We start from the raw sequence: 72,089 nt of genomic DNA, 5'->3' as shown, positions 1-72,089 counted from the left end.
CTGATAATTTAGCTCAATTTTCCATTGACTGTTCACTGACCTGTGCCCTTCCATATCACTTCCCTTAAAGGCATAACATATTACCCATCTCACACTATGTTCGCTTCTACACAACAGTGTATGAAGCTGAACCACAAATGAATACAGCGGAATATTGCATATAGGCATGTATGTATACATATGGCCTGCAGAGCCAGGCATATAGGATAAAACCTAAGAATCCCAGCCAGGAATTAATGTTTGTATCAGTATCAAGGGATCATCACACTATGTGGCCATGTGGCAGAGGAAATGGCCTGTTCACTATGGCAGAGGTGGTCACCTCAAGCCCTAATAGAATCAGATGCAAGACCTGCATCTCAGGGCAAGTAAGAGGTATCTTCTTCTCCTGATACCCTTGTTCCAAGTGGATCCCAAAGACCACAGTTAACTGGGCTGTATTTTACTCATTTTGCTTTCAGGCTCAAAGTAATTCCCTATTTTGCATTAAAATGGTCTTTGCAAGTCTGAAGGATTATACTTTGCTATCAGTAATTAAGCAATTGAGGAGCTACCAAAGGTATAAAAGATATGTATATCTCCAGTGCATCTAAGATATTTAATTAGCATTATTCAGATTAATAAAGCTGAGAAAAAAATAAGGTTGATAAGAGATCCCTATAGCCACAAATGTTTTCTGACCTATTACTGCAAGAGTTCCTTTCCTCATTATTCTAAGTTCTTTCCAGGTAACATTATTTCTGCCCAGGATCGTGAAGTACAAAACGTGTAAGTAAGGAAATTACATGCTGTTTTATAGAGTACCATTTGGGAAAAATTGGATTTGGAATGTAATTTCAAGTTTATGGAGTCAAACTGCCATGTTCATTCCAGATTCATGAGCACTGCCTGAGGATGGGCTAATGTGGTTTTGTATTTTAATATGGAATAGAACAATAACAACAGCTCTGACTAAGAGAGATTTAAGACTTAACCAAAAAGTGACAATAAGGAATCCCCCCATGGTGCAATGTGTGGTCACCTGGCCTGAGTAAAGATAATAGACAGGATTCTGAAAAGTACCTTAATCTTAGGATGCCAAATTTGAGACATCTTAAGAAGACTGACTTTTCAAAGCACAGGTGTTCCACACTTTCCAGAAAGAAGGCAGAATGAGCAACGAACACCTTGGAAACAGTGCTTTATTCCAATAAGAAAGATTGTTTACATTAAGGGTACACCTCATTTTTATATTTTGCATTAGGCAAACCCTGCTAACATCTGCAAAACATATGTGTTTTAATGATTAGAGGGGAAACTGATGGCTAAATTAATTCTACATAAGAAACCTTTATTAGCGGCTGGAAGCTTTTGTATTTAGAGGAAACTCTCTCCCTTGCTGCGTCCGTTGGAGTAGACAGAAGTTTTCATAAAGCTGCCTTAGAATCATGATATAGCAACAACTCTAGCAGATGTCACTAGACCTACACAGAGGATTACGCTATTTCCCTGCTTCCTGCTGCACTGCGCCCAGTTACTGTGTGCAACTAAATAAAAAATACAGTCAGAGACCTCTCTCTGTGACAGTATGTGATGCTCAAAAGCTATGTGGTTTATTGGAGGGTGGGAAGGGGCAGGGCAGGCTGAGGGGTGCAAAGCACTTGGAATGTCTTTCTAAGATAAACTGTATTTACATTTCCCCAGCATCTGGTGTGCAATGACCTTGGAGCCTGCCTTTTCTCTCTCACTAACTGTCAGTTGTGAAGACAAAAGTACTCAGGTAGCTTCACTCACATCCCTTTGTCTGCATGCATTGGATTTTGTATGTCTTACTCCTTGTACAGAACTGCAGAACTGGGTAAGAATGCTTTGCCATCCACAGCTGTCTCATCACCTCGGTGTCCCACCTCTCCCCAGGCTCTAAATTGCTCTTGGAATCTCTCCAATGGCCTATGGAGAGATGAAGTTTTACATCCCATTGCTCTTCTACCTACACCCTCCATTACCATTCAAAGATAGGGTTTTTTTTGCAATCAGGTAATCATTTGTAAACTTTAGTTGTACAAAGCTATTTAATCTGCTCCTCTCTACCACACTGTTTTTTTTTTCCTTTGTAACTGTCCACTTGCACAAACATCAAAGAAATAATTTATACCAAGGTATCTTCTATATAATGACACTGTGCAATTCCACTCTGAGAGACATGATCTTCTTCAGGTTTGCAGGTAAGGAAAAAGCAAGCAGGGAAGCAGAAAAGTAAGTATAGGGCTGAAAATGAACTGAAATGTTCCACATATGCAGACATTGCTAAACAGCAAAGTCCTTGTTAATGCTGCACCTTATTTTACCTTCAACCTACAGTGACTTTACCACACGTCATTTGTAAAGTCTGTGTATGAATTCTTACAAACCCAATAATAACTACAAATCTTTCCTTAAGGAAGCTGTCCTACTAAATCTGTTAGGGCTGATACTATGCCTGCAGTTGTGCATCAGGATAAATAAACGCCCTAAGAATGGGCCAGTTATTCCCACAAAACACGGACAGGAGATTAGCACCACACATACCCAGGAAACCTACACTACCCCGGAACCAAAAGCAATGTTAACCACGTTGGCCCAAACCAGCGTTTGAGCTAATGGCAATTTGAGCCGTTGGCAATACCCCACTATTTGGAAAGCTGATACTTCTGCTGCATTATACCAGGAGACCAGAAAAAAAACCAGGCTTTAGCTCAGGAGCCCCAGTCCACTGTACAGCAGAAAAGTAAGACACTGCGATCTCACAGAAAAACAGGCTAGCAAGTAAAGAACCCCTTAAAAACAATTATGGCATGGCGCTTTCTTTGTGCGCACATAGCCAGTCCCATCCTAATATCCAGCTCATTTTAGTCAGCGAATATTCCAACTCTGGAGAAAATTTTAGTCACAGTCCAGACACGATTAGATCCCCAGAAGATGCAACCGTGAAATTGGATCTTCCTCAGTTCCACTACCCACGGAACTATTTGTAATTCGAGAGAGAGACATAAACTAGACAAGGTGCCCTGACAGATCCAGAAAAGTGCTCACTTCCTTTCCTGGTAGCCATCTAGTTGCATATATGACAGTTCTGTTCTCCATGCGTGTGATAGAGCAACTACTGAAGACATTGAATTTATCACAGATACTCCTCCCAGAAAAAATCTCCCCTTGCTGCAGAATTTCTCAGATTTCCACGAGTTCACTCCATGGACTTTTTCCTCTTTCATCGCCCCTTTCTGCCACTAAAGGAAGATATGAATCCATATTATCCTCACTATGCAGTTAGCAGTGCTCTTTGCTTTTAACTCCCAGCAGGATCAATTATCAATGAATAATTAATAAGAGCGCTTGAAAGCTCAGGAATACAGCCGGAGAACTAAAATGTTTTCAGATGAATGCATGTGCTTTATTAATCAATTTTACAGTGGCCAATCACAAACTACTTCTTACTTCTCTTTCTACTGGTCCAGATTAATACCAAAATACAAATGCCCTTGCCAAATAACTCAGAAAGCTAATCATCTCACTGAGTCCACAGTTTTTTATAACTCAGAGTTCTACTTCAGCCTAAGACATGAAAAACTCTTGTTTTCCACAAAACAAACACAGAATTTAAAAATAACCTGGCTTTTAACTATGGATTTTGTCAAGATTTTCCACTGTATTTTCTGTTCTTGGAAGCCACAATACATAACACTGTAAGTGATGTGATAGAACAGATGACAGGACAGATTGCCATGTTATCTTCCAAAGAGCCAAAATAGATTCAGGAGTGGAAGAGAAGGAAATTTTCTGCAGTCTGAAGTACTGACACTGATTTCCCATCTATGACTGACTTACTAGGGTAGGTCCTTGTAACTGGTTTGCTACCAGTAGCACAGTCTATGACCTGCTGATGAGCAGTCTTAAGATAAGACCCTGCAGAAGTCCTTCCTCTCTGTACTCAGTAGGGAAAGTGCATGTCACTGCACAGCTGGAAGTTCAATCCCTTTTAATAGATCTGAATGTCAATGCCCAGTAGGCTCTGCTGGTCACTGCAGTATCAGCATTGCCAGGCCTTCATCCCTGAAGCTGGAAGTCTGATTGCTTATTTAAGATTCACTGGCAGCCTTAAATGGCCTAATGTCTCAGTAGTTTTATTTAGGGAATTTGGGAATAACTGAGGTTTATGCAGATAATTTGTAACAACTTCGTTTAGCAAGTCTAGTTGCTGCCATCCAAACTGGTAGGACTCTTATTTTAGATTATTTTGCTGTTTCAGAATTTGTGGCCAGATTTGATTCTTCACTTTCCCCTCTATCTTCTTTGTACTGGGTAGAGGATTTGTGCACAGTCCCAACTGAATGAAACTGTGTATTGAGACATGGGCATTGATCGATCCTGTTTATCACCAATTGATTGTGTTAACCTCAGCTGCTGACAAGTTCCGGGGTACAAAGAGCGAGTCATACTTTGCTGTATTTTCAAAACATGAAAACACTGCCAAGAATTTTTGTCAGAAGTTGTCAGGAACTTATCAAAATGCAGGTTGTTGAGACATTAGGAAATCTTTCTAAGCTGTATATGTCAGTCATACTTGTGCTTGGAGGTCTTCTGGACAAGGAATAGGAATTTAAAGGTGTTGTTCTTCACAACTGACTATAATTGAAGGGGCAAAAATATATCAGGAATTCATCACTAAATTTATAGAATCCTTAAAAGAAAATCAAAAGAGTTTATCGTTTCTGAAATATCCAAAAATGCAAGCATAATATTCAAAAGTTGAGTGAATGATTTATATTTATTTTAAGCAGTTCTGGGACAAAAAAGTATTATCCATAGTTACAATTGGCATGGCTGAGCCTAAATATTAAGTACTTGTAAACACATGTGTTAGCTCTTTTCAAACTGTTGAAATGTTCCTTCAGTACACCTGCTTATGAGCTAATAGTTAAATAACAATAAAATTGCCTGCACTAAATGCTCTGTACCATTTTCACATTTCAAAGCATCTGAGTTTTCTTGGGATATTTCAAACTACAATTCTTTGAACACTCTGGTGTTTCCTGAAAGTTCTAGAAAAGTAGTAATCAATATCTAGAAACACTGAGGGAGCTTTGACAGTGACTGATCTCATTAAGAACAACTGAAAATTGTCTTGCGTTTAGGGGCATAATGCAGCCAGTCTGAAAAAAGTAAGTACTTGGTAACAAAATGCAGGCAGTTGCCAAAATTTTCTATCCATACTAAAAACACCTTCATGCTTTTTCTTTTTTAATCTACAAGCACATTATGCAATATTTATTGAGCTAGCCAGCTACTCAGAAAGCAACCTTTCTGTGGTTATCAAGACGTACAAACCTCCAGCCCAAGTGAAGCCTGCCATAGATGAAATACCAGTTTGGCATTATTTATGTAATTATTTCCATTAAAACATAAATCTCAAAATTTGAAAGTAATACTCAGTTTTCCCCTTTTTCTCTATACTTTAAACATTTCTTATACTTTTAATAGGTTAATTTAAATGCATCTGTCACCTTTTCAATGTCTCTGTTGTTGGAAAACACACAGAGAATATCTGGAAGCTTTCTCATGCAGTATATCACAAGCTTCAAATGCAGAGGTAATACGAGAACCGTAACCCTCTTTCTTGATCCTCCTTTGCTCTCCAGCTCCACAATTAAAATCCAGTTAATTTAGAAGCAATCATCTGATCAAGCATCCTGCTAGAACAAAGAGGTCAGAATGTGAATCCAGACACAAGGACTGTGTACTGTAACTGTCATCTCATTTACAGCCAGACAACTCTTGTCTCCGCTGGTCATAGCCTGATGACATACTGCAATGTGATTTCCCAACCAAACGCTACTATTACCATCTCAGAAGCTAACGGCAAATTAGGGATTCATTCAGCAAAGGAAGTGGCCTACTCGACACTCAGGTCCTCTCTGCCTTCTCAGAGATGGCTTTGTGCTGTGTTGGCTTCAGCTTTTGAGGAACCCTGACACTTACAGCCCATGGCAGAAGGTAATACATAAAGTTTGAGTTTGGGCCTTTCTAATAGCAAAAGCTTTTGTTGAAAAAATTTCTATAAACACCTACATTACTTTAGGATCCTTTTTGCCTGGTTTGATTATGTTTAATTACAAAGTCATACAAGCTTTCCTTGCTGAATTTTGTGCTTTCCAAAAGCAGCAGATGAGTGCAGCTAAATCTATTCACTGGAGTATGTTTAATGAAACTAGGGAAATTAAAGAGGGAAAAGGTTTGTCTTCTCCGCCCTCTTTTCAGTGTTCTTTGGGGTGTGTTCCTTTTGTTTGTCTAATTGGGTTATAAGCTTTTTTACTTAAAAAGAAGGAGCTATATGAGGACACCATTTTGAGCAATGCTGGATAAACAGAAACTATCTGTCAAAGCAGAATTAACAAAAGTTTATTTGATAGAACCACTTAGGAATTCTGGTGTCATTTCATTCCTCCTATTTCTGAGCCCCAAAACAAAGGGAGATCCAGGCATCTACGGTGGAATCCCTCCTCATTACTTTTGCGTATTATAAATTTCACACCTCCAGAACCTAACTAGTATTTCTGCTCAGGGTAAAATATTTCTCTGTTGCAACAATCTGCCAGTGAAATCCTTTCTCTTTCATGTGGTTTCCAAAGTTAGCATCTTTATCCAGACAAACCTTCACCGGTCTTAAGATTTGCCTAGTACGAACACAAACTGATTAACAGTGGTGACTGCTTCAGTGTCTAGAATATTCTAACACCCTATAAAGATAACATAGACCTTCGGGAAAAGGTTACTGCATGCCTTCTGATGTTTTATTCAGCTCTTGCTCTGCTCACAACTCCCACTGAATGCTGTACGGTGTTTTTGGTATGGGCTTGCAAAACCTTGTAGGAAAGAACTAAAAAATCTCAGTACTCCAGAATGATTTGTTGTATTACAGCTTAAAAGCAAAAATGAGGCCTTCTAAGAGAGGCACTGAAAGCCCTCAGTAGCTGAATCACTGTGATCTTGATGTCTCCTGGGGCAAAGATGCAGCCACACCAACAGTACAATCTCTGCCACACAGAGGCATGGAGAATAGGAATTCTACCTGCCCTAACAGACAGCCATAACCCTGAGACCATAGAAAGTACAGTATTAAAAGCCCCTATTTGTGACAATGGAGGGTAAAATATCACAGACTTTTCAGCACATTGTAGCATAATACATCGTTGGCTTCTAGGACCAGCTGGAAAGGCCAGGGACATTACTTCACCGACCTGCCCACTGCTACCTCCTGTATGACCTCCTTTGTCACCACAGCTCACTTAGCAGATCCGAGCGCAGAAACATTCCCCATTCCACAGCAGCACAAAGGTCTACTCTCCGTTAACTGTCAGTGAGACCTGATGCTTTCAGGCACTGGTTGAAAACAGGTGTTGGGACTTTCAGAATCTTCAGGCAGTCTAGCTCCATCCGATGAGGACAAATGTACCCACCATCACAGAACAGCTTTTGCATCACCTCTCTACAGAACAAAAACCTCTCCCATATCCATTATCCTTTAAGAACTCTGATGTACAATGGAAAACATGAGTCATCTGGAGCTACTATAGTCAGAATCACGTAACTGCAGTTCATCTACAATGGTGCGGCAATGAAAAGACTCACAAGCATAAATATTTTTGTCACCACAGTATTTTCTCTGTAATCACAGTCCTGACAGCACAGACTGGTATCATCAGTCTGTCCTGTGACTGGGTTCAAGAGATACTGTCACAGAAGTTACACAACTGCCAGCCAACAATTATTCTTAACAGCAAACTTAATAAAATGCTTTGGCACCCATTCCTGGAAGCCTAGAACTTACATGGCTTCTCCTTGTCTATTCCATGTGCACTTTGAAGGATATCACACTCTTCATCTCTGCTTATAGCCTCAGCACCTGCAATTTTGCATAAAAAAGAAGCTGCATCTTAAAAGCGTAAGTGAATGTGTTTCCAAAATCTATAAAGTTAATAAACCAAAATTGGTGAAAACTGAGCAAGCATGCTGTAAAGACCATGAGCTTTCCAACCTAGTGCCTAAATAATTTAAAGCTGAAACAGAATAACCATAGTTTAAGATAACTTACTAAACACTTGCTTTTTTTCCCCGAATTAAACATGCAGTCTTAGTATCCAAGGTATAGTTTTAATGTAACAACAGTAACTACAGAGCAGTGAAGAAATAGGAAATCCTGCTTGAGAAAGTAAGCGAATGGGACTATCCTCAGCCTGGCAAAGTTTCCTCCATAGGAGCATTGAGAAGCTTCCTTGTCTGGGTTTAAACATGGGAGCTCAATTCCCAAAACTGTCAGTCAAGAACCTATCACAAAATCTAAATGCATTTTGAGGTGATGAGGGAAATAAATGAAACAGAAGCAAGCCATTCGGTGTTCACAGAATGCAGCTGATTTAAAGCAAACTACATAACCTGTTGCACAGGGGGAATTTTCTCTCATGTGGGTTTACTTAGCAGAGCTAAAAATGTCAGACCGTCCAAGGTTTGAGGCCATCTTCTGAACAGACACAGACGATAACCTTGTGAGCTCACTGGTCTGCTCCAATCACCTTGCAAATGATAGGTGTGTTTCCATCACAACTTACAGGAATTCAGTCTCTTTGTACTAACTGAAATTTCACAACTATGTACTCCTGCACACAAATGCTGTGGAAGCACTCCAGAAGCTTCCTCAACAGGGCTCTAAACAGAAGCGCCCAGAACTCTTGAATAAACTCTTCCCAAACAAAATAATCCTTCCGTTCCTAGGGAGTAACTATGGCCTAGCAATCATTCTTTGCCCTTGGTACCACACATGCAACAAAGGTTACTTATGCTTCTCATTCTAAACACAATACCCGCCTTTCGAATAGGAGATCATTTGACTGGAAGCATTTGTTTCCCCCAGCAATACGGCAAGCTCCTGCTGTCTACAAGCGCCGTATCACTTTTTCTCCACCCTAGAATCACAGAATGACTAGGTTGGAAAAGACTGTTCCTGTCCTATGCTAAACCATATCCCTAAGTACCTCATCTACCCATCTTTTAAACATATCCAGGAATGGTGACTCAGACCCCTCTCTGGGCAGCCTGTTCCAGGCCCTAACAACTCTTTCCAGGAAGAACTTTTCCCTAACATCTGATCTGACCCTGCCCTGGGGCAGCTTGAGGCCATTTCCCCTTGTACTATCTTCTGTACCCTGGCTGAAGAGAGCATCACCCACCTCTCTGCACCCTCCTGGCAGGTCAGTGTAGGTGGTGATAAGGTCTTCCCTCAGGAAGCGCCCAGCGCAGCGTCAAATCACTCGGCAGACAGAAAATGGTCAGGAGCGGAAGCACTCGACAGACCACGGCTCCGCCGTCGGATCCGTCGCCTCACTGCAAGGAGCGCGGGCGCCCCTCGCTAGCCACGCTTGAGAGGGGGCCGGGGCACCTCCCCGCTGTGAGGGGCACCCCAGCCCAGCCCAGCCCAGCCCACCCCAGCCCAGCCCCACCGGGGCGGCTGCTCCCTTCACCGGGCTCCGCAGAATTTCCTGCTTCGGCCGCTCGGTTCCCGGACGCGAGGGCGGCGGAGGGAGGGCGCCGCGCCGCCGGAGCCAAGAGCCGACCGAGGCCGTGGCTGCGCCTCACCTGAGCGGAGGGCGCGCAGCTCCGCCTCGCGCCCTCCCTTCCCGCCGTACGCGGCCGTAACGGCACCGCGTGCTCTGGCGCGCTCACGTGACGACCCGGCGCAGCCCGCCCCTGGTTGGCTGTCGGGGTGCGCTGGCCGCTCCGCTCCCCGCCGGCCGGGCCGAGCCGCGCCGCGCGGCTCATCACCGCGCCTCACTCTGAGGAGGCGGGCTGCGTCAGGCAGGGCGCTGCGAGCGGTGGCTGGCACTTCTCCTCTGGCCCCAGCGGGTCCTGCTCGGCGTTCAGGTGAGACGCACGGCGCCGGACGCGGTCGCGCTCCCGCGGGGTGGGCAGGCGGGCACTGGAGGAGGCGTCGCCGCAGGTGCTGACCGAGTCTCCCAGGGGCCTCGCCGGGCACGGGTGACCTGGCGGGGTGGCTAGCTCCGGTGGACCGGCGGGGAGCGGGAAGCAGCCGGGCAGGAGGTTCTGGCAGCCACCGCGGGGGAAGGAGCTGCGGGTGGCCGAGGCACCGCGGCGCTGCCTAGCGGGCCGGGGGGGCGAGGACGGTGAACGCCGGCCGCAGCCCTTTACAGAGGGGCAGATCTTGACACGAACCCCGGCCCTTTTGGAACACTGAGCGGGGCCGTCGCGTTCCGGCCCCGGGTGGCGGGGGGGAAAGTCGGGGAAGACCCGGCATCTGCCTGGCCCGACCCGCGTCCCGTTCCCCCGTGTCCCGGCTAGAAGTGCCGCTCGCTGCCTGGGGTATCCCGCCGCGGCGTCGTTGAGGCGCTAAATACGGTTAGGAGCCGTTACTCCTCCGTGCGGTTAGCGCCGGGGCATTTATTGCTACAGCCGGTGTGACTTTGACTCGATGGCGCGGGGGCTTGCGCGGTTTCCTTCAGCTGCCCCTTCTTCTTGCAGGCTCTGGTGGACGGGACTGAAATCTGCTCCTATTTCTTTTTTTCCCCCTGGATATTGATCCGGCTCGTTCGCCGTGCAAAATTCAAGCTTCCTCTCACAGAGGTTCTCCGGGCGCTTTCTGAACACGCTTTGTTTGAAAAGCAATTTTCTGAGTTAACGTAGCATGCACAGAGATAACTTGAGCTGACGTTACCAGCAAAGCAACGTCTATCGCGGGAGCAAAAATGGAATATTCCTGCCCTTAGGTTCCTTTGTGATCTTAAATTATTAACGGGTCTCTGAATTACATGAATGAAAGTTGCGATTGGTACGGAGTAGATGGTAGAGGACTTGGATCCAAGAGGAACTGGTTACAAAGAAGGATGTAAAGCAGCAGGAGGATGAAGTTATTAGGGAGCCCCTTCTGTTCCTTACAGCTGTTGAGGACCTCTGGGGGAGAAGCAGCGGGCCATACCCTTGCCCAGCTCTCTTGCAGTACTTGGAAAAGAGGAAAATGAAAAAGGCAGAACTTTTTCCTACTTGAGGAGCATAGGAAATGAGAGTAAATACACTGCTGTGAGGCGGCTGTTAAACTGAGTCATTGTGAGTGATCCTAAGGTAGGGTCAGTGGCACTCCCATCTTCCTTTAGGACCTGATTGTTGATTTCTCACCAACAAGATTTCTCATGATACGTCTTCAGATACTTTTGTCTATGTAATCAGTAGAAGGGCGGGGTGGGGAATTCTTTATTTCTAAGGGAGAGTCAAGAGAAACAGTGTTTGTCTAAACTGAAGTAGGAGAGGCAAAACACTTGTATTTACTGTGGGTTCGAAAATATGCTGAGGGGAAATACTGGTTTAGGTATCGATGGGCAGTAAAATTTCTACTGTCTGTTGAACCATGCAATGTACAGCGAGGAAGGTGTGTCATAGTAAAGATTACAACTCTGAACCAAGTTTCTGCTCTCTCTTAAAGTCAAACGTTTGAAGTAAGACCATATTAAAGCAGAAACATCATGCTTATAAGCAGTTACTTTTTGCTCACATAATCCTGCAAAGTTGGTGAGGAGGTTTTGGGCAGATGTAGTGAAAATATGTGGCGTTACAGAGACGTGAAAATGGTACATAGGATGGCAGGCTTGTAAAAGGAAGCTCTTAAGTAGGTTGAGAGGATAAAATTCTGCAATGTTGTTATTTTGATAGAAATCTGTAAAAAAGAAGACTGGCTCAGCTTAGGCTACTGATCCACCCAAAGGTAAAATTGGGCTGAGTTTTCCTTGAACTTTTCTCTAGTGTCATTGTGTCAGAGGAGTGACACACCGGAAGAGGCTCCTAAGCCAAGTCACGCATGACCAGTTGATAACATCCAGGGATGTAAAGCCATCCAGGGAGCCCAGCCATCCACATGGACTTGTCTACATTCCTTCCACATGTGGTACATGCTGGGATTGTATCACCTGCTGCTCCCCTTCCCACCCATTTACAGGCAGGTGCCCACCTTGGAGAATGAGACCATTACTGAATTATTCTGTTCTGGCTGTCTTCTGTTTCCCTGAGCCTATGGTGATCTTACCATGTGTCCTCTGGACAGCACCATAGTGCACTTGCTGTTGTGGGTGAGCATACCTGTGGGTTCAGGTAATGCCTGCCTGGTTGAGGATTGGATGAGAGAGAAGGAATTTCACTGCCAAGACCGGGACTGGTGCTCTCAGGTGTGGCCACGCAGGGTAGGAGACATATAAAGCCATCTCTCCTCTGAGCTGTGAGCTCCTCAAGACTCAGATCAGGAAGTTGTATGTAAGGTTTATCTGCTCTATTCTTGTGAGTGCGGATCATCATCACAGAAATAGATCTGCTTCCACCACCATGGTAGGGAAGATGTTTATAATTTGGACTTGTAGTCAGGCAGCACGATGCTAATTAAGATTAGAACTTTTGTGGTCCCAACTACCTTTGAAACCAGAAAGGGGGGAAGTAAAGGTTTGAGGGGCAGGAGAATGGAGGCAGAAACTGGTGGGTTGTGGGTTTTTTTTTCCTGTGAAGTAAAACTTTTAGGATTATGTTTTAGTAATGATGAAAATCAGGTTTAACTGCATTTCTGTCTGTTTACACTCTTCGAACAACTGGTCTGAGTATACAGCATAACAGTTACAAAAATCAGCAAGCAGCAGAGTCTTAGTGTGGCCTTTAGTAGGACAGTACTGTAAATAATTAATTAATTCTGAAAAAGAATTAGGAATGAGCTCATGAAAGGGCTTTGCATGGCCCTTTTGAGAGTAGGAAGGATTTTGATGTATCTATGGAAGCTGTGTCTATGGATTTGAATGAGGGCAAAGCAGAGAAAAAGCTTGTTGAAGTGTCTGAGGTCTCAGTGAAATTAAAAGCAGAGAAAACTCCAGCTTTATGATTAGATAAACCATATCCTTCTTGTTTTGAGAGGGGATATTCTGGAATAAGTTGCAAATAACTTGCTTCACCTGTGCTGAAGAAACAAATAAACAGTTGTCACATAAATAGGTATTTAAAGTTTGAGAGCCCTGTGTGTTCTAATGCCTCTATTTGATTCATTTTGGGGAGCTGTGTTTCACTGTGGGATAAGGCTGTTATCTGTTGAGCTTACAAAGGGAGCTGTCAGGGCCTGCCTTGCAGAAAGTCAGGGTGAAGATGATGAAAAAGGCCATAGAACCATAGATTGATTTGGGTTGGAAGGGACCTCAAAGTCCATCACGTTCCACTCCCCTGCCATGGGTAGGGACACCCTCCACTAGCCCAGTTTGCCCAAATCCCCATCCAACCTGGCCTTGAACCCTGCCAGGGATCCAGGGGCAGCCGCAGCTCCTCTGGAACACCTGTGCCAGGGCCTCCCCGCCCGCATGGTGAGGAATTTCTTCCTAATATCTAATCCAAATCTCTCCTCCATCATCTTAAAGCCATTCCCCCTTGTCATGTCACTGTGTGCTGTTGTAACCAGCCCCTTTCTAGCTTGCTTGTAGCCCCTTTAGGTACTGGCAGGCTGCTGTAAGGTCGTCCCAGAGTCCTCTGATCATAAGAAGAATTCACTATCTTGATGGTGATAGGTTTCTCAACAGTCATAGCTGCATGAAATGTGGCAGTTGAGGAAGAAGGATATGGGTTTTGTTGGCAAAATTCTCATGGATAAGTAGCAAAGATGCTTCTAGGGCAGGAATTCTAGAGGGATATAAAGATCATGCCTTTAGCTCAAGTGTCAATTATACAAAGATGGAATAAAGTGTTATGTCACTTTCTATGTTCACCCTCCCCATTGTCTTGTGCAGAATATCTGCATAAGTTGGAAATTTATGTGAAAAACTAAACTCAGTCCTAAATTTCACTCTGAAAGGAGGGAGAAATGCCACTAAAAGCTAAGCAGGCTGCTAGTCTCTTCGCTGGAAAAAAAATGTATTTAACTTCTGCTTTTCAAGCTAGCATGAAACCTCTGAAAGCTGGTTGTTTCATTGAATGTTGCTTTTACGGCAGCATCTGAGGTGAAATCAATGTTGTTCCCACCTTAGGTTCTTGGAAAACCTCAGCCTTGCTCTTGGATGGGAACCAGGCCACAATAACGCGGGCATTTACCAAACCCAGCAAAGCACTTGTGTAATTAATTTCATTTGGGACCAAAGGTGGAAGCAGTGCAGAAGTCCGGATTCATGTGTCACAGGACCTGTCAGTTCATATTTTAGAGTCTTGTCACCTTGAGTGTGGACAAAAAAACCCCTCCTCGGAGTCTGTTAGCTAACCTACGAAGAGCTGCAATAACAGCAGTGTTTGATTCTGACACGTAAAGGGATCATTTTTTAAAGTCTAAATCAAGGAAAATTATTCAAGAATGAGCTTTGGCCAAGCTTTGTCGATCACCAGTTATGCTCAAAAGGTTGATCTGCCTATCCACTCATTTTAATGAGTTTATCTTAATGCAGATATTCATGTTATCTATTTGAAGGATTGTTTTGTTGATCAAGCAGCAGGCCTGTCTTAAAATGTAAGAGATGTCTTTGGTATCCTAAGAGGTGTCTTTGGTATTACATATGTTGTAACCTTAGGTTAAAAATAGTAAGGTTTGTAATCTCCTTTTTTTTAATTCCTTTCCCCTTCAGGAGAGCCACAGTACAGGAAAGACGTGAAATATCTTTGGTGGAATTCTGCTTTTGATCAAGGTGTTAAAAATGGATATGAACATTATTTTCTCCTGTGAGGTAAGTATTCCCATGGAGAATTTAAAAAACAAACCAGAAGAAAACCGAAACCCCACAGAACCCAGAACACTAGCTCGTTTCACTTAGTATTGCTTGTCACCACTGCTGTTCTGGCCAGCAGTTTTTGGTCAGGTATTTTAAAATTACAGCATCTGTAACTTGGAGAACTTTGTATTTAACTGAGAAGTCCTGGAATTAATCCTTCCATTTACAGGATTGATTAGTCAGCTTTGTGCTGATATTCCAGTAGATAAAAACAAACATATAAAGGATCTGCGTTGTTGCAGAGTTAGTGTAATGGACGGCTTCCACACGTAGTAGCTTTTGACCCAATGTCAAGCTTTTTTACAAAGCATCAAAGAAACAGAACCTGCTAAGCCTAATTTTCAAGAGTTGAGTACTTAGACTGTCTGCAGAGATCGGAAATGAGTGAGATCCTGGAATGAAGAAAGAGTTTGTACCATGAATGCACAGATACTCTTTATGCAAACAGGTAGCTTTCTCTGTTCCTGCTCTCTGCAGCCTGGGGAAAAGGTGGGGCTCTTGCGAGGCTGAACTATGGGTGCATATTGATAATACTTTTGCCAAGTCTCACACACAGATCTTCACTGGTTCATACAGCAAGGTGTGAGTTAGTAAAAAAAAACCCAAACCATCTCCCTAATTTAGGATCATGGGAAAATTCAGGTTGTAAGGAACCTCAGAAGGTCATATTGTCAAGTTCCCCAGTCAAATTTTCCAGCAGTCAATGAAATGAAGTTGTTTTCACCCATTGACCTTCCCAGTCTGTTACATGTTCAAGAGCACCAGTGAGAGGTGGAGTGATGCCTTGCCATATGCATTAAATGTACATTATAATAATGCAGGTGGGAATGTAACATGCAACTGAAATTTGTCAGAGGGGGAAGTATTTTTAATTAAAATGGCATTGTACAAGAATAGTCTCTTTTCTCTGAACAAAGGAAACAAAAGGAAATCTCTGATGTATTCATTACTTGCAATTACAAATGGAACCTACACAGGTCATCTAAAGCAGCAATGTGCTGCCAGTATTTTCACATGGGTTCCCTGCAAGAATGGCCCCCTCTCCAGGCATCTCTAGGGCACCTGTGTATTTAGTCTCTCCTGTAACCAAAATTGCTTTCTCATAATAAAGGGAAGGGAAATGAAGATATTGTTTATCCAGCCTGCTACACATTACTGAAAAGGTTCCTCTGAAAGTGTAAATATTTGTTATGTGAAAATATAGTGACAATGTGAATAAAAATAAGCCTCTGGTCAGGAAGCTTGGGGACAGATCTCTCTCTCTACCCCATGCTCTCAGAGTAAACACAAACGAAACGTTCCCCCTCATCAATGTGTACCACCAGAGTCCTTTGTGAGCCTTAGGAATAACTACTTCAGTGTTTTGGCCAGGGAGGGTCATACAAAGAAGGAGTTAATGCTGTGTTGTGGTAGCAGCTAAAACAAGGCAGTGGTGTTTGCTCACTCTCCCCCTGGGATGGGGGAGAGAATAGAAAATGAAGGGGGAGGAAGATATATGTCATAGGTTGAGATAAAGATAGTTTAATAGGACAGAAAAGGAAAGTAATAAATAATGGCAAAATAATATACAAACCGAGTGATGAACAGCACAATTTCTCACCACCCAAAGGCAAGGCTTAGCTAGCTCCTGATCTGCCCTGCCTCCAGGCCAACCCCCCCAGTTACATCCAGAGCATGATGCCACACGGTATGAAATATCCCTTTGGCCAGTTTGGGTCAGCTATTGTGGCTGTGTCTCCTCCCAGCCTTCTCCTTGGCAGGCCAGTATGAGAAGCTGAAAAGTCCTTGACTGCTTGGCAACAGCTAAAAACATCCATGTGTTATCAACATTATTCTCATATTAAATCCAAACCACAGCACTAACAAGCTGCTAGGAAGAAAATTAACTCCCTATCTGCTGAAACCAGGACACACTGACAGGAGAGTGAGATTCCAGCATACAGAGCATGATAGGAGGGCCACTGAAGTGAAGAAACACTTGGTTTACTTTGGATTTATATTTATCTTAATGTATTTCAAATTGATCCATCAAAATTGGTAATTTAATAGCTTTAATAGTTACATTAGTAATTTAATGAGCCTCCTCCAGAGCATCATCAAAGGCAAATGTATACTTTGTGAACAAAAATAGAAATCATTTTATAGGTAATGCAGTTCCTGAAAGCTGGTATATAACATTACATGTATGCAAGTTGTGATGCTATGAATTATTTAATAAAAATTATGAGTGATCTCAGCATCACAAGGTACTTATTAAGGCAAATGGCATACCTAAGAACCCAAATATCTCTCTTCACCCCTGCTCCCAGTGTGAAGTCTCACTTCCCAGGCTGATTTTCTGTCTCAAAATACATTTCTGGATAACACAGCTTAGCTAATTAAGTTACAGAATAACGTTCTCAGAACATATATTCTGTGAACTCAGTGTGATTTGGTCTCACATCTTGAAGAGAAGGTACTTGCAGGCCTGGATAAAAGTCACCTTAGGTATTCTCAAGTGTGTGTGTCAGAAAATGCTGTCTCTACAGAAAGCGTGTGCTTTGTAGAGGTGTTATTTGCTTATGAGTTTTTGTGTCACTTAAGGCATTGTGAGACAAGCAGTAGTAAATGTAGTGCTCTGGTTAAAGAAGATACTACTTTTTCTGCAGTCAGGGGAATAGAATAGTTAGGTGTAGGTTAGCTACCACCATGCAGACTGGCAATTTAATTTACCTGAAAATTCAGATAGGTAAAATCAAAGGGGATACGTTTGTGTGTGTGAAACGGTAACCTTCAGTAGAATTAAATGTCACACAAATTTTAAAACTTCTTGAGCTAATTCTTCACAAGCTGATGATTGCTTGTGACTAGAGATCAGAAAATTGGGGGCCTGCTGTGTGTATGTGGTTGGGGTGTGGGAGAAAGGGGCAGTGTTGCTGTTTGTTGCTTTTAATCCCTGTAATTAATTTATGTTCGCTGTCTATCACAGACTGTTGAAATCCTTTACCCATACTGACATTTCTAACTTCATTATGGGATTTCCTGTGCCTTTGACAAAGAAGAAGGAATGATTCTCACAACACCTATGCAGAATCAGGAGACAGTTGTTTGTAATTGCTAGGTGGGAAATGAAAAATGAGAAATCTTGAAGCTCTAAATTGTCCGTTGATTCAGGGAGCTTAAGCAGTAAGAAATCCGAGTTGTGATACAAGAGTAGTGCTGTCACATCCTCTTGCCACCTGGAATTACCTGTGTCTTATGCTTTTGGAAGGAAGGGCTAACACTCTCAAGATGAGGATTTTCAGCAGTAAAACCACTCAGTGTGGTAACAGTACTTGAGCTTAGATACTTGCTAGTTTTCACCACTTTGTCAGTGGTGAAATGTGCTCCTAGCTGGGCAGGAGCAACAGGTCCTTGTCCTGAGCAACAGGTACTGTTTACACCTAACATTGATTTATATATTGTGGCCTTTGTGACTATTAATCAATGTTTCAGTTCTTGATTTGACCCTTGAACCACTTAAATTTGGCTTTTCTGTTTCAGGTACATGTGCTTAGGCATACATGTAGATTACTGGTCACTAAATACAGAGGAACACTTCCAAAAACTCTTCCCAGTCTTCTAAGGAAAACACCCATGGGTCAGGCTTTTCTTGAGGCAATGTAACTGTCTCTGTTGACATTTCTCCAGGGGTCAATTTAGTTCTTTTAATCCTCCTTGCTTTGTGTGTTTGCTGGTTCCCACTGGCAACGCTATAATTAAGGAACTCTCAACATTTCTCTTACAATTATAGTACAATAGTATTTTAGCTCTAGTTCTGAATTTCAGCTAGAAACCTAATGTAAAAAATAAGAGCTGTTTACCTATTTGAAAATGGAATGGTGGAGAAATGTTTCTCTCTTGTAACAGATATAGTTTGACAAAATTTTATAGGCAGATGGTTCTGTAAATAATTCATACTTTTTCCTGAAAAAATAGTTTGGAGATGAGTTGGGGGAGGCATTTAGTTCATTTGAGGCTTTTACAATGCTACAAAAAAATCACCCTGCTCTAGCACTTTTGGCAATGTGTATGGGTGCAAATAAGAATAGTAGTTCCTTCCTGTCTTTACCCAGCAAAAGGGCTGTTGGCTGACTTGGCCAAGACCATAAATGGTTCTTTAAAAATAAAAACCTTCATGCCTTACTACTTTATAAAAGGGGAGGGGAGGGGATGAGAGAAGGGAAGGGGAAGGGAAGGAGAAGGGAAGGGGAAGGGGAAGGGGAAGGGGAAGGGGAAGGGGAAGGGGAAGGGGAAGGGGAAGGGGAAGGGGAAGGGGAAGGGAAGGGGAAGGAGAAGGGAAGGGGAAGGAGAAGGGAAGGGGAAGGAGAAGGGAAGGGGAAGGAGAAAGGAAGGGATATATTTATATATATATAAATATATAAATATATATTTTATATATAATAGATAAATATATATAAATTTATATATATATATATCAGCTTGAATCCTTTAAGCTCTCTGTCATTTGCTGAATCTGTATTTCAGACCCATAATGCTGATACATTGACAGTTCCTGGAGGGAGTATGATCTGCCCCAGCAAATAGGTGCTGTCATGGTTGATGGCTTTTGAATGGTATTAAAAAAAGAACAGAGTCCTTTTTGGTAACTATTCTTAATAAACTTGATTTGGGAAAATTTTATCAAACTGACTGTGGTGAAACATGCAAGCTGTCTTCGCTTGTGTGCATCCCTTGAGTCATATTCTTTCTGCATATGATATAAAGGATTGACTCATCGGGAACTAAAGAACTGTGGTAACTAGATTTGCTTAGACGTATGGAAGTGAACTGCTAAAATAGATGGGCAATGTTTGGACAGTAGAGTAGAAACCTTGGGTTGATGTAATCCAATCTAACCCACTGGATTTGAGTTTGTGTTACAGAACTGCAGTCTTTGCAAGGCAATCTCTGCCAGTGGAACTAAATAATGTCACTGAACTGGTGTAAACGGTCCTATGATGCAAAAAGCCTAACCTTACTGGAAAAGCTTTCTCTCTCAAAAACTGTGTGGTTCAAAAGTAGAGAATGTGCAGAATGTAACAGGAGTTTCAGACTTTGAATTTGGGTCTTTAATAATTCAAGACTCAGTGTTGCTACTGTGAAGAACCACACTATTCAAAATAAATGAAGAATTGTACTGCAGTCTTATAGGGAGGAATTGGAATGGAAGTCAGTACATTCTTTGAACAACCTAGTGGAAAAATATTAAAGTGATGGGGTTTTCACTCAGTGCTGTTTTCTTTAAGCTACTTTCTTATATGTTTTCATCTTTCTAGGACAGGCACGTTACAGCTAATTCTGTGGACTTTTTATTCCTGGTTTATCACCTGAATTGAAGCCCAGAGGAGTCCATGGAAGGTTTTCGCTATCAGTTTTGGTAGGATTATTTCAGGCTCTTAAACCATAAGCAGGGTCTTTTACTTTCCTGTCTAGCTAACTGTGGGACAGAGGGGCAGAAGAGTAAGTTGCATTTAGTCAAGCTGTTTCTCAAAGATTAATGACAGTGAGATTAAGCTGCCCTTGATTCTACTATTTAATCCTGCTCTGTCGGTTTGACACCCCGTGTAGATCAGAATATGGCTGTTGTCTGCTGTCCTTGTACATAACCAGTGGTCCAGACACCAGTATTACTGGTCTTTGGCAACTGTGAGAAAGGAGAGGAAATCCACTTTGCTTCTCTTCCCCTCACCACCCCTAAACTACACCTTCCAGTTCCTGTAACTAGAGACCTGTGTTCAAGACCTGTCTGTAGGATCTCTTTATAGCACTGGTATGAGTAACTAAGAGCAGTGATGGTGCATTGTTGCAGACATGTCTGATTATGTATTGTTCCTGTAGAATGTATGAAATCTTTAACCAATATTTCAGTTTCAAAAGTTTGGTCTACATTTTGTATCCTTCTGCATATAAAGCTACCAGGCTTTTAATACATCAGATGATTTTTACAAACCTCAAAAGGCAGGGAGAGCATTTATAATGCTTTAAAGAATGAGAGCTGATCCATTTATATATGGCTTTTAAAGCTCAATGGCTCAGATCACGAGTAAGAAGCAAAGATTATGTTTGCCATTGAAAACCTCCTCTTGTAGTATAAAGGGGTTCCAAGAGATCACCATCCCTTTGAAACTCAGTACTCAGGCAGGGGTGTGTTTTGACTGATCTACATAGAGGAGAGACTGAGGCTGACAACTAGCCAGAAGGTCAGGAAGACAGAAAGTCTTCCCCAGCTGGCTGTTTGCTGTGACACTTGTTTCATACCACAAAAGAGTTCTTTCCATTTCATCAACGTTCGATTAGATGACAGAAGCCTTTTAAGAAACTCTGAGCAGTTGCACAACAGGCACCAGCGCTGCGGGTGAGATAAATGGATAACATAGCACAGACATGAAATCAGCTCAAGGTGAGGATTTCCATTACATGTGTGCAGGAATGCTGTCCTATGAATTGGCAACAAAAAGTTATTCTGGACTGAAAATGTGTTTCTGGTATGCCCTGGTCTGCAGAGGCAGTAGCTAGGGACAGAATTATCAAAAAATTAGAATAATTCTCATATTAGTCAAACTTTCACTGCCACATTAAGCATAGCATTACCTTTAATATTGGTTAGTGAGCTTTATAATATAAAACGTTCCATTAAATTGCAATGAAGGGCAGACCGTTGATTTTAAAGATGAATGTCCTGTAACTTGGAAAACCCCTTAAATGCTGGAAATAACTGATAAAGCAGACATGCTTTGAGTAGTTGGGGGAAAATGTCTCATGGCGCTTTGTTGGCAAATACAAGCTGTTTCAAACTTGTTACAATTTTTAAAAGAAAACAAAACCATCTAATACAAAACTGTGCTGTGCAACAAATTCTTAATACAGCCTTGTCCTCCCTTGGTTGTGAATGCAGTGAGCCATAACCCTGCCACTTTTTCCCCTGGGAGACTCTTATGTAACTGCTCAGCTGTTTCTTGTACTGCTCTCTGTATTAAGTCAAAATTTTGTATGGCTTAATTGTGTCCTGGTCCACATAACTTTGCAAACTGGGAATATTTAAATGAATCCTCTCTCAACAGTCTGCATAATCTGGTCCTACAAGGAGGTAGCAGGAGCAAAGGCTGTAATAGAGTTTCCTAAGGTTTCATGAGAGAGACTCTTGAGGGTGCAGGTGAACAGGCTGAGACATACCCGAGTCAACAGAGTGCCCTTCCAGCAGCGAACGCTAGCCATATACTGGGCGGCACTAGGGCGAGCATAGCAAGTAGCTCCATGTCAGTGATTATTCCCCTCTACGCAGCACTAGTTTGGCTGCATCCCAAGTACTATGTCAGTGTAAGGCTTCACAGGGAAGAAGAGAGATTGACCAACATAAGAGGGTGCAATGAAGGGCCACTGGTATGGTTAGGAGACTGAAACAAGAGAGGTACTCTGAGAGACTGAGGGAGATATTTATCTGACCAGGAGAAGAGAAGGCTAAGAGGGCATCTAATTACTATCTCAGGTATTTAACAAGAGGTAATAGGGGAAACTAGACTCTTCTCACAGTTTTACACCCAAAGGACGAGGGGTGACAGTCACAAGTAGCAGCAAGGTAGATTCTCACTGGGTGTGTAGAAAAACACTTTCATCGTGAGTGGCTAAGCAATGGAACGGGCAGGCTGGAGACTGTGTGCTTACTGCTGTTGACCTGATCGAGCTCTGAAGTTAGCTGTGTGTTCAGGAGGAGGCTTGACTAGATGACCTCTGGAGGCCCCTTTCCCATCCAAACTGCGATTCTGTCCTGGGGAGAGTAGGACCTTATAATCGACAGGTTAAATTTGGAAAGGGTAGAACACCCTACATGTGATTAGACTGAAAACTAAAGCATTGGAAAATGCAGAAATCATAGAATCGTAGAATGGTCTGGGTTGGAAGGGACCCCAAGGATCAAAGAGCACCAACGCCCCTGCCACAGGCAGGGACACCAAACTCCAGCCTGGATCTACACAAGGTTGCCCAAGGCCCCATCCAACCTGGCCTTGAACACCTCCAGGGACAGGGCATCCACCACCTCTCTGGGCAGCCTGTTCCAGCACCTCACCACTCTCTCTGTAAAAAACTTCCTCCTAATATCTAATCTAAACCTTCCTTCCTTAAGCTTTAATCCATTCCCCCTCATCCTGCCATTGTCTACCTTTTTAAAAAGTTGATTCCCCTCCTGTTTGTATGTTCCCTTCAGGTACTGGAAGGCTGCAATGAGGTCCCCCCGCATCCTTCTCTTCTCCAGGCTGAACAAGCCCAGCTCCACCAGCCTCTCTTCGTAGGGGAGGTGCTCCAGCCCTCTAATCATCTTCGTGGCCTCCTCTGAACCCTCCCCAACAGTTCTACATCTTTCTTGTATTGCGGGCCCCAGCTCTGGACACAGGACTCCAGATGGGGCCTCACGAGGGCAGAGTAAAGAGGGACAATAACCTCCCTGTCCCTGCTGGCCACCCCTCTTCTGATGGAGCCCAGGATACCACTGGCCTTGCGAGCTGCAAGAGCACACTGCTGGCTCATGTTAACTTTCTCATCTACCAGAATCCCCAAGTCCTTCTCAGCAGGGCTACTCTCAAGAAGCTCTTCTCCCAGTCTGTATCTATGTCTGGGATTCTAAATCCATAAGGCAAACAACTGGTGCTATATGCCATTCATAGAATGCTCTTAAATTCTGGTGCATTGCAGGCTTCTTAAGTGATGATGGTATTACAATGTATTCAGCATTCAGTAAATAGCTGAAAAAACCCTAACAAATAAATGCAGTGTCCCATGTTACTGAGTCTAGCGCACACAGTGAAGATGGCATTAGATACATTGCATGTATCTGTCTCTGACAACTGTGTGGGACAGTATGAAAGGAGTGCAGCTGACCTAACCAATTTGCACAGTTGGCTGAGAATAGATCTTGACATCACTAAATGGAAGGACCTTACGTCAAACACTGATCTCTGTCCTTATTAGACCAAAGAGGAAAAAGGATTGTGTGCAGTATCTAATAGCTTTGAAAAGAAAGCTAATTGTGAATGCATAAGCAGTTGGCATGGGTACATTACATTTCTGAATGCTTGCCCATTAATACAAAAATTGTATTGACAGGAAATGAATTTTATTTCAATGTGTATAGAATATGCATTTGCGTAGTTTTTTCAAGGCATTTATTCTCTTTATGAATTTTTTATGGATAGAATCTAATGGAATATATACTAATCCATTACAGAAGTAGATAGAAATTATTTTGATCTACCCACATAATTAAAGCCTCTAAACCTAATTGTGGGGAAAAAGTAGATTTCAATGACAGGAGCTGGGTAATTCTGACATTTTTATTCACATGCTGCCAGTTGGCTGAGACTACGTATATCACATGCAGTGGGTGGGTGGTGAAGTCCATAACTGAAGTACCACATGTCTCCTTATTTTGGTTGTACATCATTCATTCATGTTCTTTTCTGCTGTTGAAAGCAGGTTTCATGGACCTTCTATCCCTATGAGATTTCCATATGCAGCATAGAGCCCACACAGGATAATTTACTTTGTTTTTCTTGGTTCCTTGTGCATTTAAACTTATTTCCTCTAACAGTATTTTATCTTAAAGAGCTTTTAAACTCTTCTGATAGGAAGGGCCCCTGCATTTAGGGATAAGAAGGGAAGGAGCTCCAGTTTGTCTTGTACTACGGGGTTCTGGGTGTGGACTGTCCCAGGCTGCCTTGCAATGTCAGATATTTCTTCTTTCAGTGCACAGCCAAGTCCAGTCCTGGAGCTGTCCATGCTGACTGTTATCAGCCTGTGTAACTTGTCTTAGGAGCTGTGTTTGTGCTGCTGTTACTACTTAAAACAGAGGGGAGAAAAAGCCTCAGTTGTCCTGAATTAAAAATTTAAGTGGCTCCTCAGAGGGAGCAAGGGGACAAATTACTAGAAGATTATGTTAGTAGTAGTAGTAGTAGTAGTAGTAGTAGTAGTAGTAGTAGTAGTAGTATTTACACAGGCTTCTGTTATAGACCCTACCTAACCTCAAATACAGGCAAGAACCTTTTTCTTCCACGTGACCTCGAGTCTTGATGGCTCTGGGATGTAGGCTTTTGCGGAAGGCTGGTAAACAGTAATATAAATCTGCAGGTACAGCAGGCTTTGATTGTGATGGTAAGAAGCACAGGCTAGTCCATTTTCTCCTTTTGACAAAGAAGCTAATTAAATGTTTGCAGTCCATTCTTCCTGTGCCTCCTGCTATCCTTGACTGGTATTTTTTCAACCTATCTGCTCCTGCGCCTTTCTCTGGTGTCTTAGGAGTAGGGAGGACAGAGGGGCCTGAGGGCACCAAGCATCAGCATTTTTGAGCTGATAGAGAGCTCCCTGAGGAGTTCTGTTAGCACTGCAAGTTGGAGTAGCCTCTCCACATCCAGGAGTAGAAAGGTTATTTGTAAATACAGTTATGGTTTGTGTACAACTGATGTTCATTCCTGCTGTTCTTTAATCATCTGAGAAATATATTCTCAAAAACAAAAGGTTAATTTAGCCTCAGAGTGACAAATAAGATGTTAGAGCATATGGGAATATACCTTTGCATTTACACTGCCAAATGTGTTTTGTGATTTAGCAAAACTGAAGTAATTCCAAGTAGAATTCTCCATGTATATTGATGCATTTTTTACTTTATTTTTTTTTTAAACCCAGTTATTCTCCAAGTTGGGTGATAGTGTTAAAAGCACACAATGGAGATCCAATGATGGGGCACACTTGGCAGCCCAGCATCATATATTGGAAACCTGTACAGACTTGTCAAAAGCAGTCTTTGTAGTTAAATGCTAGCCACGGTCCCATGCCTCATCCTTTAGGACTGCTTGCAAGGATGGAACTTATTTCCTTCTCCCTTTCCCTCTAGCCGTTATTCTCCCCTGAGAATAAATAAAAGAATCCTAACTGATGTGAAATCCTTACATATCTAATTGAGTAAAGCTTTGCTAGTCATGTATTTTTAATGTTTATGTTAAGTCAGGAGAATACTTGTGGTTTATTACTGGGCTTTCTTGTATCAAAGCTTATGAACTGTCAGTTGCTGTACGCCCTGTAGAGATGCATTCCAGCAACCTCTCAAGGTGTGTCACTCAGGTTTATGGTCAAAACTCTACAGTTAAAAAGTATAGAAAAATGTGAATATGGGTCAGTAGAATTATATGTTAGGGAACAGAGAGCATCTAGCTGCCCTGTGCTTTTATTTTATACTTTGCTGGAAAAACTGCTATTATATTTAACTTCTTGTTTCCACAGCTGCAAGAACCTTCAAACTCTGGCCACTCTGATGAAACAGGAAAAAGAGAGAAACTTGAGACCTTTTCTTTATTCCCATCAAAAAACAAAGCCCTGGTTCTCTTCTTTATCATTGCTGTATTCTGCTACCTTTACTGTTGTGCACTAAAAATAACACTTTCTTCCTTTTTCCTGCCCTCCTCTTTTATTCCTATAGCAAAACCCTGTAACAAACTTGCAAACAGATCTAGAGTTTGGGTTTGTTTAGTTGCAGTGAGATACTACTTAAGTAATTGCTACAGAGCAAGCCTGGTAGCTTCCTATCTGTTTGCAGCAGTGCTAGTCAAGGTGTGTTGAATGGAGACACGGGGCTCTAGCTCTGCTTTGTCTTCAGAAAGGGATCATTTAGACAGCAAAACAAAGGTACCAATAATGAAATAACATCTGCCATGCTGAAAGAAGCCAGCAAAATGAATACCCTTTTTATCACCCTGCTTTGCTCAGCCTCCTGAATTAAGTGGGATAAACTGTGTCTTATTGTTTTCCTAAAAGCTACATGTCCTAGAAAAAAGTGAATACACAGGGATTGTTGTTCTCGCCTCTCCTTGTTGGGGGAGAAAAAAAGTTCATGTTGGAGGTTTGAAACAAAAAATGGAAGGTAATTATACTGTAAATATTTCATCTGTAGGTTATAGGGATTTGACTTCTTTTTTTACCTTCTGTTGCCTGCATTATCAATTCAGTACTTCCTTGGTTGTGGGGAGACATCTGAGTGTTGGCTTAGTTTCTCATCTGACTTGTCCATCAAAACTGCAAAGCTAGAAAAATAACAATATTTGCAGTGATGCAGGTTGCTCTTCTGCACCTAATAGTAGCCTCCTGTGATATGAAGTTGCAGACTCTGATTTTTCTTGATGTAGGTGTACTCAGTCTCTCATGGTTGCGGTTTGACCTGAATGATGTAAGTTCGGCTTCTGGGTATTTGAGAAATGTGATTGACTAAAACCAAATGCAGTTGGGTGCTGATAACCTGCTATTGGTACTGTAAAATGTTATTGGAAGTGATGATTTTAAAACAACTTTATAACCTGTTTTAAAAGAAGAAAAAAACCAACCCAAACCCGCTATTGCTGCTACAAGACGGTGCAGTGTGTGAGCCCATGGTGCTGTAAGAGAATGGGTCTTCTCCAATGGTCACAGTAATGTCAGAAAAGTGGCCCTAACTGCTGCAGTCATGCCCAGGTTAACCACCTGGTTAGTTATCCATGTCAGTGCTGAATGGTAAATGGAAGAGCTGGGGCACGGTGTTTTAGCAGGGAGCACAGTCAGTTCCTAATGCTTTTCCCAGGTATAGATGTGGCCCTGCCGGTTAGAAAGCTGCAGGCCTAGACTGTCAGCTTAGGCAAAGTGGTGGCTGTGGTTTCATCATGCTTTACATCAAGGGTTGGAATTGGAATGTCAGTGGGAATGGAGAGAAGCCCTTCTGAAACACAGCAGCAGCACCTGCGATCAGTTGAGCGAGGCGATTACCCGGGGAGGCCTTCAACACCTTTGCACAGCTTGTGCGTACATGTGTGCATATAGGGACGTGCACGGCCGGGCCACCCCCCTCCTCCCCGCTCGCCGGTGCGGTTGCCGCCCGCTCCCCGCGCTGCCGGGCAGAGGCGCCGTCAGACGGGCCGGGCCGGGCCGGACGGAGGCGGCGGGCGCGGCACCAGCCTCCGCCCCTTTACGCGCGATCCCGATTTCATGAATGAATCCAATCGCCGCGCTAAAAATAGACCGCGGGGCTGGAGACGTCACGATGCGCGCCTCCCGCCGCCGCCGCCCGGCCGCCCGAGTCAGCGCCGCGGGGCGGGGCGGGCCGGGCCGGGCCGGGCGGGGAGCCCGCCGCGGGGCCGGACTGGCAGAGCAGCGCCGGCGGCATGCTGCCTCCCTGCCAAGCCGGCCTGGCTCCTGGCGCTGCCCCGCCGCCCTAAGGAGCAGCGGGAAGGGGGCGCGGCGGCTGCTGCCACCCCCGTCCCGCCCCACCGGGGCCGGGGGGGGCCAGCCCCGCTGCGTGCACGCCGGCTGCCGGGCATCCCGCCCTCCCGGGTAGGTCCCCGCGTCGCCCGGGCGCGATCGTGCTCCGACCTGCCGACGCGGCCCCCGCGGCTGCGTGTGCGGCGCCGCGGCGGGCTGGCAGCCTCGCAGGGCGCGGGTGGCAGCGGCCTGCGCGTCCTGTTTCCCCGCAGGTGCGCTCCCGCCTCGTCGGGAGAGTGGGGAGGCATCCTGCCTCCGAGGACAGAGAGGGATAAGTCCTTGATGAAGCAGATCTGCCTGGCTTCCTCCTCCAGCGAGGCTACAAGAGGCAAGGCAAAAATAGAGGGGTGAGGTGTATACGGGAAGCAGAAACCTCCTGGCTCTTGGTACTTCTGAGTACTAAAATCCTGAAGGATTTCTCTTTTTCCCTGGTTTTTTTTCACCCCTTCTTTTCCCTGCTCTGTCTGTGGAGTCTGTTGTGGGTTGCTGTGACAACAGAAGGAGGCTGCTATGGGGTCTTGCAGCATGCAGATTGTGAGGTGTCTGTGTCGGGACCTGGGTGGGGGGCGAGGGCGGCATAGGAAGGGGCTGTAGAGACAAACAAGTAGTAGATTTCAACTCGTGAAATCAACCTTCAGTGGGCATTGTGGCATCCAACATTTAGAGCAAAGAGAAATTTGCCACTGGACAGACTGAAATGGACTAGTCAGAGAGCTCCAAGTGGCCTTCTGTTGGTCAAGGCTTCTGGACACAGCAATATACCTATTTAAAAATGCAAATAATAAAAGAAAGCCCTTGAAACTCTGCATATGGTCACAGCAAGAGCAAGGAAGTGATGCCAGAATATTCTCAATGACTTTGTTCATCCTCAGTTTGTGTACTATTTCAGGACACACAGCTGACTCGAAGCCAAATGTTCAGCTTGAACTGTAATAGAAGCTGAGGTGGAAATTACTTAGTTCATTGTGTTCGAGGGGAGTTCTTAAGCTACCAGTCTTTCTAGGCAAAAATAAAACGTGGGGAGAAAAACACGGTTGTTTGGACTGCATTAAAAAATTGCCGTATGACTGCTGGGTGTTAAGTAGCAGCTGTATGGCATATAGCTATGTACAGGCTGTGTCGCAAGGTTGAGAGTCACAGTACATGGAAACAGAACAGCTTCATTGCTTTTCAGTATTTTTCTGAGGTCCTCTCCCACTAGGTTATGCTTTGCTTTTATATGCACCTGATTCTCTGTCTTGGGTGTACAATGTATGTGTATACTATTAACAGAGAAAGAAAGAAAGAACTGGGTGAGTTTGGTATTTGTGCTGGGGCTCTTTATCTAAGTGACATAATACTTAAGGAGCATAAGATCTGGGGCAGGCTCAGATGTGTACAAGTATTTTTATCCAAGAAGAAATAAACATCAATTTTAGCTCTGGGGAGCTTTCTAAAACTCCTGCCCTTTTAAAACTCCAAGCTTCACAAATACTGTAGAGCATTAGGCTGAGAGGAAGAGCTGATCACTTGATCAGTAAATCCCAATGTTTGATTCTTTGCTAATACATTTTGTTTGCTGGAAAAATGCTTAAGTCCTGCATCCAGATGTTGCTCCATGATGAGGATGAAAGAACAGAGAAGCCTTGAGGAGCACCGGGTGTCTGATATGCTCCTCCCTTGCTCCCATCTATCCTGCCAGAGGAGTGTCCAAATGTTGTGAAGTATGTACTGGGGCCGGGGGGTGGGGGGGCAGGACGGGGGACGAGGAGGAGGAGGAGGAAAGGCTGTACAGTCCTTGCTGCATACAACAGACCTGTGTAGCAGCTTATAGCAAGACTAGTCAGGCTGGTGTGAATGTACCCTTGGATCGTTGATTGGATTTCTGTGAAAGAACTCAAAGCCTTGTGCTGAAGGAATGAATGGTAGTACGGTGCATGAATTGGTGCAGCCTGCGGGATATGTGCTGGTGGATATTAATAGTGGTAGTACGGATTCCCTCGAGTTCCCACGCAACACTATTCTACTTTTGTTTTTTCCTCACCCTGGCCTGAAAGGCACAAGGTGGCAATTTCTTTCTTTTTATTTTTTTTTTCCTTTGCAAATAGGTTTCTGCATTGTGCTGGAAATTACAAGTAAACTGCACACGCACTCAGCTCCTGCACAGTTCAGTTAATGTTGCTGGATTTTTGTTTAAGACATAAATCACAGACTGATAGGGGTTGGAAGGGACCTTGAAAGATCATCTAGTGCAACCCACAGTGCAGAACTTGACCCAAGATCTGTAGGTAGCATTTATCTGAAATCTGCTGTCATGAAGTATTTAATGTTCTAGTCAGTGTTTAGGTCTTGAGGAAGAAAGGGCGGGGTGAGGGAGGGTTACCTGTTGTCATTGTGAGGTTCCACTCTCCTGGTGTAGTTTATATGTCACAATCACACGTGGGAGTGAATAAAATAACAAATAGTATTTTTCTAACATCACTGATTAGCAAAGAGGAGAACGCATAGGAAATGAGACATAAAGTTCAGGAAACAAGACCGTGGTTCTGTCTTTTGGAAGGAAAACAAGCACAGAGTGTGGATTCAGCAGCTCTCTGTGCTAGAAGGTCACCAGTGTCTCTGGAATATTTTTCTTTGTTTGTAGCTCTGGAAAAACTTGATAAATATTTTCCCCCCAGAGATGCACAAAAGTTGGAAGAATGCCACTTTAGGTGATTATTGTTGGGTTTTTTCCTTCTGTCCTTTTGGGAGCACTGCTTAGAATAATGTCCTAATTAAGCAGGCCATACAATGCCAGCACCTGTCTTTATAAACAGGTACAATCAGTAGCAACCTACGCTACAGTAACAGTAGTTTAATGCTGTACAAGCTTAATTACACAAGAGTAAAATTAAGGGCTTTGTGTAGTTTATTACTGTGAAAACCAGTAGTGTTAAATGAGGCTTTTCCAGTGATCCTTCTCCTTTTTATCTCGAGTACTATATGTTACCCCAGATATTCTTGAACATCGCAGTCAGTAAGGATTCAGCTGCAACTTTGCCCCAATTATGTAGATCCAAATAGCAAACCCGGAGCCAGAGCTTCTGGTGCTCTTTTTACATTAGTGGGTTGTGCGATATGGTAGCAGGGCATCTGGGGATGAAAAAGTTGGAGCTGAGGACCCAGCGTCCACACTGCACACAACTCAGGGGCAAAGGATGTTACTTCAGATTGCCTTTAGTCTGGTCCTGTGGACTGAACACTTGTTCAGTAGTGGTGGGTGGCACGTTTTTCACTTCAGATTCATCTGAAAAGAATTCAGTTTGTGAACTCTGTCACCACACCTGATGCAAAGTAAATCACATTAAGTGGTGATGACTAGATCATTTGCTTCAACAATGTATTCTTGATCTGACCTAAAAATGCTGACAGAGGTGCACCCTTAATCTGTTCCTGCAGCGTAATCTTTCATTGCAGGAGGAGGACTAATCCAGGGATTTGGTGCAAAATGGCATTTTATGGGTGGCTGCTTTAGGAAGTACCAGCTCTTTGGTGATAGCTAACACCCTTAATGGGTATTGTCCACTCTTCAATTACTTTACGAAAAGCGTGTGAGAACCAATATCAACCACAGTTGATTTCAGTTTGGGATGATATGCTGGATTATAATGCACAGCAATGCCACATCTTGGTCAGTGCTTAGTCCCCTGTGCCTCCTATGGCCAGCTCTAGCAAATGGAAAGAGCAGTCAGTTGCAGCAAGGTGCATCCAGAATCCTAACAAAATGCATCTGCAAAGCCAAAGTGTGAGTCTTAAATCAGTCACCGTTCCTCGCATCTCTCTGCACAGCAAGAAAGAAGAAACAAAAGGAGGCACAGGGGGCTGCCCTGTGTTGTGGCTTGTTCTTGAGGTAGACTCTGAAGAATCAGTGAAGGGTGCAGTGCCAGTGTTGCAGGCTGTCCTACCATATAGAAAGCACTCATCTCAGATTGTCACATGCGAGGTTCTGAAATGGTTAAATGTCCTTCACCTGCTGCATGGATTAATTTCTAGAGATGATCTCATCACAAAGGATCTCGCAAGGTATGTCACAGGTCAAAAAAAAAATAAGATGCTGAGTGCAATCAGCTTATTGATTGCTGCCCTTCATGTCTTCCAGAATTTGTCACAAAATGGTCATAGTTCAAGACTACTGCTGAGCTTTGCATTTGGATCTCTATTTGGTCTGATAGACCATGAGTGTCTATAACACAAAGGCAGGTCCTCATGGACTGGACTTTTTCAGGAGGCTAAAGAATTACTGCCCCTAAATTTGGATGTTTTCATGCCCAGCTACTGAGCTTCAGGACAGTCTTATACAGTAACATGGAAAGAATGCATATTTTGCTGATATGTCTGATATTTGGTTGTCTAAGGAAGTGCTCGTTCTTACTGATCGACAGGTGTTGCATCATCACAGAGGTAGTTTCGGTTTGATGGAAGGCCCTAATAACTTACCTTTAGAAATAATCAAATCTGGAGTCAAGCATGCTAAGAAAGAGTGTACTGACAGGCTTCTGATACTACAAGGCATGAATTACTATTCCCTGTCTCTACGGCTTCTACAAAGGTGGTAATTTGACTGAGAAGTTTTCTAGGTAAACATGTTCTGTCTCCAACTTGACGTCTTCCTTGCAGGCTGCTCATTTCACTTCTCTGTGTTGCCGTGGTTGATTGTTTTGCTCCCTTATTTTAAATATGAGGGATAGAACAGGGATTATGGCAGCTGAACGAAGGCTTCTGAGAACTTCTTTCTTCCAGCAAGTAATGCAAAATAAGGGCTAGCATCCAGGATTAAATCTGATGCTTCTTGGCCAAAAGCTGTTACGAAAGAAACTGGTTCAGGCAAGTTAAGTGGAGTCTGTCATGGTGACAACCTCAATTCATAAACTCTTCAGCTGTATCATATTTTAGCAGCCTTCTGAGAGATTTATTTTTTTGTTGATACTGTCCTTAAGCAGAAACACCCCAACAATCTCAGGTCAGTTGAAAAAGGGTAGAAGTAGGTGCTGCCCTAGTAGAAGATAAGGATGCTCCTGCTGACCTCCACTGTCCTTCCGTGGGCAGCATCAGTTAGGGTTATCTCGTTTATGACCTCATGCAGTGAAGCAGCGTTTCAGTCAATTACCTTTCTTTTTCTGCCCATGGTAGATCTGAGGGCCCGACACTTCAGATCAGGACAACTTTGGAATATAAGGGCTTTTCTCCATTCCCAAACATTGGATGTATCTGTTGTCATCCTCTATCGTTGGGCTGGATAGGGGAAGCAGTTCATAAATTCCAGAGTTAATCTTGAACTTCTTCCTCCTGTGGTAGTCACTTCCTTTTCAGCCTTCCCTTGTAAAGTGCCAGAACTTCAGAATATGGCGACAGGGCAATGTATTTTCATCCTGGACAAGAATCCAGCTTGATATGCGTCGTGCCCATCTTTGTTCCCTGGTGGCCTAGTGATCTGATCCTCCCTGAGTCTTATTACCTTTTGTTCTTTGATGCTGACAAGGCATAGCTCATATTTTTAAAGCAGTCTCCCCACTGGCCTTGCTGCAATTTAATGCAATGCAAATATTAATTTATACCTTGTGAAAAATGTTTTGGGATCGTCAGCTGGTATAGTTTACCTGTTCCCTTATACCATGGTATGATTTCTTTCACAAATGTACTTGGTTGGGGCCCTAAATTCATTGATTAAATGAAGCAAAACAGCCTGTCCCTTCCCCAGATCAGAGCTGTCTGGAATTCTATGCTCTTGCACAAAGCACCTGTAAGTCCCCGTGCTTTTTCCCATGGTATATATGTGTTAATCCATAAAGACTCTGAAACAACACATGGTGTGTTATGTATAGAGAAGGAGTATTTCACAAGCTTGTTCTGGCTCACGTGCTGTTTGGTCCTTGCCAGCATGCTGGTACCTTGGGATTCTGCAATGCAAGGTAGTCCCTTCAGTGCCTCAAAACCTTGGTGTTTTGTATCTCCTTTTCCAGTTTCCATGGTTGTAAGCAGTAATTTTGTAACATGGGGATGGAGGTAAGAGCATTGCATAGTCCTGTAAATTATTTTATGCTCCTTTGATGAGTTATTGCATAATGGCTCTCTGAAGGAGTCACTCTAAAACTGTATTCAAAAGTATGTCTCCAGAATTGATTGACATAAGGAGTGCCCACAAATGCTCTTTCATATGTTTTCAAAAGAGTGTGTTTTTCAGGGATAAGTGGTGGTGGTGTTACTACCTTACTGGTGGCCTGAATTTTTCAAGTCATTCCCCCTCATGACATTCATATTAAATGGTGTCTCTTTCCATTAGACTCCTTCAAGAATCGAGGCAGTGTAATTGTGTTTGGTGACCTGTTTGTTTGAAGGACTTCCTGGTTCGCATGTTTGGTCAGGTTACTTGAGACAGGTTGGAATTATCATTTTTTTTTCCCATGGAATAACTTAAAAACTGTACTGAGCAGGTAGGGTTCTTCATACTGTCACTCTGAACCCTCAGCTGAAGAGTTTGGTCTTAATACAAGAGCTAAGTAATGTGCTTGCTTGTTTTCATGCTAAGAGGTGCTACGTCAGTCTTACTGGACGTGTTTAAGTACAGGGCTAAGTAGTAAGTGCCTGCAGGATCACTACATAATCACTGATTAATGTAGACATTCTTAGTCATTTGTTTGTGGTCTTTTGCTGGAAAGCATCAGTAATTAGCTGTTGCTTTTTGAAAAAAATCCTGAGTATGTTTTGTGTGCACTAAGTGATGATTTAAAATATCCAGAAATTTCAAAATAGGCAGTTATCTGCATAGGCAGTAAGATCCTTAGGAGTGGATTCCTGATCCTGCACAGGGAGCTCTCTCTTGGGTTTGGATCTTCATCCACTTTCCTTCCAGCAGAGAAAAATGCAGTCATAGCTTCAAATATACTAAACTGCATTCTTAAAACAAGACCTGGTCAGGATGCTGCTCTCTTTTGTCTATAAATATACCTACATTAACACAGAGAGAAACTGTGTTGCATCTGTTGTGTTTCATCTATATACCAGCAGACTAGATCATCAAGTGATGTGCTTCATTTACAGGACCTTTGGAAAATTTCTCTAGAAAGGCAGTGTTTCATTTCCGAGTCTGACTAGCCAGAAGGACCTGCATGCTATGGCAACCACAAATGTTTGCTAGTGATAATAATAACAACTCCTTCAGCAAGGAGGAAAAACTAAACAAAAAACAAAGCACCCTACAGCAGTTTGAGGTGAATCAAGAAAGGAGTCAGTGACCGTAACCACCCGCAAGCTGTGGTTTGGAACAGTAACCTTGTTTCTTTGGAAATAAATCAGCTTTATTCAGAATAGTTCTTTTCTGCTAATCAAGTGTATTAATTAAATGGCTTTATCTTAGATCTTGAGTCTGCTCCTATCTTCTCATTTTTGGCTGCCTGTCTCTTTGTCATCTACAAACAATCACAGGTGACAATGTAAAATTAGAAACATCCTAAGAGTCTTTTGTGATCCTACGTTGTTCTTGCAAGTACCTTTTTCATTCCATCCATCTGCTTATCTCTCTTTAGAACTGGATCTCGCAGCTCCATCGTTTTTATTTTTTTGGGAACAGACGCATTTGATCGTATCTTTCACTTAAGAGGCTTCTCATTGCTTCTCATGTGCTGAAAGGCCCTCTTGCACTGTGCTTTCTGACACTGCTCACACTTCCAGTAACTTTCCTCTTATTTTACTGGTTTGTTTGCAAACTAAACTGATGCAGGTTGGTCGTTGGTTTTAGCAAATCTTTTATTAGCCTTGGGCTTTTAGGCCGGGTTTGGTTTTGGTTTTTCAGGTTTTGTTTTTTTTTTTAATTAAGCTTTATTTATACTTCATCTGTGGGTTTGCTCTGGAATAACCAGTTTTCTTTTAGTTGGTCTTTCCAGATGTTACCAGACTTTCAGAGCTCAACTCTAGATATTATTTTTTTTTTAATTTTTTTAAATTCATGTTTAGTGCTCTTAATCAGTGTGATTACATAATAGGTTTAGCACAAGCTTAACCTAGAGGCTGCCTTAAGAAAACTGACTGTGGCTGTGTTTTTAAGATCTTATACATATTCCTGACTTTAATCATTCCAGTAGCCAGAAGGCTTCTGGCTACATTTATAAGCATTTAATCCACCTGTTTAGCTAATTGTTTATACAATAATTTGTTGTTAACATCTGTTTTTATTTGAAGTGTCTAAATATCTGTCCAGGCTTCTGTCAGTCGGTCTCTTCAGAAGCTATTTCTATTCTGATCAGTTTGTGCAAACTAGTGAACAATATTAAATTGATCTGCATTTTTAATACACAGATACTCTATGTATGCACCAGAGTGGATTTAAGAATTTAACATTACCACAAAGCTCTAGTTTTGGTTTTATTCCCAGTTTATTTTAATATCTGTCCTGTGCAGTATTGAGTCATGCTAAAAATATCTCCATTAGACTGCCATTGAACTACAGCAGGGCATTTGGGCATGCTGTGTCTGAGCTCTGTGATTACTTACTAACTTAAAGTTTATTGGAAATTTAAAAATAAAAAAAAAATAAAATTTGATGTTCATGTGTTCCCTTTTTAAGGGTCTCAAATAACTGCATTGATTTCTGTTGTTACTTTTATTTAGATTCACTTATTTATTTTAAACTGACTTTATTATCCTCTTGGCATTTTCACTGAGATTCCAGACTCTATACTTAATACGTATTTTGTGACTGACCATGAAGTGTGCTTTTGCAGAACTTAAGAACTTTTGAAGAATTTAAAAATCAGATTGTCAAATAAAACCTCAGCTAATCTGTGTAACAGCATTTTAATGGAATATTGGGTTGGAGGAGAAATTGGCTTGGCATATCTCTGCTTGGTAGTTTAAAACCAAGCAGACACACTGGCTAGTCATGCTCCTTCATTTTGTTTTCCAGCCTTGTAAACATTTCCACATTCTGTCTGTGAATGTCTAGTCTGTGGAAGAATAAAATATGGAGTGATTTAATACCACGTATTATGTCAGGGGGTTGCTGTTTATTCTCAGACTTGAAACCTTTTTAGATCACGCACTGAAACCTTCTGGGGTTTTGCTACTCGTTCAGGGCCGTGGTGCACAAGTATGTGGAGTGTGCAGAAAACCATTTTGTTTTTATACTTTTACCTATATCATGACCATATTCTTGGAAAGGTTGTGGAGGAGGAAAGAGGAGTTAGATCTCTCTTCTCTTGTACATGGCCATGGTACTGAGCCTGTGGGCCATCCCAGGTATCGGGCTTGTGGGAGTTTGCATCCAGCAAGCAGTTGTGGTTGCAATTCTCTGTAGTCCTTTACCTCAAGACTAATCTTTCAGGGTGCAGGTTACATCTCAGAAGAAGGGATATACTGAAGGCAGTATTTTAATAGCATTGTTTCCTTATCAGCTAAAACCTCTGTGCTGACATAGCAGCTTGGTATCATAAGGCCATTAGGATTTATGTGCTGCCCAGGAAGGTGGTGGAGTCACCATCCCTTGAGGGATTTAAAAGGCATGTAGGTGAAGTCCTTAAGAATGTGGTCTAACTGTGGGCTGGGCAAGGTTAGGCTGTGGTTGGACTCAGTGATATTAAGGGTGTCTTCCAACCCAGGTGATTCTATGATTCTATGTGTGTTTGAAGCCATATTATTTGCTCTGTGTTGGGCAGATTGCAAATTCTAGTTGTGGACCCATGTACTTGTGCCAGGATGAAGAGCTTCTGTGCCAGTGTTTCAGTCTATTCTAGGACAGCTCTCTAACATATATTCTTACACTCTGGTCTGTGCAGTGGCATTTCTACAAGCGTTTGGTTTCTGTGAAAACACATCAGTGTGACACAGTACTGGGATGGACTCAGCCTTGCACCTTGCTGTCTATACCTCCTCCTGTTCACGTGTACCTTAGCCATTACAGCTAATAACATGCAGTCTGCACTCAAAATTTTAAGTAAATTGGTGGTTAGCTCTAACACTGACTTTTTCCTTCTTGGTTTACATCCCTTTAAGTACTGAAAGAATGCAGATAAATTTGTGTTTGGCTAGTAATTACTAATTAGTAATTACTAATTAAAATTAGTAATTACTAATCATGCTTTTTCTGCAGTCAGACTGTAGTGCCTCTAGCAGTGAAAAATGGACACCGCAACAGCTTGTGTCTGTTATTTTAAGCAGCCTGACGTTAATATATATCCTATATTTCTATATGATTGAGAGGCAAATATTAAACAAGGTATCAAAACAAACCATTTGATTTCTTTATACATAGTGCTTTCGTCTCGGGGAAAAAAAGGACACTGTCATTCCAGATGATGACCTGTGTTTTGTCAATTAAATTGCTGTAGGCCTCCTTGATGAAATAATTATTAGGCAAGCCTTCCTGAACATGTCTGTGCTTTGTATTTTCCCTTTTCTCCCTCGTTGATTCCTATTCCCTGGCAGAGACCAGATTGCTCAGCCGACTGGTAGACATAGGAAAACCAAAATGAGATACATTAAATTATGATCCCACATTCCCTTACATGAAGATGACAGACTGTAGTAAACATACAGGAGTGTGGTTTAGTTTTTCAAATAGCCATTTTTTCTGGCTTACGTTGATAGGCACGCATTTGCTCCATATATTGCTGTAGAATAAAGTAAATATTTACAATTTTCCATGAAGATAGTACCTTCAAAAATCTCCTTCTCTTCAATTTCCGTTGTCACGTGGAAAAGATTTGCAGATACAAATAAGTATATTTACAAGTTCCTGTTAGACTGTTTGGTTTTGGTTCCGTCCGTGATCTGTACAGAGTTCTCCTTGGAAAACTTAGAGTGTGTGATACATGCAGGATATAATGGGAGTTGTGGTTTGTACAGAACAGGGTCTCTGGAGTCATCTTACAAGTGAGTTTTATTGTGTGCATAGAATGAAAACCATCTGTGTGACTTGCTGCTAGCAATATTGTTTGGACAGCCTTAAATCAAATCTATAATGGGCAAGATTACAGAAGGCAGGTTTATACTGGAATCCTTCAGGTTAAACCCACTGGTGTCAGTCTTTTCTCCTTCTTGGCATAAAAAGTCTTAGTAAGAGGTAAGTTTGTGCTAGTTGTCCTTGTTTCACCGAGATCTATCTTCTGCAAACAGGCTTGTGTTTACAGAAACCAAAGTGAAAATAGCATGTGAACAGCATAAACTGACTGTGGTCAAAATAGTTGTGCATTTGCATAACGGTGCGGTATTTAAAGGAAGGGCTAGCTTACTTGAGTGCAGTTTACTATGAGCTTTTCCTTAAGAGTTTGTCCTCCACAGGCATCTCTCCAGAAGTGGAAATAGAAGGCTCTGCTTCTAAATAGCATTGGTTATGCGCAGTTGTAGAAAACAAGTTTAACTGTCTTGTTACAGTTTTTGATAAATGGACACTGACATGGACTACGAAAGACCCAATGTTGAAACTATCAAGTGTGTGGTGGTTGGAGATAACGCGGTGGGAAAGACTCGTCTAATCTGTGCAAGAGCGTGCAATACAACCTTGACTCAGTATCAGCTGCTGGCAACTCATGTACCAACCGTCTGGGCCATCGATCAGTACCGCGTCTGCCAAGAGGTAAGGACTGCAGGTGTACCAAGTAGGCAGCACACACTGTGAGGTCATCCTATTTACTGGCAAGCCTTGATCTGTCAGGATGCAGCAATGAACTCTCTACTGCAGCCATGGTTTGATACCCACCTCTCAAAGTCTGTCATTCCAAAGTATATACATATTTTTTAATCTAGCCTATTTTTAGGAAGATGCATATTCTGCCTGTTTTATAAAATACTGCAGTTGCTGAAAACTGGATGTGATAGACTCTTGGTCTAGGATGCTTTGGACTTTCTTATGGGGTGAATTAGAAATGTACTTGTTGGATGGATGGAAAGAGGATGTTATGTGTGTTCTCTTCCAGGTTCTCGAACGCTCAAGAGATGTGGTGGATGAAGTGAGTGTTTCTCTCAGGCTGTGGGATACATTTGGGGACCACCACAAAGACAGGCGCTTTGCTTACGGAAGGTAAATTGATCCAAGCAGAATTTTAATACTTGTAGTAAAATGTTAGGGATAAAAAAATTTGCAAGTCTTGATTTTTGAAAAGCAAAGACTTAAAAAAACCCCAGGGTATTCATATTTCTGCCTACTCTAAAGAGGATTATCTGCCACAAGGATTAAAAAGATATAAATATTTAAAAAGCAGCATAGTTCTACTATGTTACATTTCCTTGAACAGCCTGCTAAGCTCTGTCAACAACTATTGTCCTAGTTCAAATTTTAAAGAACGCTCCCCAAAATAAGATAGCAGTTTTACAAAACTGAACGTCAGCATTCCCTCACTGCATAAGTAGTGCATGATAGAATTGTCTGACACGCAACTAACAAGGAGGGATGTTGGGAAACATCACTCCTACTCAATGAAATGTTTATTTTATTAAAAGCTGTGATGTTGAATGGGAAGCTGGCCTCTTGAGAGCAGAGCCAATTGCATGAAAGGTGAGGCTCTTTTGTATTTTCTTAATTAAAGCTGAGGAAAGGAAAGGCTTTCTCTCCACCCCCCCTTCTATAAATAGCAAGTGTCTGTGTGTGAGTCAATTAAGCCTGGAAATTCTAAAAAAAAAAAAAAAAAAAAAATAATTAAAATCAATGTAATCTTGATTTTTCTAGCTAGCATGTATAATGTAACTTCAGCATAGTTTCAACAAGTGCCAAAGCCAGTAATAGTCTTTCTGTTGTGTTTGATGGTAATTACATCTGACCTTGTGGCAGTATAGACAGCAAAACACCTGAGTAACGGGCATTTGCATACACATATAATGAGAACAGATTAACTGCTTTGGGCAAATGTTGACCTGAAGATGGGTTTCGGACAGATGTTTTCGTAACTGACATTTGAGTGAGGTCTTGGTCCTCACGTGTTTTCACCTTCTTAAACTTTTTCCTACCTGCTTCAGCCATGGCAGATGATCAAACTTCAATAGACAGATTTATTTTCTTTTCCCTCAGCTTTGCAGAACTTGTGTCCCAAAATATACTCTTACTGTTTTCCTTCTCTCTGTGCTACCTGATGAAGCAAATGGTTTTGAAGGATGACTATCCTTTTTATTCTCCATCCCCTTAGAACTGCTGGAGAGGGGTCAGTGGGTTGGATCCACCAGTTACATTTTTACACTGTCAAACTCTGTATGGCAGTTGGTACAAAACCTCCTTTGTGTGCAGCACTGTCTTAGTCCTGTTTCCAGAGTCATTACTTACATTAAACTTTGTGTCAGAAGCTAAAGTAGCAGCACCTCTGGACGGCACAACCTGTTCCTTTTGTAAATAAGCTTTGCGAGTGAGGGCAGTTACTGGCTTAAGGTAACAATATTTAGTGCTGCTCCAGTATGTGAATAGATACAGTTTTACCACATGGCAGCATATGGAGCCTACTTTGATAAATATGGATGTAACTTAATGTTTCCACTAACTATTCCTCTTTGATGTGGCCTCCTGATACTCTGCAACAGATACTGTGTCACAGAGAAGATTACTAGAGATTAGGAGGACAAAACCGGACATGTTCTGAACTCTGATCCCATGTATACTGACAGGATGGGAGAGGGGGGAAACAACATTCTAATCCTACAAATGCCAAGGAGGACATGAATAACTTGAGATCTTGTGGGATTAAGCGTATGAATGCAGCGATTCATTTGTGATGTTAGCAAAACTGAACCGGTGTAGAATCAGGCTTACTGTGCCCTGATCAACTTAAAAAGGCTATTCTGGAAACCTGCTGTGCTGTTTGTGGCTTTTCTGCAAGGCTGTTAATGCAGAAAGAAATGGAAAACTCTAAAGAAACTATTTTATAAACAGAATTTCAATTGTAAACTTCCCTAATTGTAAGCACTTAATTATTTTGAAAGTTATTGATGTTCCGTTTTAAACCAACTGTTTAATACTTTTATCTATGTTAGCATTTTGATAAGAGATTTCCAATATTAAATGTTCACATTTGTAGGACAGGATTTTAAATTGCCCCTGTACATTGGAATACAGGCTGCTCACAGCCCAGTCGAGTCTTGCAGTACAGTGTGCCCCTGTACTCGGCACTGGTGAGGCTGCACCTCAAGTGCTGGGCCAAGTTCTGGGCTCCTCACCATAACAAGGATATCGAGGTCCTCGAGAGAGTCCAGAGAAGGGCAACCAGGCTGGGGAAGGGGCTGGAGGGCAAATCCTATGAGGAGTGGCTGGGGGAGCTGGGGGTGTTCAGACTGGAGAAGAGGAGGCTGAGGGGAAACCTTATCACCGCCTACACCATGACCTGACAGGAGGTTGTAGAGAGGTGGGTGATGGTCTCTTCAGCCAGATGACAGGAGATGGGACAAGGGGAAATGGCCTCAAGCTGTGCCAGGGCAGGGTCAGATCAGATATTAGAAAAAAATTTTTACTGAAAGAGTTGTCACGGCCTAGAACAGGCTGCCCAGGGAGGGGGCTGAGTCACCATCCCTGGATGTGTTTAACAGACAAGTAGATGAGGTGCTCAGGGATATGGTTTAGCATAGGACAGGAGCGGTTGGACTTGATGATCTTCAAAGGTCTCTTCCAACCTTGTCATTCTGTGGTTCTGTGACACAATGAAAGGTATATTTTTATTCCGAACTGTTCAAGGCCTCACCACCAAGTGCCCCATGTTTCTGACTGTCAGAAGGATCAGGGAATAACATAAGCCCTTGTTCCCCTTCAAAATTGTTATGCATATGCCCCTTGTGCAAGGGGGGGCTTCTGTCAGCCTCATTTATCCTAAACCTGGTGTTATGAGAACCAGCTGGTCATTAATTCACCCTTTACTTGTTGGAAAATATTGCTCCATACAGTTGGCCAAAAGGCTACGTAAATAGCTTATGCCATAGGTGACAGGGTGGACAGTTCATAGGATTTGCAACCAAGATAAATCCTTCTTAATTCTTTTGGTTTTCGCAGGGCAATGACAAAAGAATGTGTTCCCCACTATTTTTTTGTATGACAGAAAATAAGGGGAGATGTATTTGAATGCCACTGAGGACGGAATAGTTAATGTTGCTACTGCCATCCTTTAGAACAGGAATATGGAGATGGAGATCAAGTGTTCTACTGTGTGGTGTTTAGTTTACTAATCACAATCCTCGGGGAAATTTTGGGAAACTGTTCCTGACAGCTTAAAGGAGGGAGGGAGATGTGGCTGGAGGGAATTGTGGAAATATTTGCTGCAGTTTTATAGTTAACATTTTTTTCTCCCCCTAAATTAGAGTGCCTGCTTTAGTTTTGGAAGCACTATGTGAGCCAAACAGTCATTTGTTGATACGGTCCCACAGGCTTTAATTTGATGTAAAATCATTCCAAAATGTTCTAAAATGATGATGTCTTTGTTATGATTAGTGTATTGATTTCCAGCTCCTAATCACCTCTTTGTTTAATAACAATCTAGTCTTAGTGCTACTGTATTCTCTAAGCCTGTAAATAAGATGGGAACTTCATGTAAAGCTCGAGTTGGTTTTGTTATGTACCATTTTCCCTGGGAGGCACAAAATTGCATGTGTAAATAGATGAAAACATTTAAATTTACCTTTCAGCTTGTCAGGATTCACTATCCTCTATCCTCCTGTCCAATCTTATTTTAAATGAGAGTCGACATTGTCAGCGGTAACTAATTCTAAGAGCAAAATGGGAAATAGACTGGCTTTCACTTTTTTTCTTCCTTCTACATCCTTTTTATTTTTTTCAGGTAAACATATTTGACTGTCATTTGGTTAATATCCTATGCATCCTGGCTTTTTATACATGCAGCTCTGGTATCTGTAAACGTCAGTACAAACCTTCAAAGAGTTTACTCAGTCCAAATCAAATATTTATCCTCAATGCCATCAATGTGGTTTGTCAGCTAATTCAGCCAGGATGATTTATTTACTTGCAACTTAAATATGAGCTATAGACCAAACAAAATCTGTTCGTACAACATGGATAGAAAACAGTTTTTTTCCTCGTGACTTACAAATGTGAATGAGCCTTGCTGTGAGACTGCTGCAGAGCCTCTTATAAAATATGGTTAGAGTATTTCCTCTGTTGTGAATGGGTTTTATAAACCTTGTGGGTATTGTATGCATGCAGAGGAACACATGCATTCATCTTTTTCTCTGTGATTACAGTTCCCTTTACCAGTTACTTCAGTGTAGCTGAATCCATAAAGATATGCCTTCTGAATGCTGCTGGAAAGGATCCCTGAGCATAGGGGTTTATCACTAATATTTGAAGACTTCCTCTGGTCTCTTTAGGGTTGTTTTGTTTTCTTTTTCTTAAAGGACAGTGGTAATATTTTATATTTCTATAAAAACAAAACCCAGGTAGCTTCGATGTAAAATGATATTTGCATTCAGCAAATTCAGTGAGATTAGGGTTAGGCAGGTGTCTGCCTTCAGTTAGATCAGTGCCTGCTGTCGCCCACCGCCTGTGCCTAAGCTGATGTAGGCCCCAAGCTCCTCACCTTTCTTCAGAGATGGCTTCATAAATGCTTTGAATGAAAGTCCACTGCCCCTAAAAGTCACGTACAGCATCTTCACATCATCTTCAAATATAAAAATTTGTGAGCCTCCCCGTCTACTTTACAGTGGCTTTTAAGCTATTTGGGTTCTTCATCAAACAATCCTGAAGAACTGTAAAAAACATATTTTTAATATTTGTTATGATTTTCTTTCTCTTGAGTTTGACTCAGATCAACCTCAACTAGAATAAGTAGAGAGGTTCACAAAGAGAGTGCGTTCTCAGTAGCTTTGTTCTGGTGTGGTGCCCGTATGCACTTTTTTTTGGTCTTTCTTTATCTGCATCAACGTTTGAGGCTTTTTCACTCAGTCACTGGGAAAGTGTATTGTTTGTATACTTACACTGGTTAAATGAATGCAGATCTGCTACTTTTCTTCTCCTTTATCCTGCTATGGCTCTATACTGTGAGTAGAAAGAGGTCGCTATTGAATTGCTGTTAGGAATCCTTCCCTCCTTTAGAAAGTATGTCAAATGCGTGTCGGTGGGATCTGAGACTCAGCGTGATGTGTATGTCATCTATCTCTAATAGTGACACCTATAACATTTTAAGCCTTCCTTGAATGGAGTGAAAAAGTTAATATCCAATGGTGTTTGCAGTATGACATAACCTCCTGTTTTTCCTTGCTCCTAAGTCAGTGGCTGAGTGGATGGAGAGCGTTTGGGCTCTATCCGAAAAGACTGCACAGCATCAAAATCTTTTGGAAATTCTAAACCATGGAAGCAACTTTCCATAAAAATCTCGATCTTAGCACCTATTCACAAAGAAATAGTTTACTAGATGGATTTCTTGAGCTGTTTTCTACTCCAGGGATCCCAGGATCTCAGTCTGGATTTCCTCATACATACATCAGAATACTACACAACCAGTTGTAACTGTTCTAAATTGAGTTCTTATCAATGACTTTGTGACATCAAGTTGCCAGTTAAAATTTCTTGACTCTTAGTTTTTAAAGAAAAGGGGAGGAAAAGGCTGGTTTTGCTGACAGCCCAAAGCAAGTGAAAAATATCAAAGTCCTTATTTTTCTCCCCTGAGAAAGAGATACATCTAGCATCTGTTAATGCTCAGTTTTCATGTTTTCTGTGACTTCTGAAGTCACTCTCATACTGGATGTAAACCAGACCTTGTCATTCTTTCATCTTCTCTGGACTTTTACCTCCCTTTTTATCTTGTCCCTGGCTTCCTATCTGTATTCTTCATCAGTGCTTGTAAGGAATTTTGCTTTGAATTTTGGGACTTAGCTATGGATCTTCCTTTTTTCTTTTTTTCTTTCCTATCCTTACATCCCTACCTTGGAATAATTTTATTCTTCTAATCATGTTGCTTCAAACAATGTTTTAACTTAAATCTGTTGCTCCATTTAAACTTAATGTTTTTCTGGTTGATCAGTGGTTCCTGGATTTTATTAGAGAATGGGTCCAGGAGTAAAGAAAGGGCCTGTTTCTTCTTTTAGTTGTTCTTCTGCAGTATCTTTGATTAAAATTAGTTCTATGTAGATAGAGAGCCCTGTGTAGGTAGAGACACCCATATATAAGAACGGCTGGAAGGAGGATCCAGGGAACTACAGGCCTGTCAGTCTGACCTCAGTCCCGGGGAAGATTATGGAGAGGGTCATCTTGGGAGCTATCACACAGCACATGCATGATGGCCAGGGGATCAGGCCTAGTCAACATGGGTTTACAAAAGGTAGATCCTGTCAAACTAACCTGATCACCTTCTGTGGCAAGGTGACCCACGTAATGGACATGGGGAAGGCTGTGGATGTGGTCTAACTGGACTTCAGTAAAGCCTTTGACACGGTTTCTCACAGCATTCTGACTGAGAAACTGGCTGCCACTGGCCTTGACAGGTGGACCCTCAGCTGGGTTAAAAACTGGATGGATGGACGGCCCAAAGGGTGGTGGTGAAGGGAACAAAATCCAGCTGGAGGCCGGTCACGAGTGACGTCCCCCAGGGCTCAGTCCTGGGTCCGGTCTTTTTCAATATCTTTATCAATGACCTCGACGAAGGGATTGAATGCTCCCTCAGTAAGTTTGCAGATGACACTAAACTAGGAGGAAGTGTTGATCTGCCTGAGGGTAGGGAGGTTCTTCAGAGGGTTCTGAACAGACTGGACCAATGGGCTGAGACCAACGGGATGAATTTTAACATGGCCAAGTGTAGAGTGCTGCACATGGGACATAACAACCCCATGCAGCACTACAGGCTTGGGGGAGACTGGCTGGAGAGCTGTCAGGCAGAGAAGCACCTTGGGGTGTTGCCTGACTGCAGGCTGAATATGAGCAGTGTGCCCACGCAGCCAAGAAGGCCAATGGCATCTTGGCTTGTATCAAAAACAGTGTGGCCAGTAGGTCGAGGGAGGTAATTGTGCTCCTGTACTTGGCCTTGGCGAGGCCACACCTCAGGTACTGTGTGCAGTTCTGCGCTCCCCACCATAAGAAGGACATTGAGATCCTTGAGCAAGTGCAGAGAAGGGCAACCAGGCTGGTGAAGGGGCTGGAGGGCAAATCCTATGACGAGCGGCTGAGGGAGCTGGGGCTGTTTAGCCTGGAGAAGAGGAGGCTGAGGGGAAACCTGACTACCTGAAGGGAGTCTGTAGAGAGGTGGGTGATGGTCTCTTCAGCCAGGTGACAGGAGATAGAACAAGAGGAAATGGCATGAAGCTGTGCCAGGGCAGGTTTAGATTGGATATTAGAAAAAAAAAATTTACTGAAAGAGTTGTCAGGACCTGGAACAGGCTGCCCAGGGATGGGGTTGAGTCACCATCCCTGGATGTGTTTAAAAAAAGGGTTGATGAGGTACTGGTTAGGGATATGGTTTAGCATAGGATGGGAATGGTTGGACTTGATGATCTTCAAAGGTCTCTTCCAACCTTGTGATTCTGTGATTCTGTGATGGGTAAGATGCCTCCCGTCAGTAACAGAAAATAAGTTTGAAAAGCCCACCTTTGCCTATGTTTCTATTTTCTCCATTTTGTCAATTTATTTCTCATCATTCGATTTCCCAACCTTCACCTGATATGTTTTAAATGATACTGTGAGTTCTGGGGTTTGCCCTGGGTTGATCAGATGTGTTCCATCTAGCCCTGTACCTTTTCTTGCTCCATCTTTTCCTTTCCTCCTTCTCCATTGATTTGGTGTTCCGGCTTTGTGTCTTACTTCTATAAACGCATGACCTTGTGTGTGACATGGAATATTCCAGTATTTCAGCGTCAGTTAACTATCTCTAGAATTCTATTTATCCTACAATTGTTGTTCCTGCACTAGAAATTCTTATAATAGAGATCTCTGCTTCAGGGAAAGGGGAACGGGAAAAGGCACTTAGAGGTATGTTATGGTGGATGTGTATATTGTAAACAAACCTCATTCCAAAGAGAGTTTTCCTGACCTTACTGGCAAAATTTGGCCCAGACTCATTCTGGGGTACCTTGCAGGCAGCTTGTTTCAACTGCAAACTCCTATTTAGGACCAAGACGGAATTTTTCATATGCAAATGCTAAACCAGAATTACAGGTGAATTTGCTTCTTATAGCCAGCAATAAAATGAACCAAATTCCACGACTGTGTAAGCGGTCCTTTAATAATAAATAGTTTTCCTTCTGTTACCTTGTTTCATATGAGATTGCTGTTCTTTTTTAGCATTACTCCTGATCAGGCATTCGTACAGTGAGAGTCACTCATCTAGGTTTCTGCAATGGAAAATGAGATATTTTAATCATTCTCTGTGATATCACAACATTTTTTTGTCATTCTCTGTAAATCCATCACTGATTTCCCATGAGTACCTCAAAGGAAATAGAAGAGATTTAAAAATGCTTAACATCTAAGGATGATGTATTGTTTGCTAGGAATGTATGGGAAAACTCTTTCTACAGTTGAAGCATGGTCTTGATATATGCAATTTTCTTGAAGGTACTTTTATCTTTTTTCCTGCTGTTGTTTCCTACTAAAAATGATGTTACAGAAATTTTGGAAGTAGATCTGCATGGTACTCACAACAAAATCTGAATATATTTCAGGGCATTTTGACAGTTTTGCACGTTGCACCAGTGCTTAAGAAGCTTCACTGCTGTTAGTAAAGTATAGAACTAATTGATTTTCCTACTCATATCCAGGGCACTACATGGTCTTGCCCTGCCTTACCTGGATATCTTGAGTTCTTCACATGCCAGGCACTACCTGCATTTCAGTTTTCCTAGCCTCCCATCTGTTTTGAGTGTATAGTCATAAGTCCTGTGTCTTCAGGTCATTTTGTTATGCTCACCCATCACTTAATGAATTTCTTCTCGTTTCATGTGATGGCTACAGCTGCATTTACTAAAAACTGAGTCCATGTAAAATGTTACCAGCTTTGCTTATGTGCACCTTTTTTTTCAGCTCAGTGAGATGCATGCATGAAAAATGTTGTGTAGCTGAGTGAATCTCTCTTCAAAATGTATCTGGATTGACACAGATGTAGCAGGATTTTGTTCAGCCATAGAAGAGATTCCTAATTGGATTTTTAGATTTTTTAGATGTCCTTCTACCACCTGAACCAACTGCATTTGGGAACTTGGGAGCTGAAGTTGGCACTCGAGCTGCTGCCCTAGGCAGTCTTTCTTTTCAGGTGGACCATGCAGGTGGACACTAGAGACAGTTCAAATCTGGGACTTGGTGGGAGAAGTTCAGCTGTCTCTGAGGAACCTTAGGAAAATTATGGGAAATGTGTAGAGGAAAAAATATGAGAACAGGAGGAGTAAAAATAAAACATTTTTAGTTGATAAATAAATGTCTAAGAATCAGCTGTTCTGGTGAAGTTGTGAAAGTCTTAACGATTTGGATGAACCAAATTGTTTGCTCTGTAAAATTCTAACAGACTCTTACTTCAGCCTTGCTTCTCAGAGAAAGCTGAGATAAAAATAAGGAAAAAATAGAGACTATAATACGAGCAATCCATATTTCACCACCACCACCTGTTCTACAAATGTGACTTTATTAAATGTGTGTGACTGACTTGTTGTCAACCAACCTATAATTTTTCTATCCCTTAAACTGATTCTGTCAGATTTAACTCTTGGGTCTTGTTTAAGCTCTGTAAAACAAAATATGTACCTTTGAGCTGTTCTCTAGAGAGTTGAGAAGATAGCATGGCAGTGAAGTATAATCTTCCTCCTTTTCTTCTTTCCCACTCCCTGCCTTGATTTTCAGACCAGACACGTCTCTTCATGTTCTGTATTCCTCACAGCTTTACTTCTTCCTTTTTCCAAACCCAGTTGTATTATTCCACGAGTCTATGGCAAATGATACCCCTCACACATGAGCAGCAATTCTTGCATGCAGCAGTTTTACCCGGTAACCTGTAAATTATAAACTAACGGGCATGAGTTCTTCCTAGGTAATGCAGTGTTTACACCTCAGAAGGCAGCCTGTTTCTGCACCAGGGTTCGTAACTCCAGATTCAGGCTAGGAACCCTTAAACATTTAAACACCCTTGTATGGCACATAGATGATGTGATTTTAATACTCCTGTTTCCTTGAAGTTCTGTCTGGAGTCAGAGTGTTGAGGAAGATGGGAATCCATAGCCATTTCTCATTGAGAGATGTATCAGCAGTGCGGTGTGTAGGTACACTGCAGTGCAGCTCGTCACAGCAGCCCTGCAATACGCACAGCGTGTAAGATGATGAATATTTCAAAATCTCAGTCCCAAACCAATGGAGTGCTGTTACACGAAAACAGCTCTAGGTAGAAAATGTTAACTTCTCTGCTGCTTCTAACACCTCCACCAGAAAGGCCTGCTATGTAGCTCATGTACTGCTTTTTCTCCCCCACCTCACAGGTTTCTCGTTGCAGTGATTGCAGAGTAACTTCCAGGTGGTTACAGGGGCTACCTGGAGCTTGACTACTGCTGAAACCTGAGGTTGATAATTCAGTATTGTCCTGTCTTTGTCAAGTGCTCTACTGCTTGCTTTTCAGCAGTGACTTGGGCTGCTCTGTGTGCATCGGGTGCAGTTTGTAACTCACATGCTAGAATCTCGCGGGACCGCAGCACACCATGTGCTGATTCTTGACAGGGATTTGGTTGTCTAGAGGGTTTCTTTTCATTCCCTGAAGTCTAAAAAGAGCCATTTGCTTCCAGCAAAAGTTCTTATCCACATTTGGGAAAATACCACTGAATGTGTTGAGGTAATTCCTATGTTGGGTAGATGGGTTGCTTCTGGGAATAGTGGAAAGGTTTGTTCTTTGCCCACAGAAGCCTCCCATAGGTAGTTTGTAACTACGTTTAGATGAAGCTGGGCTGACTTTACATGTGAATGTTTTGCATTAGAATTCCACAGCTCCAAGGGGAGCATCTGAAGTGCTTTTATGCTTTAATGTGAGACTCGAGTCCAGGCGTCTGGTCAGCCAGGGAGTGACAAACATGTGAGTGGTGGTTGGTTTGCCTACAGCTGAGACAGTCTTGTCCCCTTTTCCACCTGCCAAGTCGTGCACGTCTGCATTGTGTTCTCCCCTGTTTGGAGGAGAAAGAAACCCGTTTTTTCTTACATTGGTGATGCAGAGTGGTTCGGTGGTGGTTAATCACACCTAGAGCAGATCACATAGAACTTATCAGTTTTGGTGATATTTAAGTATTTAAGGTGTTACAGATAATAAGAGCAGATGAATCACAGTTTCCTCTGATAAACCTATGAAAAGCAGAAGGTAAGAATAAATCAGTTAAGTGGTTCCAACACATACCACTGAATCTGCAAGACAATGTGTTGGCTATCCAAGCTACCATTTCTCTTTGCTGATTTATTTGTAATACTTATCTTTTTTTTTTCTTGTGACACTTCAGTGTGAAGCATCAGTATATCAGTAAGCCTACTCATGTGCTTCCGTTGTATTCAACAAGGGTGGAGGCATTCAGTGCCTTACCCATTGCCCATCTCAATTGGTTTGTGCTCTAGGAGGAATGTGATGCGGAAGTTCTAAAGCACTTTTGGTATTCAAGCCTGTGGAAATGTTGTGAAGTTTACTGGAAAACAGTTACGAAGTTTCTTTTTGGAAAACAGCAGCCTGTGTTTGTAAATATATTGCTGCAGAGACAAAGGAGAAAGCAGGAGTAAACCTGATTCATCCTTTCTCATTCTCCAAGTATGCAAACTGCACAAAAATAGCAATAAATTAGAGGGGCTTTTTTCTCTTAAATCCTGTCCTTTTATGTTCCCTAAGAATATTAAAATAACCTTGGTAAATTTTTAATGTTTGGGAAATATTAATGCATTATTTTAACCTGACAGGTTCTGGCTTTTATGAACACGTGTCAAACCAAAGTTTATTCTGAGGCATTAGGAAGTTGTAAATGTGCCTTTGACATTAAAAGGGATTGTAGGTATTTTAATTAAAGTTTCCAAAGGATAGTTTTCCCCAAATGCTCACCGTATTATTTAGTCAGTTAATCTTCCTCATATATTACTGTCTCCAGCTGGTACTAAAAGTGCAAATCATGCTTATGCCATGAATGAAAACTTAATTTATTGTGATAAGGTGGATCTGGTTTATGAGCTAGCAGGCCCAGCTTGGTGCTGGTTCAGCCTGTGAACCCTGTCACCACTCAATGATTCCCATCCATCCTGCTCATGGCACGGGGCCATTTATTTTCCCTGTTCAGAACAGAACTCTCAGGATATTTATTTTATATGGAAGTCCAGGTTTTAACACAGGATAAATAATACACAACTCACATATTTTTATACCTCTTTATTATTTTTTTTCACTTTATTTGTAAGGCAGTGAGATGGAAATGTCCTGCATATGTGATGCTGTGTGTGCTGTGAGCTATGGGTGAAGAAGGGAGCTTTCCCCAGCTCAGTTTTGTGGCCACCCAGGGAAGGTGGGAGGTGATGAGTCGCTCCAGAGCCACATGCAGCTCTGTGGCAAAAATGCAAGACTCCCTTGGCAAGGGTTGTAGCACATGCAGGACTGTGATGGGGCCAGTCTGCTGGATCAGCTGGGCCTGGCCTGTCCAAAGAAAGAGGTCATCACCAGCTCTTCTCAGTGCCCAGATCTGTGACCAGCACAGCAGCGGTCAGCAGCAGTGCTGCAGGGGAGCCGCTGTCATCTCCTACCTGTGATCTCTGCTGGAGCTCTGCTTCTTTTTTGGCTTTCTGAGATGCAAAGTGTGTCTTGTGGGCTGTAGAGTCAGGAGGGTTGGGTACTCGTGACTGCGTTTACTGGGCTTAGGTATTAATTTCTGAAAGACGCAAGACAGACAGTCTCTCTAAGAAGCTTACTTACAGTTAGGTAGGGCCAGCCAGCCAGCCAACACTTGCCTCTCCAGCAGTCCTGATGATCTTGAATTAAAAACAATTGACTACATTAGAATACATGTAATGTAGATTGGTTTTTTTTTTCATCTTAAACTTTACATTCATTTCTTCTTTCTGGGAGCTATGTCAAATGTCAGCTGGAGCCTTGGTGTTACTCAAACCTGACCTTGAACAGAGCAAGTTTGAGTTTAAAGGATATTTCCCTCAATTACGCAGAAGACTGGTGTATTAGCTGCTTACTGCTTTGCTATTCAATAGGCAACTTCCCGTGTTGAAAGAGCCTTGTTTCTAGATATGTCAGATGTGTTGCAGTTTATATAAGACACAAACTAGGTGCAGGAGCATTTCTCTTGCGTTAAATTTATGCTCACGGCAGTACCCGTATTATGTGTGGCTATCTTTAGAAACAGTCTTGCTGGATGTATCTGTGTCCCTAGTGAAACAGAGAAAGCAGCAGTACTGAGGAGGTATTTCATTATTTAAAAGGTGAATGTTAAGATTCACTGCTGCTCTATACATTACACAAACTGCAGGCGGAACACATTTGTGCTAAATTAAAGAATAACAGAAACAAGATAGACATAGTATTGCTGCGCTTACCCTGCTGACAGTTCGGTAGCATTAAGTTGCCTCCTCAAAATGTCCCTTACCCTCAATTTTTTTTAGGAGTTTCAATTCAACTTTCCTTTTTCTTCTTTTCTTTTTTTCCCCTGAGAGACCCGAGAGCTTGAGAACTGATTTGTAACATCCCAACCCAGTTTGTAAATAATGAAATTGCCCCAAGTTAGGCAAGCCCCGAGACAAGTATTCCAGCATTTCTCTGCCTTAGGGTGATAGTTCTGACAAGAATTAGGTATTGGTTTAGTGGATGAGCTGTCAACCTTAATCCTTAGACTTACGATTTATAAAGCAAGTTTATTTAGCTGAGTACTCTGTTTTCTTAATACCTTTAAAAGCCTGCAAATATGGTCATGCTTACCCAAATTTAAGCCACTGTCCTGTTCTACACTTCACTGACCTTACTTTCATCATAACGTTTATTTTTGCTTGTATTGTAAAAGTGGTTGTTCTGCAGTAATTTGCCCTTCAAACAGATCATTTATTAAAGATGTTAGAGAATTGTTGTGCAACGTGCCTTGCAGAGGTGATGACCTCGGTTTCTAAAATGGTACAATAAAGGGTTTTCTCCCTGACAAGTTCAGAAATGATCGATGTCTGCCTGTGTGTCTGCTTTGAAGTCTTGCATAATTCCTTTCTAATTCCTAAGCATCAGTGATCTTTGAATTGCCATTTAGGTGTCCAGTCAGCAGAATTATTTCTTGAGCAATGACAGCCTGTGAGTAGCTGTAGTGTAAAAGAAGGGACTGGCAAGCCCTACTTCTCTTCCTCGCGCTCTGTTCATCGGTGCAGGGCTCATCCCTCGGCATAGAGGAGCAGTGCTCCCTAGGTATGTGGATCTGTGCTCCCATGCTTTTGTGGTGAAATGTGTAGCTTCTCTCAATCAAACCTCTGCACAACAACATGTATTTGGACATCTGCGCATCAGTGTGATTTGTTGAAGTGTATTGTGGAGTAGCTTTAAGCTGGAGTGATGAAAATGGGTAAAGCTGCAACAAAAACATGTTTGTTGGGTTTTAATTGGATGTTTTCTTGTGCCTTTCTAGGTCTGATGTAGTTGTCCTGTGCTTTTCAATTGCTAATCCTAATTCCCTGAATCATGTGAAAACGATGTGGTACCAAGAAATCAAGCACTTCTGTCCTCGCACACCTGTCATTCTGGTGGGCTGCCAGCTAGATCTCCGCTATGCAGATCTTGAGGCTGTTAATAGAGCCAGACGGCCTTTGGCAAGGTAAAGGTTAAGGGAAAATAAGAATTAAAAACCACATTGGCAACCAGGTACAGTGCTTTCAAAAGAGACACGAGAGACAGTAGTTTCCTTTTTAAATAAAATGAGAATATACGTGCTTTCTTCTTTTTAATTCTCTGAGTTGGTTACTTTAACACGTGCAGTTGTTACACAATTCCCACAATATTTTTGCACTTTAGACATCTAAACTTTTTTTTTCAAAATTTGTCTTCTCCCCTAAACCTCCTTTCAGATTTTGCCATTAATAAAGTTTAAATTGGTACCCTGCATGTCTAGCACAGACTTCTGCCACCTGAACTGATTATTTATTAGCTGGCAAGTAAAGCAAGCTGTTGTCTCGAGTGTTTAAAGTCTGTGCCAGCTTGTGTCTGTCCAATATGGTATGCTCAGAGAACATGCTGATGGGTCGTGTCTTCTGGTGAGATGATTTTATTTTGGGGGGAGGGGGGAAGGAGGGAATGGATCCTAGCCCAGACTCTTTTCTGGTTTGTTTACCCTACATCATGTACTAGAACTGCTCTGGAAACTCATGAGTCTTTGCATAATGCTTCTACAGCCAGCATAGGCCTATCTGTTGAAGCATGTGTTCTATTACACTCCTTTCTATGGTGATTTTCTATAAAATGTATAAGTTTAAGAAATACTTGACTTGTGAGGATGGTGAGGCCCTGGCACAAGCTACCCAGAGAAGCTGTGACTGCCCCTGTATCCCTGGCAGGGTTCACGGTCAGGTTGAATGGGGCTTTAGGCACCCTGGGCTTGTAGAGGGTGTCCCTGCCCCTACTAGGAGGTTAGGACTGGATGGCCTTTGGGTCCCTTCCAACCCAAACCAGCGTGTGTGATTCTATAAAATATTTTTTTCATTTCATATTTAGCTGTATTTGTGGCATTTCTATGTCATTAAAGTTTCCCCATTGAGTTTAAATGATGGATACAAACTGACAGAGTATCTGAGGAGAAAGGGGTGTTAAGGGTCTATTTTGAACAATGAAACTTCTCAAGCATCCTGCTGCTTCTTCTACTGCAAATTTCCTTTTAAGGAAGAGAAGCCTTGCTCCATTTTTGTAAATGATTTCTACATATTTTTAGTAACATTGCGAAGACACCACGAAATTTAAACAACATTACAAGTATGTGCTATTGCAAAATGCCATGGAGTCATGGCTGTAGATTTCTAAAGGGCTTTGAGAGCTTAACTTTTTATTTTGTTTCATTTAAATGTGAGTTATCTTGGAATTGGTTTTGAGGTGTTTTGTAAAATTCCATACTTTCTGGAGTAACTTTGTGATGGTCCTTATGCATGAGAAGGTTTATTTTTTGTTTAACCCTAGGCCGATAAAAAGAGGAGACATTTTGCCACCAGAAAGAGGCAGAGAGGTTGCCAAGGAACTTGGGATACCCTACTATGAAACCAGTGTGTTTGACCAGTTTGGGATTAAAGATGTGTTTGACAATGCCATTAGAGCTGCCCTGATCTCCAGAAGACATCTGCAGTTCTGGAAATCTCATTTGAAGAAGGTACAAAAACCTTTGCTTCAGGCTCCATTCCTACCTCCGAAAGCCCCTCCTCCGGTTATCAAAATTCCTGAGTGTCCCATAGTGAACATGAATGAAGCTGGGTATTTATTGGACAGCCCACTGTGTGCAGATGTTATGTTTGTTCTCCAGGAGCAGGACCATATTTTTGCTCACAAGATTTACCTAGCTACCTCCTCTTCAAAGTTTTATGATCTTTTCTTAATGGAATGTGAGGACAGTCCAGACCTGGATGAAACGCAGTGTAATAAAGAAAACACGACTAAGGATGGTCTGACAAGTCACCTTGAGGCAAATGGTGACAGCGACATGGCATCCTTGAAATCTGTTGATGTTAAAATTCCCCCCCCAGAAAGTACTAACTCTTTAAATGTGCTCGAACCCGAACCCAGGGAAACAAATTCTGCAACCAGATCTCTGTCATCCTGGGGGAAGGGGTTTGTCAGTGTCCATAAGGAAATGCAAGTGAATCCTGCCTCAAACAGGACTTGTTCTTTAACTGTGGTCAAAATGGATTCATCTGTGCAGGCCGGACCTTTTAGAACTGTTCTGCAGTTTTTATACACAGGGCAACTGGATGAAAATGAAAAAGATCTCACAAGACTGGCTCAGATCGCTGAAATCTTGGAAGTGTTTGATTTGCGAATGATGGTGGAGAATATTATGAATAAAGAAGCCTTCATGAATCAAGAAATCACGAAAGCATTTCATGTCAGAAAAGCTAATCGGATAAAGGAGTGCCTTTGCAAAGGGACCTTTTCTGGTAAGTAAATACAACAGGAAAAGCACCAATTCTTTTCTCATTCATGTTACTATTGCTTCACAGACTTCAAAAACTGTGACAGCCTACATTGTTCTGGGAGGATGGATGAGCCGAAAATTACAGTGTTACTCAGGGCCAACTGTTCCAACCTCAGGATTCTGCAGTTTAATTTATCTAAATCTACACACAGGCTTTTAAATAACTCAGTTTTACAAAGCATTGAACGTGCAATCTCCCCTTTTAAGGCTTTTTATTTAACTGTATGAAACACCAGAATTATCTTTGGGGTGGGGGTCCTGGGAAGTGACAGAAGTTCTTCGTTAACAGTGGGTGAGTGAAATGTATCCTTGAGAGATGGTTTCACTCTAAACTCCACTTGCAGCATGCCTGTTGCTTTGTTCCCATGGCAGATGTGACATTTAAATTGGATGATGGAACCATAAATGCCCACAAGCCACTGCTGATCTGTAGCTGTGAATGGATGTCTGCTATGTTTGGAGGATCATTTATTGAAAGCTCAAACAGTGAGGTATTTGTCCATTTATTTTTTGGTCCATTTTGAGTATAATGTCACATGGATTTAGGGTGATGGAGACATCATTTTGTATCTATTTGAAGGGTTGTATTAATCCCTGGAATTATTTTTTATTCTTCCCTTGCAGACCTGGGATGCTTTTCTTAAGGCAATAAATTAGGATGCCTGGGAGGGTAATGCATTTTGTGCAAGGCATGAGACTTCCTCCAGTGCTGGAGCGTGTTTTTAAAGCTGAAATCCTTTAAAATATTAAAGGCTGGGGAGGGAGAAATTAAATATAAATTTGTGAATTTCGTCAAAATAATTTTTAAACCTGAGTGAATGTATATTTCTACAGTCAGAAGCATTACAAACAATACTTGGAGCGCGGAATTGAGGAAGGAATTAAAGGGAATAAAGGCTTAAAGAGCATGGAGTGTTGTACTAGAAAAGGGGGCTGGCTCCACACTGCTTTAGTAGAAACTAAGCTCAGATTCTCTGGTGCATCAGCTTGTCGTCTTGAGTAAAGCAGGTATAGAGTACAAGTATCTCAGTGCTTTGAATTAAGAGTTTGCAGCAGCAGCAGCGCTGTATTTTTCAGGCACCTTCCTGGTCTGGTTTTCAAACTCTGAACACTCTGCTAGCATTTTTTTTCTTGTGTCTTATCTGTACGCAGGTTTTGACTTTTTGTTTTGGTTTTCTTGTTCCTTTCCATGCTTTCCATGCTTATGAATAGTTCAGGGGGGTTGTGTATAATATTCTGGAAGATTGTGTTCTACTTAGATTTTTCTTGCTTCTAATACAGCTGTAAACATAATTCCTTTCCCAGAGGCACGCTTGACGAGTGGTTCATTAAAAATACATAGTTTGATTCTAGTAAGCAGCATTTGGCAATGAAGAATACACATTTATTTCCTACCAGCCTGTTTTTAATGATTAACTTAACAGTCTTGGCTCATCTTTCCAATTCGAAATATTTAGCTTCCAGTTTGTAGAATTTAAAGCACTCAGTAATGCTGTTGGAAGTTGTAAAATATAGATAGATAGGAATGGAATTATTTCCTTTGACTCGCTTACAAAAACCAAAGGCACTTACTTTTTACTTACTACTTTTCCTGTATTTGTGACACAACATTTTATAAACACATTCACTGCACTTACTGTTCTCTCTGCTAATGAAAATATATTAATATTAATAACTAGCTCCTCTCACTCTGCTTCCCAGAGTGGCTGATATGTGTAAGAGGTTCATGCTTTAGCGATAACAGATCTGCCTTTGAATCCCATGAGCCAGGAAGAGCTGAAAGAAAAATTCCCAAGCCCCCAGAGAGTAATGACCAGCTACGTGATGACGATTAACCCCCAGCAAGCAGGAAGCACGTGCTGCTCCGTGCGGTCAGACTAAGTTGCATGGATGTTTAATTCTGTATCATAATTGAATTATTACTAGTTTTCTGCTTGCCTTTTCTTTAACTGCAGTTTCTTCAGAATGCAACAGTGCATTCCTTCCTCAGTGCCAGCATCTCCTGGGTTATGAAGATGTACGTTACAAACTTAATGATTAATGGCACCGGCTAGCTCAGGGGTTGTAAACAGATGTACCTGGTACAACACTGAGCCCCGCAAGAATCTACCCTGTCCTGTGGGGGAGTGATCTTGTGTGCAAACCATAGCTGAGATGCTCCAGTGCTAGGTTACAGTGAGGCTTTCTAACTCTCTTTCCTCTTCTTTTAGGCCTTCATGCAGTGAAGTCGAGTTAAGGTTGTACTGGCAAGATACTAGGTAGCTTTTGTCCTAGTCTTAGTAGTTTCATTACACAGTGGTTACACTTAATTACACGTGTGGCAAAAATGGCTTACATTTTCTTTGCCTCATTTCTTCTGTCCTCAGTCCCTTTCCAACCATCACTTACTTGGATAATTTTGTTACTTATAAAGAGACTGAGAGAGGTAGCTTTTTGTTATCCTTTGGTTTCTGTTCTCAGAATCCCCAGAATATCCCCTGCCAGGAGCAGACAGATTGCATTCCTCAAGAAGTCTACCAAGGGAGGTTTGGCATGGGAAGTGCTCCATGGCTTTATGTATCCCACAAAGCATTTCGTTCACAGGCTAGAAAGCCTGGAACAGATTCACTGTTTGGTGTGGATTGAATTCCAGTAACGTGGTAGCATTGCTTGTATATAAACTGGCAAAGGATCTGATTCCGGAGGTGTGCTCCCTTGTTGGCAGCTTCTTGAACTTTAATGGGAAATTTCTGTTGTGAAAAGGCGTTTCTCAAATGACCTGAGGAGAAAAATAGGCAGCCCAGCAAAACGGCGAAAGTAAAACATGGCCTCTAAATGAAAATTTCTTATCATTCTTTTCTTAAAAATCTTTTCCAGGTAGTTCTTCCCAACATAAACAAGACTTCCATGCAAGCAGTTTTAGATTACTTGTATACCAAGCAATTGTCCACCAGTCAGGAACTAGACACGCTGGAGCTAATCGCACTGGCAAATAGGTTTTGCCTTCCTCACCTGGTTGCACTAGCAGGTAAGAATTTGTGGCTTTCCACAGTTCAGTGTCACCTGCAATGGCTGAAATGTGTTTTGATGGGTTTGGAATGCACACAGGATTTTCTCAAGTGTCATGTTTTTTTTTTTCTGGAAGGGATATTGCAATACAAATTGGTATTTTCACTTGTATGTGCCTTTTCATGACCTTCATTTTGTGCTAAACCAGCTCAGAACATTGAAATATTTTGTGCTTTTAAAACAGAAAGAGTAAACCTTCCCTTTAGCACTTATGTAACGTCTGTCTTTTGTAATATATGAATTTATATCGTTGTTAATTTACCTGAAAACAAGGTGGACCCAGGCTTTCCATTACATAATGAATGAAGTGCTCCATTATACATTCCTAATCAAAGAGAGTAGCCAAGCCAATTTAAAACTGATCTAGCTCAGGTTTGGTTTATTTGTTTATCTCTCTGTGTATATAACTTGGCATTATTCTGAAGACATGGCCAAGGCCAAAACTCAGAGACAGATGAAGCAAAGCTACACATATTTACAGGACAACATTTAGGCAAAATTTAATAACATACTAAATCTTAGCTGTCCTTCAGTTGTTCATCAGTACTGTGTACCTTGTCTTCACTAGTTCTGACAGACCGAATCGTTACTGCTTGATTTTTATATACACATTTTAACTGAAGTTCTGGGGTTTTTTTTAAAGTAGTTTCAGCATAAAAATACATACAGTATTAAAAATATTTAATTCTTGATGAAGTAATTTTTTTTAATTCTAAACCTACTGCCAACAACTGAACTGAGCAGAATCAAATCAGCTGATAACATTTCCCAAAAAACCCCCCTCCAACCTCTAGGGTGCTAGGAAATGGTTCTAGGAAAAGGTTAATGAGACTCTTAAACTGAAGTGACCTTTAGGGCAGCAGGTCAGCCTTCACCTGGATCCCTGGGAATGACTAATCTGTGAATCTGAAGAGGGTCTGAAGTGTGTAGGTGCTGCAGGTACATTCATTAATAAAGCCACAGTGCAATGGCAAGTGCACTGTTGCCTAAAAATTGGCTACTGTTTTGTATTACCCAAAAGAAGACAGCTGATCCATATTTCTGAATTATATTGAATGTTGCACCCATCCATTCTGCCAGAAAGAGACTAGTGGATGCTGAACTTTATCCTTCTATAAGCAGTTATTAATTGCGGGCATGCTTTCTGTAACAGAGAGGTAAGAATTGTGTGTCAAACCAGAAATAGCGTGGGGTTGAGGCAAAGGGGCAAATCCTCATATGAACCGTGCTCCACTGGAGCAAGACAATTTATGCCTGTGATGCAGAATCTCCAGACAGCTCCAAAGGTCAGAATCTGACTTCACCCAAATCTGAAACTGCTCAGAATATCTGGGTGAATGTGCCACTTGCATAACATTAGCATTCACACTAGGAGGAGGGAGAGCATGCTGCCTTGTTTTTTTGGTATTTGTGGATGATCTGACCTTGGGCTATGACTGCTTCCCATGTGAGTGATGAGTTTTTCTCCTCTAACAGAACAGCATGCAGTACAAGAGCTGACAAAAGCCTCCGTGAGCGGCATTGCAATAGATGGAGAAGTACTGTCCTATTTGGAATTGGCACAGGTCAGTGTGCACTGATTTTGGAGATACTCTGACCAACTGCAGGACTTGCCTTTAGCACCTTACTGGTTTTGAGCATTGCTTCTAAGCAGCTCGAAGTCTGCAGTTCTGAGAGTGGCTGACATAAAACTTCGTTTTGTCTTCTGTTTTAAAGAAGGTTTTTCTATTAGTGGCAAAGGTGAAAAATCTATTTAAGTAACCTCAGAGGACTTCTTTCATATATATATATATATATATATATATATAAAACTTACAGATATATATATATCTCAATATCAATTTCTCTTGATTCTGGGCCTTCCAAGCTCCACATTCTCATGGCTGCGCTTCAGTAACATGAAATGCAATCTAACGAAGCTGTTCCGCTTTGTAATGGTGAACGATTCTTGGCTTTCAATTCAGTTCTCATAGATATATTTAGTCCTTTATTGCAAAGGCAACATTTTTTGTATTCTTAGGCTTGACTACTCAGAGCCAGTCACCTGATAGTTCAGAATGAGTGCAAATCTTACTACTTTATGTTTAAATGTGTTTCTCTGTTTCTTGAGTCCCAGAAACCATGAAAAGAGAGAGCCCAGCTCACAGCTAAACCTCACACCTCTCTTGCAAAAGGAGGGCTGCAGCAGTCTCCTAGATGCAGTAGTACAAGCTAATTTATTTTTTTTATTGTTCTTGATTTCATGCTAATGATGAGTCAGGCTGCAGCTTGGCTTGAAATCTGGGGTTTAAGTAACACTGAAATACAGTATAAGCTAGCCACCATGCAAGACCTTCTGCAGATGCTTTCAAGCACCTCTTTTGCAATACTTACAATGCTGTTGCAAAACCAGGACTGATCCCCTTCCAAAAAAAGGCATCTTGCTTCACATTGTTTTGATTTCATGAACAGTGTGATTTAGGTTTGTGTGTTTTCCTCCTGGTTGAAGACAGAAGTGAATACGTTTAACTACTGCTAGGATGTCCTCTGTGCCCAGTACCTACATCAATATGATGTGTTTATAACCTGAGAAGATCATAGCAGACGGTCATAATGCCAAAATAGATACACATGCTATGCAATGACTTGCCTTATACCTGTGCTTCCTTATGACCACAGGAAGCCTGTGTGAGATTCTGTATTGAGCTCTCAGTAATACCTGATTTCTGTCAGCAAGCACGGTTTTCCAGAGAGTCACTTCAAAGCAGGGCTTGCAGTACCCAACAGGGATGTATGACTGGCACAGTCACACCAGCCAATTCAGGTCCAGCACACCTTGGCCTCAAATCCTGTGTGGGGCTGAATGCAGTTTTCTGGGTGCTGTGCATGCTAAGCACCTATTCGCGAGTATTTTGGGACTCTGGTTGTTCTAGAAGAATTGTGTGACGAGGTCTGGGGTGTCTGGAGACCACTTGAGCCTCGAAAGCTCCCCTATATGTTTGGAAGAGTGCTGCTGGGTAGTCTGGTGGGGACCGTTTAGCTGTTAATTGGGGCTGTAGAACGAATGATAACCTCAGCAAATGGAGTAAGGCCTTTGTTTCTCTTTACAGTTTCACAATGCTAACCAGCTGGCAGCTTGGTGCTTGCACTACATCTGCACCAATTACAACAGTGTTTGCTCCAAGTTCCGCAAGGAAATCAAAGCTAAATCTTCAGGTACGGGCAACTTTCCTCCCCAGTTTTCATGTGGCTTTTCCATTTTTCTTCCCACCCATCTGATTAAACATGAAGACAAAGATGAGGCTCAGATAGCTAAGCCATGAGACTGAACCTCTGCGCTATCCTGAGCGGCATTCGTAAATTTAGCTTATCCCTAAAGAAAGGTCATCACCATAAGCCTGATTCCTGAGCAAGCATTATGCTCTATGCCTGTTTGTGTTTATAGAAGGAATGGAGCTGTTTTCAGGCTCCACAATGTAAAATACACCCTCTAAAGCGCTTGCTTTTTTGCACTCTTTGCTAGACAAACCGCTTTCAAAGTCTTTTCACCCTTTAAATCAGGCGTATGAGGAAACAGAGGGCATCCCTGAGAAGTCAGCTAACATAGAGCATGGATAAATTATTAATGACATAGCTTTTTGCAGACATATCAGGGACTTGTGTATCTCATTGGCTTGTTTGGGGGGGGGGTTTGATTGTTTTTCTTTAACCAGATAATCAAGAATATTTTGAGAGGCATCGCTGGCCGCCTGTGTGGTATTTAAAGGAAGAGGATCACTACCAGCGAGTTAAAAAAGAGAGAGAAAAGGAAGATGTTGCACTGAATAAACATCATTCAAAGCGGAAGTGGTGCTTCTGGAATTCCTCTGCTGTAGTTGCCTGAACAAAGCAAATAAGCAGAAATCCATAGCCAGTGTCAGAAATTAGTCTTATTGTTAGAAATAAGATGTAGTTCAGGTTTTCAGGAAACTTTGTTCCACATGTGCATTTATTATTGATAGGGTCAAAAGCACAAGCTCGCTGAAAGTGAGCCTGGAACAGCTCCTTGAAGTCATATGTATATTTTTGGCTAGGAAGCAGGTAGATGTCTACCATTATTACATTTCTTTTTATACAAAAATAAATAATAATCCAGCATTAACATTTCAATCTCCAATTGGGAAATATTTTTATACTGTCTGGTGTATTTTGTTCAGATAAAATTCTGGATACTGTTTTATTTTACAGACCACAAGATAACCATGTAGCAGCTTTGTAATTAGATTTTAACTATTTTTACTCTGTGAGTACAGTGAAATAGATAATCTTCAGTAGTAAGAGACCTCTTTTAGAGTATCTCGTAAAAAGTCAACTTAAGAAAAAAACCCTCTAGTTACCTAGTGTAGGTCATCTGTTTTTAAACTAAGTACTGCGCACCAGTAATATAATTAGATGGTTATTTCCCCTTTCTAAAGTAAAGGGTTAGAATAAGATCCAATAACTGCAAGATATAGAGCGCTTGATCTTTGCTCAGCTGAATAAGAGTCAGTATCATAAGAGTCAGTATCATTTGCCTGTTCAACTGCAGGCAAATGTATTTCTAATATTTGCCGTGTAAGTGCAAATAATTATGACTATGTGGGCCATGTGAAATCTAGTGGTTCTAAGTATTCAGAGGTTTTCTCTGTCTAGATCAAAGAGAATATTTCTAAAATCATTTAGAAGGGCTTATTAATTTATATCCTTATACAAGTATGGCTTTGAATACCAAAAGCAGTTACACTGCTTGCATTTGAATTACTGCATGGCAGTTACCTTGTTCTGCGGGATCTTAGCCACGCAGCCGTTCCTTACACCAAATTCCTTTTTGCTTCAGTGCAAGCAAATGAAAGGGCTGCAAAACCGAGTTGTCTGTTGTAAAATGAAGAAGGGTCTTCACCCACAAGATCACTTGAGTTTGATCCAAATTGTTTTATAGCTTTGTAGATCTCAAAATGTTAAATTGTTTTTAAGTAGATCTTCTATTTCTCTGGGAAGTAGATATTCCCAGAAAGCTGGGGGAAAATCAATGGCAGAAAGGCAGGAATTCTGCACAAGTGGGGCAAGTACAAACAAAAAAGCCTCCAGTGTTTTCAAATAGACTGTGTGTTTATGACTTTTTATCAACCATTACTCTAAAGCTGCAATGTTATGCTAGATTACGTAAGGATAAGAGCATTTAAAAAAAAAAAAAAAAGACCAAAACTAAACTACATAGTCTGTAGAACATACACACACAATCCTGTACAGCATCTCAGGCACAATTCTATAACCATGGTAGTATTGTGTATTAGGTTTGTTAGTATTGTTTTGTGCTAGCAGCACAGCATACCAGTGTGAAATACTCTGTTTGTGTTTGTTTTCTGTATTCAAAGGCAAGGCAGAACAGTCAGCCTCAGTACTGTAGGTCAGGAGAGAGAGGCTTTGGACTGAAAGCCATATACATCTCTACATATTTGCATTCTGAATGGACTAACTCTTGGCAGATGCTACCGCAGGATGGTAGAAGCCACCCAGCACGGAAAAAGAAGCTACTCTACAACCTTTTGTAAGGAAAGCGAGTGACAGATTCCTACCCCTATGAGATTCATCACTGTGCAGTGATACAGAAGGGCTATCAGTGATTGTCGCAAACACGTCTCCTTAATTCTTGGTCAGCAATGATATGTTTTGTGGAGGACAAGGATGAATGAGAGAAGACATGTCAGGACTAAGATGAGATAAATACCTGTTGTCATAAAATGTTAACCAGTCACATTTTAAGTAAGTATTGCTACTAGGTTTTACACAACCAAAGCTACTGTATGATTGTAATCTTGCCAAACTGTAAAGGATATATAAATGAGGTATATGCAATAATATCCAGTTGTGCTAGTTATCAGCTACTATAACCAAGTGGCTGGTTCATTTGGTTAATGCTGTCTATGGCCTTTACTCTTGGTGGTTATTTTGTGTTTTTTATTTTGCAAAAAAAAAGAAAGTCAATAAAACTGTTTAGTTACAAATTGTCTCCCAGCTCTTTGAAGCTTTGAAGAAAATTTCCCCAATTTTGCATTAGGAGACACCCTTTCTTGTGCTGCTTACAAGCACTTGGTAGTGGTATCACACACTGAACGAACCGCTCGTTGCATGGCATATCCGGGTTTATGGTTGGAAACCCTGTACACTGCTGGTTTGCCCCTGTACTCAGCATTGGTGAGGCCACACCTTGAGTGCTCTGTCCAATTCTGGGCTCCTCTTCATAAGCAGGACATTGAGGTCCTGGAGTGAGTCCAGAGAAGGGCAGCCAGGGTGGTGAAGGGGCTGGAGGGCAAATCTTATGAGGAGCAGCTGAGGGAGCTGGGGGTGTTCAGCCTGGAGAAGAGGAGGCTGAGAGGAGACCTTATCGCCATCTACAATGACCTGACAGGAGGGTGCAGAGAGATGGGAGATGGTCTCTTCAGCCAGGAGACAAGAGATGGGACAAGGGGAAATGGCCTCAAGCTGCACCAGGGCAGGGTCAGATCAGATGTGAGGGAAAAGTTCTTCACTGAAAGAGTTGTCAGGGCCTGGAACAGGCTGCCCAGGGAGGGGGTTGAGTAACCACCCCTGGGTGTGTTTAAAAGATGGGTAGATGAGGTACATGGGGATATGGTTTAGCATAGAACAGGAATAGTTGGACTTAAGATCATCAAAGGTCTTTTCCAACGTAGTGATTCTGTGAACATCACAAGGAAATTCTACAGTATTTGTACATGATGGTGGAAGGTCGATGTTTGTCACTTAACGTTAAACCGCACAGAAGCGAGGAAATCTCTTGCCACTTCTTCCCATGGCTTCTGATATTTAATTACCATGATATTACCCAAGGGACATGAAACTAATTAGTCATGACAGACATGGGGAGGAAGCATGCAGGTAAACAGCAGTAAGTCTGTACGGTTTTCAATACATTGTAAACTTTTGTAGGCTGTGTTTCCCCACTTCCTCTCTGCCCATCAACTGTTACGTGGAATCTCCCATTATGTGTTAGTGGACTCTCAGCAACTACCTCCCCAAATATAGGCTGCTTAATGGACAGAGAAAGCTGGTGCTTTTCTAGAAGATTTTTTCAAGACGCCATGCCCACATTTGCTTAAAGCTCTTAAGCAAATCCAAGGACATTGAAAGTAAGCACATTCAGCACATGGTGTACATTTAACATGCTGATTTATGAGAATATTGCACATCAGGTATTTATTTGTGCAAGCAGAATTTTATTTCTTACCATTAGAAAAAGTAATGGGCTTCACGGGAAGAGTGGTGAAATTAGATGTAAAAACCTTTCTCTTGATTAATTGCAATAGAACCAGTGGCATGGAAGGAAGGAGCAAAGCAGAAACAGTGCTTTTGGGGCATTCTTTTTTTTTTTATGACCATTTAGAAGGGTACTGCATGTCTCTTGTTTCTGGGGAGTCTCATTACACTCATTTCTTAGAAAATGTCTTGTTTCTGTTTGTTCTTCAAGACAGACTTCTCTTGAGCGAGTTCCTCTGCATCACAACCCAAAGTGAACTTTGTGGTTTCTCCCCCACAAATAGCAAACCAAAGCCAGAAATAGAAGTGGTTTCTGAGTAAGATGGAACTGGCCAGACTTCAGAAACAACTCACTAATTTCTTTCAGTGAAGACCTGCCCGTCACTGTCCTTTAGTCAGATCAGGCCTCAAAGCATGCAAAGATAAGCTAGACAGCAGTAAATAGTGGGTACAGAAGGGTTGTCTACTAGAAGAGGCTAATCTGTACATCCCTTCTGAGCACTGAAAGCAGGGTTGTACCAGAGCAAGTAAGGCAAAAGCAGCACTGTGCTTTATTGCCCTAATTCTTCAGCAACTTACCCACAGCTATCCCGCAGGAGTAACTGACAACTAAAAGTGTTTGATTTGTAAAATCAAGTCATTTTTTCCCCATGTTCCAGTAATAAGAACTGGGAGACCAGCTGAAGAGAACTTGGAAATCCTGCTCTGAAGGCCAAGTCTTCCATCTTCTGTACAAAAAGGTTTAAAGATCTAATATACTAAATAGGATTCATTTTGGTAGCTAAATTCCAGGATGGTAAAATAATTCAGTTCTTCCAGACTTTTAAAGTTACAGTTATGTGAAGAGATGAGCTTTGTCAGATGAAACTACAGTTTTGTCCCTAGTCTGTCCCCTTTTTTTCCTATGTCAGAGTCTTGATGCTCTTGTCACTGGATAGGCCAGCATTATTTACTCTGGGTTGGACTCCGAGGTATGTAAGGTGTCTTTGAGGGGGAGCTGCTTGCAACTCCTGAATTCACACAGGATCACAGAACATTAGGAGATGGAGGGGACCTCGAAAGATCATCTAGTCCAACCCTTGAAAGATCACCTAAATCCAACCTCCCTGCCAGAGCAGGATCTCCCAGACTAAATCACACAGGAACACATCCAGGCAGGTTTGGATGTCTCCAGAGAAGGAGACTCCACAACCTCTCTGGGCTCCCTCACAGTGAAACTATTCCTCCTGACATTCACATGGAACTTCCTCTGCTCCAGCTTGCACCTGCTGCCCCTTGTCCTGTTGCTGCCATCACTGAGAAGAGCCTGGCCCTGTCCGCCTGACTCTCACCCTTTACTTATTGATAAGTATTAAAATTCCCTTAAATTTTTGGTCTATGGAAGTGATCTAGAAGCTTTTGCATGAATCTACTTCTGCAGGCAGCATTCCTATTGAAATGGATGTGATAGCCCAATGTGTGTGTGTGTGTGTGTGCACGTTTGGGGTCTGAGGTGCCTCCTAATGTATTTACACATTATCTGTCATTTGCCTGTGTTCCAAATCTGGTAACGGAATTTTGCTCTATGTACTGTATGCAGGATAAGACAGTGTGTTAGCACCAATAATCCCCATCCCGAAGGCTCTACTGTAGGATAAGTCACAGTTAACATATGACTTCAGCTAAAGGAATATAACCAGTGTCATGGATTCGCTTTGTGCTACCAGCCAGGTTAGTGACTATTGTCTATTTATACATGCAAACTAAATCCCTCACTGCTGCTTACAGGAAAATCTTGATTTCTGGTAGAAATATGAAAAGCTTTTGGATCAAGGCTGCGGGAGACAGAAGAAAATCTGAACATCAGAGGATGCAAGAACAATTATGCTAATGCATCCCATCTCTAGAGAAAGTCAAACTGAGATAAAGATGTGATTCAGAGAGATAGCGTGGGACAGCAGAATTGTAATGGCTCCTTTGTAATTGTTTGGCCTCGTTATTTCATTTGTAAGCAGGCCATATAGCTACAGCCCCCACTGGGCTGTTCGGCAGCAAAATAGATGGTCTCATAGTGCAGGTCCCCTCAAGTCCTTTCCTAGTATAGCACTGATACCCCTCCCTCTGTTCTTTGGCCTGCAGGAGAGCCCAGTATTAGCTGCTGGACACAGTAAATGCATTTGTCTCATTTCACAGAATGACTGGGTTGGAAAATACCTTTAAGAGCATCGAGTCCAACCATTCCTGTCCTATGCTAACCCAGATCTCTAAGTACCTCACCTGCATGTCTGTTGAACACATCCAGGGAAGGTGACTCAGCCCCCTCCCTGGGCAGCCTGTTCCAGCCCTTGACAACTCTTTCAGTGAAGAACTTTTTCCTAACATCACATCTGACCCTGCCCTGGTGCAGCTTAAGGTCATTTCCCTTTGTCCTGTCCCCTGTCCCCTGGCTAAAGAGACCATCGCCCACCTCTCTGCACCCTCTTGTCAGGTCAGTGTAGGTGGTGATAAGGTCTCCCCTCAACCTCCTCTTCTCTAATCTGAACACCCCCAGCTCCCTCAGCTGCTCCTCACAGGATTTGCCCTGCAGCCCCTTCCCCAGCCTGGACCCACTCCAGGACCTCAATGTGCTCCTTATGGCAAGGAGCCCAGAACTGTGTAGAAGGACATTCCTGAGTGGCAAGCACCTTAGCCCAGTGTATGAACGATCAGGTGTCAGTCTCCTTTGCCAGGACAGCACAGAGCAGAAAAACAAAGCTCTGTGGCAGCCAGGTATCGGCCTGTTTAGGGATTTCAAGATAAAAACAGTAAGTAATCAACGTCCAAAAAACACTCAGAGTCAGAGAACACATGGGGACAAGCTGTGTGACAGCCTGGACACTGGTATTTTCTTAAGACATTTTCTTGCCTTTAACATTCAAAAAAAAAAAAGGGGGGGATTCTTTATTCCCTATGGGGATTAATTTTCTTTTAAATTGTGACTAGATAATAAGGATTACGTGGCATTCCAGGTTTTAGTACTGAGTAGTCAAATTATCCTCACAGGTTAAAACCCCCTATAATTAGCAGGAATTTAAGAGTATATGAGTAAACTGGCATCATAGGCATTTAATATAGGCTAGTCATTCTGACTGGATGATCAGATGTGATCTAGGGAGCCCCAGCCTTCCAGCTGTTATAAACAGTAGTTGTGCACTACATATTACAAAGACATTTCTCTAGACCTCTCCCCTGGCTCCTCAGTTACAGCCTGCTCGCAAAGTTTTGGGGACCCCTGTGCTATTTGTATCACATCTACATTTTCAATTGTAGAGCACTTAGGGTTATTTTTTAAAATAACAGATTTCACGGTGTGATGAAAGTTTGTTAGGTGACAATGCTTTTTCCTACAAACAGAATAAAGAAAGGGGGGTTCTAAGGAGCCCCCAGGGACGATCTGTGAATCCTCCCTGTCCCTGCACAGCAGAGTCCATAGGAAGAGCTGCATGGACTTGCAGGGGATGCAATTGAGTGTCACTAGTCCTGCAGTCATCAGGACATCCAACGGCACTCTGTAAAACCACCTCAATCAAGCTGTAAGTACTCACACACTTAGTACTCATCTTTGAGATTAAGATTTGCCTCTACTCTAGCTGTCCAAGGGGTACCCAGAGCTTTTCCTGCCCACCTCAGGCTGCTCTGCTGAGGTATGTCCTCTCCAGCTTCATCCCTTCTTCATTTCAGCTGGCCAAGGGCAGGAAAGTCTGGGTACATGGAGTGATTTCTAGCCAGCAGGACAAAGTGCATCTCTGGCAGGTGCTGCAGTCAGCAGAGGGCTGCAGTTCCTGCAGCTGCACAGCCTTTCCACCTCAGGTTTCCAAGGCTAGAAAAGGAACAGGGGTAATGAGCTGTAGAGACTCGTGTCTCCACTTAATGGGGGGGGGGTTACTTGCTGGGGGGGCTGTTTGCTGTAGTCACAGCAAGGTTTGTTTCATGTTTAAAAAGATAGACGGAATAGGAAATAAAAATGTCCACAACAAAAGATAATAGGGTGATTATCAAAAGATGGGTGGGTAGTTAAAAATTTGCTTTCCTTTCTTCTTAGACCACTGTCTGAAGGTGAGGAAGGGACTAAAGATCAGTGCAGGGGTTGCTGGACAGAGTTTTCCTTACTCTTAATTGGACTGATTGCTCCTGCATAGCTGAACAGAGAGGCAAGGAAGCTCAAAGTCTCTTGGAAAGCATAAAATGAGTCACCTGCAAACTTTTCTGCTACCTACGGAGTAAACACTACAGTAAGTGCCAGCCTGAGCTTGCTGTAGGGATCCAGAAAGGGTTCCGTGTCCTGCACCAGGTAGTGGTGCAGAGCACATGTGCCTGTAAAAGGCAGGCACCGGCTGCAGAAGCTGCAATTACAGGGACAGCATTGAATGACCTTGCTGTTGTCTTCTAGTGCTATGGCTTTGTTTTTATCTAGGAAAAGATACCAAGGAGACATTCCTCACCCTCCCAGCCCACTGAAAAAGGGTGAGACCTGGACCAGGGAGGTTACTTCTCAGTTAGAATTACCTTCTCCCCTCAGGCTTCAGAAACTTGTTTCCTTGTATCCTGGGTACACAGATAACAAAGAAATCCAGCAGTTCTGCCCATTACACTTCCCTTCCTTCCAAGCTGTTTCCCAGTCCT

The 72,089-nt window shown here is 42.2% G+C and overlaps 1 protein-coding gene across 1 annotated transcript; it reads left to right on the top strand.

Moving 5' to 3' along the window:
• Nucleotides 1–39,468: 39,468 nt before the first annotated feature.
• Nucleotides 39,469–64,038, top strand: RHOBTB1 (Rho related BTB domain containing 1; the record flags this gene model as incomplete). The annotated part of the gene is made up of 9 exons (XM_084264848.1): nt 39,469–39,660; nt 40,001–40,104; nt 54,588–54,773; nt 56,123–57,090; nt 57,501–57,619; nt 59,985–60,135; nt 61,653–61,741; nt 63,266–63,371; nt 63,869–64,038. 9 exons carry the CDS (start codon nt 39,469–39,471, stop codon nt 64,036–64,038), a joined length of 2,085 nt encoding a protein of 694 aa, XP_084120974.1.
• Between the last annotated feature and the right edge of the window lie 8,051 nt (nt 64,039–72,089).

Source organism: Gallinula chloropus (genome assembly GCF_964237585.1).
Source record: "Gallinula chloropus genome assembly, chromosome: 5".
Taxonomy (NCBI): Eukaryota; Metazoa; Chordata; class Aves; order Gruiformes; family Rallidae; genus Gallinula; species Gallinula chloropus.
Note: the sequence above shows the minus strand (reverse complement) of the source record. Positions and strands in the feature narration are given on the sequence as shown.